Source organism: Manis pentadactyla, chromosome 7, assembly GCF_030020395.1.
Source record: "Manis pentadactyla isolate mManPen7 chromosome 7, mManPen7.hap1, whole genome shotgun sequence".
In the NCBI taxonomy this organism is placed as follows: domain Eukaryota; kingdom Metazoa; phylum Chordata; class Mammalia; order Pholidota; family Manidae; genus Manis; species Manis pentadactyla.
The window spans coordinates 21,023,165-21,095,253 of NC_080025.1; positions in this window are offsets into that span (position 1 = coordinate 21,023,165).

The following is a 72,089-nucleotide window of genomic DNA, read 5'->3' on the forward strand; positions in this document are numbered from 1 at the left end:
TTGTACTTAATAAATAAAGTTAAGTGATCCCTCTTTTAAAAATTCATTATTGTAAGCATAAACATTAGTGTTCTCTTGTGTTTCTGAATCTAGACCACAGGCATTCACAGTGCTGATATCTATAGTCCCTACCATACAGTAGATGTAATAAATACAGGTTCATTGAATGAATCCTATGATTGGAGGTAATTTTTACTTTCTTCTTTGTGCTTTTTAGCATTTCCAAATTTGTAAACTGATCATGTCTTGCTTTTAAAATAAAAAAAACAGCTGGTAAAATAAATTACAAGGAGTAAGCATCTAAATGGTTTATTAGCTGAAAAATAAAAAACATTTATACTGAGTTTGAAACCCTTGACATTAGGAACTTTGAGGCACCCAATCGAGATGCCAAGTGCCCATGTTTCTCTGTGAAAATCATGAGCAGTTAGGTGCCTAATTGGGGGACGTTGTAGGCAGGGGTGGTGGGGGTGCATGAGGCCTCATGGAGAGACCAGCTCCCTCCTACCAGGGCTTGAATGGTCTCTGTCCACCAGCATGGCCATTAGAAACAGTGAGAGAGCTCCGCCACGTCACTGAGAAGTCAGCCCAACCCACTTCCCACATCACTTTGAATTTGCCATACGGTCTGATGCTTGGTGGTGTTATTCTTGTCCTCTTCAATACTTATGAGCAAGAAAACACCCTCCCCCCAAAACACCTTCCTAAATAAGCAGCACAGAAGGCTAAGTTGCCAAGAGGACATGGATATGTATGTAATGCTTGAGGGGAGCCTGGGTAACCAGTAGACAATCTGTCCCTGAGCCCGCCTGCTTTAATGTAACTGGACCAAATGACAAGACACCTGGTTTTATGAATGAATGTCTTTCCAAACAATTTTACTTTAACTGAGCTTTGTTTATTAACTTACTTACGTTTCCATGGGGGAAAAAATAATCTCTACGTCTCTTTCTTCTCAGCCCACTTTCAGAACAGGTAAAACCATCCCTTTGTGTTTTGTGAATTACACTCCAACCCTCCAAAGCTGAGAAAATGAACCAGTGACTCACCCTCTGTGAGCTGAGGGTTTACCCCAGCTGGCGGGCGCTATCCTGTGCCTATGGATTTTGTCATCAGAGCTGAATAAAGGTATTAACTGGCAGCTCTTCATTACCTTCCACCAGGAACAATGACTTGACTATATGTCAACCATTCCTGAAACATTTCCACCAACATTTTTCTTACTGATTAGAACTGGATTTAAAAAACTGAGATAGGCACATGGGACGGAGCAAGAAGTACCAGGTATGCTGATTGGTGCTGTCCAGCTGGAACTAAATGAATGGATTTATCACAGACTACAGAACAGAATACACACAGCTGATGGTACTTTTTGTCTGCATTTCCCTTTTCAAGTTATCATATTTTTCCCTCATGGTATATGCAACCTATAAAACAGGTATTACACTTTCTTTAGAGAACCCAGTGAGTTAAACAATAATTAACTGAGCAAAAACTCTGTCCAGGTATGGCAAAATTTCACATAAATGATTTCATTTACTTTTCACAGCAACCCAGTGAAGTAAATAGTATCATCCCGATTTACAAATGTGGAAACTGAGAATTAATGACCTTGCTGAGAATCAGAGTGGCCGAGCCAAGGCAAGAATCCAAGTTTACCCTCCTCTCATTTAGCATGCTTTCCTAGACAAAAGGAGATGCCCTTACAAAAATAATGAATACATAGCGGCAGGATGCATATCTGTCAGGCTGAAGTTTCTGCCAGAATGCACTGCTTACCTGAAGTAAAGGATGCTCATAAACATAGCAGGGCATGCAGCTGGTGCTCCCGTCTGGGAGGATTAACTGGCATGGACAGTATTTTTTTCAGTTGCAAACTGAATTCAGAAAACTTCAGGGTAACGGATTTGTTCCCACATGGGACAAGGTCACCTGAATGGTAGAGCAGGGAAATGCTGCTTACGGGCATACTGTGTCAGGGATTCATTACGTATCTTTTGTACTTATTAAAATAATTTTCAATATCTATGCTTTTCAATATATGAGCTGTTATACGTGGCATGCACACAAACCTATATACAAATATGCACTTGGCTAAAAAAAAACCAGAATATTTACTTTTAATGAAATAAACAATATTATAAAATTATTTGTAGTAAACAGAGCAAGATGTGGGGCTGAGAGAAAAACGTAAGGGGGAAAAATCCAAATACTTAAATATCATACTTAATATGATACAGTATCTATAATAGCTCTTTTAAAGCTGCCAGAATGTAGCACATAGATTGAATTGTTTATCCTGTTTTTAAAGGAAAATTTTCTCTCCCCTTTTGTTTGATCTTAGTGGGACAATTCTCATTATGATCATTAGTTTTGCGTTCAGTTTTACAATTCTATCTGCCATCTGAGGATCTGCCAATGGACAATATATGCAGGGGTGTGCTCATTAATCCTGCACATCTAAGGAAAAAAGATGGAAAATGAGCATTCTTCACCCTCCTTTTAAGGAAATGCCAAAGTGACATATCAGGATGTGCCACAATCATGTCACTTGGTTTGTCTCTCAGCCTTTTCCAGAAGCGCATTTACTGCACCTAAGCTCAGATAGTATTAGTCAGGAGTGAAAAACCTTATAGGAATACTGATAGAAATAAAAACATGGTGCCTTGGGATAAGTTTATTTTGTAATTACATACATAAAAACTAAAAATAAAAGGCTCTTCCCTCTGACCCCCTGAAATTCCAACTTAACTGTGCTTAGAGTAGATATTTCAGAACTAGCTGCAGTTGGACAGTTTCCCACATGTTATTTTCAGACTCAGGAGGTAGGAACAGCAATGCCTGAAAGGGATGTTTAGGGGTCTTTTAGGGTTCTCCAGAGGAACAGAACCAACGGTGTGTGTGTGTGTGTGTGTGTGTGTGTGTGTTTTCATTTATTTTAAGGAATTGGCTCATATGATTATGGAAGCTGGCATGTCCAAATTCTGCAGGGTGGGTCAGCAGACTGTAGACCCAGGGTCAAGCCCATGCTTTGGTTCAAGTCCAAGAAACTTGAACTTGCTGGTGGAATTCCCTTTTGTTCAGAGGAGGTCAGTCTTCTGTTGAGGCCTTCAGCTGACTGAATGAGACCTACCTACATTATGCAGAACAGTCTGCTTTACTCAAAGTCTATCAACAGGAATGTAAATCTTATCTAAAACACCCTAAACACTCTCACAGAAACATCTAGAATAATGTTCAATCAAATATATAGGCACTGTAGCCCAGCCAACTTGACACCTAAACTGGGGATACTGTGGGTTCAGTTCCAGAACACTGCAATAAGGTAAACATTACAACAATATGGGTTATATTAATTTTTGACTCCCCAGTACATATAAAGTTATGTTTACAATATAGTCTATTAAGTGTGCAGTAGCATTGTCTCAAAAAACAACACACACCTTAATTAAAAAATGCACTTGTTGCTGATAGTTTATTGCTAAAAAATCCTACCCAGCATCTGAGTTTTCAGTGAGTCACAATTGCTGATCACAGATCACCATAACAAACATAACAATAATGGAAAAGCTTGAAATACTGTGAAAATTTCCAAAATATAACACAGAGACATGAAGTAAGCAAATGCTGTTGGAGAAATGGTACTGATAGCCTGGTCCATGCAAGGTTGCCACAGACCTTTGATTTATAAAAAACATAATATCTGCCAGGCATAACAAAGTGAAGCGCAATAAAGTGAGGTATGCCAGTACTTAATCTCCAAATACAGACACGTTCTAAGGACCTGGGTCTTCAGGCTTCAACCTGAATTTTGAAGAGGCATGATTCAGTCCCCATTGCATGGGGGTAGGCTGGGATTCTTTCTTTCCCATTCTTATTGCAAAGACAGATGGCGGTAGAGGGAAGTTCCCTTTCATTTATTTTACCATCCTCCACCTCTAGCCTGTAATGCTACCTGCCTTGAGAGCATAGGATGAGAGCGTACAAACCAAGAATTGAAGGGCAGGCTTGTTCTAAAATAGGGAAAGAGATCTGAAATACAGTTGTGAGGCCGTAAAGATAGTATTAGGAAAAGCAGACTCCACTGGTTCTCTTCCAAGAGAAGTATGCCTCTTGCGAAGGCTAAACTTATGGTCAGATCTGGCCAGGCCATTTCCCTTGGGTCCCAGAATCCAATAAGCAGGAAGAACTGGTTAAGTATTTACGTGCTTGCGAATGTGACACGCTTGCTCATAAAAGAATACGGGCTCATGATTGTGGATTAGGATCTTCTGCCCAGGAGGGTCTTTGATCTTAGTAGCATGCCATTTCTACCCGAGGCATGTATACACCATAAGGTCTGAAAGCTTCGGGCCAGTCCATTGCAATCAGAAGATGCTCTTTCTACTTAAACAAGCAAGGTATAGATTTGGCTCTGACTAAGGACCTGGTGTGGCTGGCAGAAGGAATCATTCTTAAAGAGAGACTATGGTTGACAGTGACTGATGCTCCTCAACTAATTAAAATTCTCATGAAGATTCCCAAATCCTGCTTAAGTTTGTCCTGCCCTGTAAAACAACAGGGAACTAAACCACCACTTTAGCGTATGGCTTTAGGACTTGAGGTTCTGGTAGGAGGACAGGAGGGTGGCAGAAATTGCATGCCCAGTATTCCTTTCCTGTTGTCAATTCTCTTTCAAGAACATTGCTGCTGCCTGGTCGCACACCCGTGCATTTTAATCCCTGCTTTTAGTATGTGCTTCAAGATCTGATTTAAGAAAAGACAGTATAAATAGAATAAAATAAGCTTGCTTCTCAAGAGATCAGTTTTCTCAAATCTCACAGTTCTATGTGTAATCACATCATATATTATAAAACACATGTTTAACTGAAATATGCAAATATATTTCAACTTTTTAAAACTCAAAATGCATGCTCATAGTCACTGTAAGTAAATATGTATGTCAGCATCACCCTACCCCTAAGTCCTCCTCTACTAAAAACTAAATAAAGGGCAATTGAATAAATAAATAAAATTGGTCAGGTGGCTGACCTTCCTGTCAACAAAGGTGACATGAATTACATGAATCTGTTTTCCAGCTGGAGACTTGGATACAGACAAGAGTAGGCCTACAGCATGTTGATTTGACCCAACGTCATAAAAAGCAACAGCTGTGTAAAAGCACCAAACTTGGTATTATGTGTATTTCTGAGGACTTTTAAAAACACATACTTAAAAACACATATATGGAAACAAAGCTGAATTAATGACACCAGATAATGGGTAAGAGATAGGAAGCAGAAAATTCCAGAAGCAGTGTTTTCCCCTTTTAATGAAATTCTGAAAATACTGTTTAACTGAAATGGAAAATCAAAACAAGGCTTCAAGCCCAGTATCTTGTGTTAGGTTTGCAACCCTACTTCTTTTACAAATTTAAGAGCCAATGAGTTGGAGGTTATGTGTGTGTGTGTGTGTGTGTGTGTGTGTGTGTGTGTGTGTGTACATTCACTCATCTTTCTGTCTTTAAGACAGCTGGATGCTGAGCCATCTGTGCACAGCTGGAAATAGATCAGGTTTGCTCCCCATTTTACATTAGATATGGGTCAGCTGCAAAATAAGGGTGAAGGCAATTTGAAAGCATTAAATTTTATTTCATGCCATGTAATATAGTATGTGTGTGTGTGTGTTTTAAAGAAAGCCATATATATTGCAGTTCAACCTTGATATCTAGATGTGACCCTTCTCATGGAGACTGCAATAATAATGGGATTTCCAGAAATCTTAGCCACTTGAGAAGGACATTTTCCCCAGAAGGGTGACCAACACCATTTTTCAAAGTGGCTCAGAGAAACTGAGGCATGAGATTGCCCTCAACAGTACTGTTGGAAGGAGACAAAATAATTACCTTTCCTTCATCCCTCCTCTGGAGTTTTCTCATTGCTCTTTAACACAGAGGTGTAGTACCAGGAAGAAACAGATATTCTAAATCAAGACCAGAGTGAAAAGTTATACTTATTCAGTATCATTATTCCCATTACTCTTATAGAAACTAAAAATAGAATGAGTGCTCAGGGTTTATACTGTGACTGCCTGTTACTTGCATGAGTTAACAATTTTTTAAACCCATCACCCTTATTAAAGACATTCATTATGAGTGATGGGGTATGCTGTCTCCCAGGATTCTCAGAGAGACTTCTCTGAGGTCTTGAAATGAGGTCTCAGAAACATGATTGGAACATAGTTCTTAAGTTTCCCAGCAAGTCCTTTTCTCTTCCAGGAAAATTTTGTAAATAAGGAAGCTGGTTGTTAGTGGTTTGCAGTAGTTGGGTTAGATTGTGGATTTTAATGTGTGAGTGACATCTTGTGCCAGCTCTATACAACGAGGATTATATGCATATCTTCCAATGGTTTTTTGAAAATAAGATTTTGCATTCAGATGTTGGTCTAGTTGAGTTTCCCCAAAAAAAGTCTTAAGAGATACCACTTACTACCTGAAGATGTTTTGCCTTGAAACTTTTGATAGGTAAGATCTACCAAAAGTCAAATTTGTGAAGTTTATTTGTGCCACTTGTAGAAATCCTTCAATTCTCCATAAATCCAAGTGAAAGAACGAGGTAAGCCAGAGGTTTTTTAATCCGCTTTTCAAAGGGCCAACTTGTAATACACTGGGTGTCTGGTGGGATGGTTATAGCACCCCTGTGATGAGAGATCAGAAGTGGGGGTCTAAGGAAACTTCTGAGCAAAAGTCAAGGTCAGGACAAAGTCAAAGTCAAGGACAGAAGGCACTGGTTACTCTTCCATAAAGAGTGCTGCTTCTCTCTTTGAAGGAGCACAGAATGCTATTGAAATAGTGAAAGAATTCATGGAGATGACTTAGTCCCAGGCTGGGTAATGACTAAGCACAGTTTACTATCCAGTGGTCTTTCATATGTAAACATGTAAACACAACAATTCTACACTGATGAATTTCAGTTTAACTATTTCTTAACTGAAATTGGTATCAGAATTCAAGGGAGATCCAATGCAGTAGGCAGGGATTAGGTGTCCGGAACAGAGGGCTGATGGCAGCCGCTGGGGATCTGGGGATCTGAAGCGTATTGCACCACAGTCACACAATGGACATACCAGGAGTGACAGGTGATGGAGCTGTGCTCTGCCTCTGAGCTAGTTTTTACACCGTTTTGTATACCATGTTCCTCAGTAGAAAGGAGGAGCTCCAATCAGTGATAAACACAGTTGAGGATAGGAATTCTCTCCAGTTCTCATATGACACCAAAAGATTTAATGGCATTTCTGAGAGTCACACCTGATGAGTGGAGCAGAAAGGATGCTCACGATAGCATTCTCTTCATTCAGGGATATTGGAATTCTCTTAGAATCGGGCATTTCATTAAGGAATACTGTGGTTTCGCAACTGAGAGGATCGTGACCTGGTATACCTGTGATGTTTTAGAGTGGACATTTTAAAAAGGTAAAGAAAGACAAAGGATTTTCTTAACTCACCTAAAGAATATACACATATTTTTGGCCCCGCATCCCTCAAATAAGTCAGACCACTTCTCCAAAAGGAACAAAGCAAAGTTTTCTCGGAGTGACCCTGCATTTAGATAGACTTTCTAGTTCTATACTGAGAAATGTTGCATTAGGATTTCTTTTAATTTGGTGAAAAATATGTAGCAAGTGGATTCAGCTCTGTGAATGTGCATATCAAGTATGAATCTTGGCCATCTTATATGTGTGTAACACAGTTGCTGGGGGACCAGCATGAACTCATGGGAGTAGATCTGTATATTTTAATGACTGATGTTAACTTTCCTCAGTATTTTCCGATTTATTTCCTTGAGTCCATATTTTAGGAACATCAAAATTCCTGCCTCTTAAGCAAAGATAGGTTGAAGAAAGCATAATTTGGAAAGTGATTAGAGATAGGCAAAGGAGAGGAGTTGATTGGTCATTTTTTAAAATGTTATTGAAGAATAATTAACAAATATAATTGTATATATTTAAAGTGTGGTATCGACGGTTTTAAAAGTCTTACCTAGTCAGATTAGCAAGATCGAATCAAGACAGCCTGATGAGCAATACTAAAGTTTATGTGTTGCAGTAAGACATTTAACAGGAGAACTAACAACCTTTTAAACAAAATTTGGAGTATACAGTATGTAGTACTGTTAACTACAGGCACAGTGTCATACGGGAGATCTCTAGAACTTATCTTGTTGCATAGCAAATCCCCATTTTCCCTCTCTCAGCCTCTGGCAACCACCATTCCTCTCCATTTCTATGAGTTTGGCTATTTTAGCTACCTCTTGTAAGTGGGATCATACAGTATCTGTCCTGTGACTGGCTTCTTTCAGTTAGCATAATGTCCTCCAGGTTTAGCATGTTATGGCATGTTAGTAACATGTTAGAACTGTTTGGTGACCACAACATAGCCACAGTTTTGGTTCTTGCCTAATAGCTTGTTACCTCCCTAACTTGAATGCAGCAATTCCCTTTTCCCACCCTGCCCAGTGAGGCCCTGTCCTAATGATCCATCAAGGCCCTGCTCGCATGCCAGTTCCACTAGGAAGTTTCATTTCCAGGCACAGTTCAGTCTTACCTCATCTGAAAACCAATGGCGCTCTGTGGTGCCCCTTGACGGCCCTTTGCAGTACCATCCCTATGACTGTAACTATGTGCCTCTAGCTTATCTCTGCAGTGAAAGTTCCTGACAGCCGGAACAAGGTTTCCCTCATTTTGTTGTCTATCGCTGAGGCTTGCATTTAGTGGGTTCGTGAACATGCAGTAAATATCTACTGATGGAGAAATTATCAGGGCAAATAAGTTCTGTACCAGGTCTGGAAAAGTGTATTACAAGTGTAAACATTGCGGCAGTAAACTTTTCAAACCATCACAACTGGTGGAAAGCAGTCTGAATAGAGTGAATGGACTGCCTGAGCCTAGATACCTTCTGCTCATTCTTTTCTTGAATTCAGAGAACCTCAGATCTGGAAGGAAATTGAGAAATCATCCCATTGGAATTCCTAGTCCTCTCAGTTAGAAAACATTGATCCAAACAATGAAATGACTAACAATGCCCAACAGACAGCAGCAGCAGGAGGGCTAGAACCCAGGTTTCTTTCAGCCGACTACAGATTTCTTTTCACGAAGCTGCACTGCCTCCCACATGCTGCCTATTTTGGGTCTCCAAATTGTTGTGAAAACAGATGCTGGGTCCTATCAAAATGTTTGTATGTGTCTGGGTGGGAAAAGGTACATGTGTGTGTGTGTGTGTGTGTGAATGTCAGAGCATGTGCACAGGCTTATCTGTTGGAGGGGAAAGAAGGGCACTTTGTAGCGATGGGGCTCTTCACGTTGCGTCCAGTGAGCCACATCTGTGTTTGCTCACACTCCCCAGCAATAGTGTGATGGCTGGAGAGTGACGAGGATGCATTTTGCATCAGGCTCTCGGCAGTGGCAAGATTATATCTTTGTAAAGAATGCCCTCCTGACCCTTCAGTGTTATCCACACTCAACAGACAGAAACAGTGTGTTTAAAAGAAGTGTTTCTGCTGAGCCCTTGAACACGCACCTTCTGCATATTAAACATGAATACTTCACTCCCTTCTGAGGAATATCAATAATAATACGACTGCTAATGATGCTGGTAACATGGCTGCGTATACTGTAGCTACTCTCAACCACAGGAGGGTTAGCAGCAGAATGGCAGAGAAACCTAGTCACTAAACACTGAAAATTAGACCTCAGTGATTACAGCCAGCATACATCTAGAAATGGGGGTCTCCCACTACCTTGGTGAGGTCACATGCCGGAGAGAGAGAGAGCAGGTGCATGACGACGGGGAGTTGCAGGGACTGGACTCCAGTGAAGCTTTTGGGGAATAAAGGAGATGGTGCATTTTCTGTCAAATGTATTCCAAGTAATCTGAATCTGGTTCTCATTTACCTTCTGACCTGGCTTTGTAATGTATGTTGTGAAGCAGAACTCCTTTATTTTTAATGGTTCCATTTGTCAGAGTCTTTATGACAAAAAGGAGGAAGCTCTGACTTATTGGCAAGAGCATAAATGTATCAACAGCAGGTTCATGTTCAGAGTCTACCCCTAGAGGCCGTGAGGCACTGGGCACATCGAGTCACACCTTTGGGACCTGTTCCCTCATCTGTAGGATCGTGATACAATCATACCTTACGTAGGTAAGAAGTAAATCAGAAAAGCTGTATGGAAGGGCTCAGGAAATAACTATGCAAATATTTGCAAATGCTGGCTGCTGTGAACTTTGATGTTTGCTTCAGGTATTGGTAAGTTACATATGGCTGAAAATACACTGAATTCTAGTCATAGACTAAACCTTAAGAAGTCTTAATACAAGAGTAGTTTTGAGACCATGAACTTTCCACCAGCAGAACTTTAGAAGGAAAGGGACCTTAAATTTCCCGCGAGCCAACTCCTTCATTTTACCCCCACCGGCCACCTGAAGTTGGAGGGAAATGACCAACATGCAAGAGCACGAAGTGGGAGAAGTAGAAGCAGAATCAGGACTCAGATCTTCTTAGCGTCCAGGGATCTTGCCATTTATTCCACTAAACTGTTGATTTGTCGCCACCACCACCACCGTGATTGTTGTAAGTTCGACTGAAGTTAAATTTAAGCATCTTTTTTTGTCAAGTAGTTAAGTCGTGTGATCTAGGTAAAGCAGCTCACATCAATTTCCTCTTTTGCCAAATGGAAGAACTGGATAGATGATTTAAGTGGTTCCTACCATCTTTAACTGCTAGTAAAACAGTATTTGCCATGACCAACAGAGTGGTCATAGGTGTTGCGGTAGGAGGAGGAGAGAGGATGTTTCTGGAATAATATAAAGGGAGTAAAACAAGGTGGTGGAGGTGCACATTGACATGGTGAACTCTGTGTGTTTTTACCTTCATTGGAATCATGGTAAAGAAGCTGAATAAGGGTTTAGTTAATAGGTGGCCACATGTACCCTCCCTGCTGTTATGCCTGGCTTGGGTAGACGCAGCCTGCTCTGCCGTGTTCAAGGTCAGACTAAGCTGTCAGTCCAGTGTGGGACCAACCAAGGCGAGGGGGAAGCAGGGGCCAAAGCCAGGTTCTCTGGGCTGGAGGTGACGTACCACAGCTAAGGAATAATGGAAAAGAAGAGCTGAAAGGGGAGGGAGGGAACGCTTGCTGAGATCCGAAACATAGTTGCCAAACAGCCAAACACTCAGAGGTGATCGTGTGAAAAAGGAGCAATCTGAGATGTGGAGCGGCCGAGGCTGGGTGGGAAGCCTGAACAAGGGACGCTTGCAGGCGCAGGTGGGACGCTGGACAAGACCGCAGTGACAGCTGGGGGCACGAGAGCCTCTTGAGGGCCACAGCCCTCGCTCTGATAGCTTTCTTGGTCCTAAATGTTCCTACAACCACGTTGCTTAAAGGTTGCGTCTAAATTAGACCACCAGAAATTGAAAATGAACAGGTATTTGAGGAAAAAATGTTAAAATATTTCTTAAAAAAAAAAAGTAAGATTTATAGGTCCCATTTCACAAATAATATAAAGCCCTAAAAATACCCTGAGATCCCAAAGCATGTCAAAAGAGGAATAGTGTCCACTGAAAGGAAGCTTAGGAAAGAACATTCAAAAGATGAGCTTGTTTCCCAATGTGGAATAACTTTGCCGAGAGAGATACTGCTAATTCTATCATGAAGGAATTATGTATTTTACCCTAATTTTGGAAGCTGTTACCTGAGAAGGCCAACCATTGTCTCCCACCTTATCATTTAGTTCTGTTACCTCAGAAATAACACCTTCAAGAGGTGTTTATCTTTCTCTCCTTCCCCTAAAAGTTAATTTTTTCATAGAACAACTTCTCTGAATGGCTTCTAACATCCACCACAACTATTTAAAAAAAAGAAAGTCTAGTATTCCTTCCCCTTGTAAATTTGCTTTCTGATATCTGTTTTTCATCTCAACTTCTTTAACATGGCCATTGATTCATCATTTTCCAAGAAGCTAATGTGGGCCGAGGGATTGTAGACAGGAATGTGAGTCAAGACTGGCTTCATGGATGATGTCTTATCCCATAGGACATTGGTATGTCATCAGACATCCTCTGGAACTATGCCTGTGTAACTCCAGATACTGCCATAAACAAACAAAAAAAACTCACTCATTGGGATATTTTGTGTACACAAAACTTATTATTGAAATGCTTCTAAATCCTTCCTTTTCTACCATGTTTTAGGCAAGGAGCATTGACTTGGAGTAACATCAGAAATCATGTAGCAGAGTGTACCTTTATAGCATATCTTTTTTAGTTGTCTGGACAGGAAGAATAATATCTAGTTGATTAGATGTGTTTTAGAATTTTGGAAAGAATCAATTATCCTGTGCCTTATGACTGTCCTGAAACCTGCTATTTATAGCTTTGTTCTGGGCAAAGAACATCAAAACAGAATGAATTAATTGTTCTCCATGCCATTATGCCTTGGACATAGTCATATCAACATTTATAAAAATATCAAATCAGTATTGATAAAAAATAGAAAGTAATTTCCCTCTTTTGTCTTTGAAGGAGGAACATTGTTATTATAGACCTTGAACGTTCCACTTCCACAGACTGAGAAAAAAGCCTCTATTAGTCGAATGCAGTGAACTTTGTGTGGGAAATTTGGTCAAAAGTATTTCCCAGTATCACGTTTCCTTTCTGACTCCCATCCCATCCCATTTTGCCCTTTGTTTTTAACTCTGATTTTTGCACTGTGGTAAAATATGCATAACCTAAAATGTATCATTTGAACCGTTTTTAAGTGTTCAGTTTAGCAGCATTAACTACATTCCCACTGTTGAGCAGCCATCACCGCCCTCCATCTCCAGAACGTTTTCCTCTACACAGCTGAAACTTTGTCCCCATTAAACAATGACCCCCCATTCTTGCTCTCCCTTGGTGCCTGGTCATCACTGTTCTTCTTGTTGTCTTCATGGATGTGCCATTCTAGGTCCCTTCTATCATTGGAATCACACCATTTCTGTCTTTTCGTTTCTGGCTTACTTCGCTTAGCTCTAATGTCTTCACAGTTCATCCATATCATAGGACTTGTCAGAAGTTTATTCCTTTTTGAGACCGAATAATATCCCATTCTATGTTTATACTACATTCTGTTTATTCGTGTGTTAAAAGACATGTGGGTGGTTTTCCACCTTTTGGCTATTGTAAATAATGCTGCCGTGAACATCAGTGTACAGGTAACTGTGTTAAGTCCCCATTTCATTCTTTTGGGTATAAACCCAGAACGGCTGAATTAAGGTAATTCTATGTTATAATTCCCTCTTACTGCTTCAATTATTTTGTTTGGGAGTCTACACTGGCCAGCTTCTCCACAGGACTGCTTTCTCCTTAACCTTGTTAAAACTCTTTATGGAATATTTTAAGCCATAAAATTTGAAGGCATGCTAGCAGTTATGATTTTCTTCATTCAGCAAATACAAAGTGAACATATGGTAAGCATGTGGAATAGCCAGGTACTTTTCTAGGTCTTGGATTCAGGTAAGAAGGTGTAAATAAACAAGGAGACAACATAATTGCAGATATAAGAAAATCGTCAGGTAATGTGGTGGCAAGTGTTTTGGTTTAAGTAGTTTGGCCTTCCATGGAAGGCATCCCTGAGGAGGAAACCTTTGAGCTTGGAGACCTGAGTGGGCAGGAGCCGAGATGTTGGGAGGAGAATTGTAGGTGAGGTGGGGGGAGAGCAGGGCGAGTGCAGAGGCTCTGAGGTGAGGACATCTCAGGCCAGTGTAGCCAGAGTCCATTGTGTGAGGACAGACTGGCAGATAGTGTAAATGGAGTCTGCATTTTATCGGAAGTTCCACTGGAGACAGCATTTCAGGCAAGGAGTGGCAGGATCTGATATACAGCTTTAAAAGATCACTCTCATTATTCTACATGAAGATGAGAGAAGAGAAGCAAGGAAACTGGAGAGGGGAGGTTTGAGTGGACCAGGAAAGAGGTATCAGGTCAGATTAGGATGGAACTAGTAGTTAGGTGCAGAAGAGAAATTGAAATCTATTTTTTTTTTTTTACCTAAATGAGACAGTTTGTTCCCCTCTCTGAAATCTGTGCAGAGCTGTTGTGGTGCTCTGTGGTATAAGGACACAAGATCTTTTTATCTTGTTGCTTTACCATGGGTAACTTCCATTCCTAAAGTCATCTCATGGTTCAAAATGGCTGCAGTGAATCCAGCCATTACATCGCATGGAATATATTTTAAAGAGAGTCTACAGAACTCACCAAATAATTAGACGTAGTTAAGAAGTAAAAAACTTAAAAGGGAAGTTAAGAAGGAAGGAAAGCAACTAAGGTGAACACCTGTTTGTGGCTTAAGATGCATGGTGATAGCACAGAAATAGAGCGGGAATATTTAGTGGTGGTTTTCTTGGAGGGATGAAAAAGCTATTAAATTGAAGTATCTATTATTCCCACAAGTGAACATGTAACCAATTCTCTAGCGAAGTCTTGGAACTCCATAAAGAAGCCAGGTTAGAGATATAAATTTGGAAATAATTGAAATGCAGATTTGTTTAAAGCCAATTAATTGGTTGAATGAGATTGCCTGGGTAGAGAAAGTAGATAGAGAAGATGAGAGAGTCCAGAAGCAAGCCCCGGGAACTCCAAGAATAAAAGTTGATGGAGGAGGAGAAACAGCAAGGAGGAGAAGAAACAGTCAGTCAGATGGGGGAAAACGAGGAAGGCGGTACTGTGAAAGCATCTCAGGATGCAAGGAGTGTATATTGAAGAGCAGACAGAAAGGTTTCTATTGGGTTTGGCAATATGAACTTTCCATTGTGGTCTTGGTACAGTTTTAGAGAGTAATGCACTTAAATTGTACATCAAAGTAAAAGACATCCAATTCATGCACTCCAACTGATGGGATAGCCACAGAAGGTTGGCACATGACATACTCAGCATATGTGCTTTGGTTCTGTCCTCTGGCTTCTTTTAGGTATACATTGCTCTTAGACATGCTCAGAAATAATGTCTTGGTGGTGAATGATTCTGGCAGGACCCAAGAAATCCTAGCATGTTAACCATATCAGGTTTATTGTTAGTTGTTTCCTGAAAGCATTTGAAACCTTGACTCTAGTAGGTGAAATATAACTCCATTAAATTGTCTGGCTTTTTAATGCTTTAATTTAGTACATTGGACCACTTTTAGTGGAAAGTGTTTTGGAAGAGGGTTTCCACTTAAACTGCTTGGCTTTTATAAGTCTTTATTTTACCTTCCAAGCCTTTTCACCAGAGTAACCATCCCAAATTTGCATCTTGCTCAATGATAATTGAGGAGGATGGGCACATGGGTTTTGAACTAACAGGAATGAAACAAGTTAAAATGATTCTAGAAGTTGATGAGGTGAAAACACACTGGACTGGGTGCACCCATGAGCCCTGACTCACGTCCCAGGTGTCCATCACTGACCCTACGCACCGCCATGGTAGCTGTTGAACATTTTGAGCCCCCAGTTTTCATGTTTGTAATCTCCCTAAATATGGAATAAGAATGACATCTCTAAGTATAATTGTAGGATCGCATGGATTCTAAAGCATGTAGTGATGATCCACAGAAGTTTGCTTGGATGAGCAGATACAGCCTTCCTAGCAAATAAAGTGCCCTGGATGTGGGCATTGGGACACACCCTCGAGTCTAAGGCTGCAATGAATGACCTCACCCTAGGACAAGATGGACTTAGAGCTGTAAGGACGTCGTGGGGGTGGGACAGGAATGGGAGAGGACATGGTAGAAGGGAGAGGCATACAGAGAAGCAATCTGGAGACTGAAATATGGGAACCTGAAGTCCAAGACTTTACACTAGCGGTTGGATTTCCATCACAGGTCGGACAGGATCTCACAGGCTAATGGGAAATGAAGACAGGGTTTGTTTGGCTTGGGTAGAGCTGGGCCACAGAGCGGGAAGATTGTGGTTCCACCTCAGCTGAACTGATATAAAACATGGAGCTGATCTGAGAGATTTCTTAATTGTGTGTAGTTATATAAAGTGACGGGCTCCTTCTGTGGTAAATGTTTGTGTCAGGACACAGTGGATGAGGTAGGATATGGAGCGTTGGACTGGAGAAGTCGACAGAGTGTGTGGGGTGCTGGGCAAGGACTGGAGCTTGGGGCGGGAAGGCCGAATCCAACTGCAGGATGCTGGTTCCCATTCTCTCTTCCCTCCTCCCCCCCCCTGTGCCTCCTTGGCATCTTGGTGAGTCTCTCTTAAAAAAACCAAACAAAACAAAACCACCACCACCCCTACAAGGAATGGTGGGCAAGCCTTTTAGGCGGTGGTAAACTCAAAAACATTGATAGTGCACCTTGCAATGCATAAAGCCCCTTAATATAAGGAACTCCTTTAACTTGATCATCACAATAATGCCCTGGGCTGCCAGTTATAAATGTCCTTACTGACAAAGAAGCTGAAATTTGAATCAGTTATATTTGTGGCCTGAGGCTTAGTAATTGGTAAAGTAAGCTAAAAGCCTGTCCCCAGACCCCCTGGTCCTCAGGTTCTAAATGTCATGTTCTTTTCATTGTATAGTGCAACCTTATAAATAAATGGAAAAAGTCTTTTTTCTTTAGACACACAAAACCAATTATTTATTAGGCATGATAAAATGGGGAAAATTTGGGTCCATCTCCTGTACTCTAATGAAGAGTCTAAGGGCCAAGAGGCAGATGCCAGTGGTAGAAGGGGAACCAAACAGCCTGAATAACTGATAAAGTGTATACTAAACTGAAAACTGTCATGTCTCTGTCATGTTAGAGACCTGGGAGTTGCCTGTTTTTTTCATGACACATGGTGACACTGGGTTTCGGTAATAAAAACTTGAGGGACTCTGAGAGAAATAATAATTCACTGTGTTATTTGGGGTTTCCCACCTCAAGGGGTAGTCTGTAATTTGATCAAATGATTATAAATGACATATTTTTAGGGGCACAAGAAGCAATGCAAAGGACGGGTTTGGTTATTAATGCCAAAATATGTATTGATTCCACATATTGCTTTTTTCAGACACTTTCCGGCATCTCATTTCTGACTATTAAATTATATCCAAATAGAATATGCAGCTGCATGTAGCCAACCTATTCTGGTGGATATTAGGTACAGCATAAATAGAAACTGAAAATAAACATTTAGAGTTCCATTCTTATTCATCTAACTTGCTTGTCCTTATTCTGGAATGCAGTCCCCACACTACATCTCCTCCAGGCCCGAGTTCCTAGGGTTCACTTTCTCCATAGACAGAATTCTAAGGGAAAACTCCCACCTGTGAGTGTTTACACATTGTCCACACATATGTCAGGATTGCTCAAAATGTAGGAAACATTGATTGGGGATAAAAAGAGAAAGCCTAGTCCTTGGAGAGCAGGAAGGAAGCCAGCAATCTTTTTCATACTTTCTTGTTGGTGGGAAGAAGATTTTTTTCTTTCTTTCTTTCTTTTTTTTTTTTTTTAGTGAAAGCAATTTGGAACATGGGGAAAAAAATGACCCAGACTGTGTTTTCTTTTATCGTATCTACAAATGGATTAGCCCAAGTGAGCTTTTCAGCTATTGATTCTAAATGACAAATTTGATCAGTCATACAGGAAGCAGTAAATGCAAACCTTGGGGCAGAGACAAGGTTAAGGGTATGTTCAAAAAAATAACATGCTGGTTGTATTAATGTGGAGGACATATTAAAAACAAACCAACTGAAAATCCACATACAACAAACTTTTCCCCCTATTAACTGTAGGAAGCAGGAACTTTTCTGGGTGCGTCTTTCCTTCCATGCTGTCTGTCCTGAGATTTTTAAATTGTGCAATTTATACCTGTGTGTCACTCTACCAGATGTGGTCTTTTGAGGCTTTCTGGTTATGGAAAGCAGATGAAATGAATTTTCAGTTAAAATGTGCCTTTCTTTTTTCTTTTTTTAATGTATTTGTAGGTTTTTCTAAGAGAAGGGCTTTGCATGCAGACTTGAGCAGTTAAGTAGACCTCACTGGATGGTGAATCTGGGTGTTGGAGGGACTTGGAGTATTTTTTTTTTTCAAAAGTAGACTTTGAAATCACTTTGGAGAAAAGTGATTCTTGCTTTCCAATGATCTTTTAACAGTGTTTAGACAGTAGACATTGAAGACTTTCATATCCTCAGTGCTGGGGAAGATAGAAGTCAAAATGATACTGTTCTTGCCCTTCAGGAATTTACAGTCTAGAAGGAAGATAAAATATAAACAAACTGTTAAGTAAAAAATTACGCTTGGTGCTAAGTGCCATGACAGAGAATGGCTACACGTTATCTCCATGCGGAAGGCCCATCAAGTGCGTTCACCCAACAGGCTTAGCAAGTGTCTTGGTGCCTCTCTAGAACTGCATTTGGAGAGAACCACATGGAAATTTTGATTTTTCCAGCTGCTTGTTTTGGGGAGACTTGAGATCCTAAGGAGACGGCTGTGTGTCTGCTGTAGGGCTGTGGAGAAGGAAATCGGAGAGCAGAGAGTTGCCTCTCACCCCAGCTTCTCTCAGGCCTGCCCTGCCTTTATCTGTTGAAGAATTTTCTTGCTAAAGGAAGAAAAACATTATACATTCACTGTTGTAATCCAAATCGATCTGTCTTTGGAACTGGACAATTCTGGATTCCAAACAGTACCATAGCACTAGTTCGTTTTAAATCTCTTGAGTCTTCACCTCATTATCTATAAAATGGCCCTCAAACTTATTCTGTCAGGCCTTTCAAGGCTTCTAAATATTGCCTGGGAGCATGGAAGTGACTAAGAAGTGCAACTCTTAACGTCCTTATAACAACATCAGTGTTCTTATTATGTTACATATATTAATGTACTTATAAGAATGCAAATATCCCTTATATTTATAATTAGTGTGCACAAATTGTAGCTATTATGAATTTGTTTCAAAATCATTATGATGACATAATAAAAACAAGTGAAATCCAACAGGGCCACTTTGCATAACAAAGGACATGCGTCTGTTTCTGTTCCACTCAAGATTTTTTCTGAAGAGTGAAAATTCTTCTGGAAAGTTAATCTCATCTCCCTAGGAGAGCAGTTTTTCATGTGCTACTAATTCTGCCCAGTGGACTTCCCAGACAACTCTCTTAGGATCCAGAATCATAGCAAGATACAACAGAGAAGGAAAAGGCACAGAAGTTGTGGGGCCACACAGCCACGGGGTGCGTGCCGTAGACATGCTTGGTCACTAAACACAGGTGGAAACTTGCATATATCTCTTTCATTTTTCCAGATTTTGCTCCAGGGGAGGGACACTTAATTTGTTCTTTCAATTCAACCATTATATTTTAACATACATGCTGATTTAATCATACTGGTCAAATTTTTCTTTTTATAGCATCCATACAGCTTGTGCATATAACCACATGGAGTTTTATTTTGTCACCAACTGGTCACCATATGGAAGCCAGTGGAAATGTATTTTGATTATATAATGCTCCGCACATCAGTACTTCATCTCGGGTAGCATATTGGTGAGGGGATTCATCTGGAGACTAGAGATGTGGATAGGTGGCATTTATGGACCCACAGTGACTCCTCTAAGAAAGGCCCATAAAGCAGCAATTGGTGCTTTAGATTCTCTTTTTGTATGATGAGCCTATAAAAATACATGCTATCCAGCCTTCTTCAGATATGAGGGCTGATATTATAGATATTGCTTTAGGAATTTGACTACTTCAGCAGTGCATTTACAGTTTAAAAATACAGAAAACAGGAGCAGAAGGATGACTAGAATTAGTGGCTAGAGTTGTTGAAATGCTTATGTAATTGACTCCCTTTTTAAAAAATAAATGAAATTGGGCTATTCTCTTGTACAGGGACTTCTGTCATGAAAAGGAAATTGAATGAAGAATAAGAACACAAATTAAGTGTCCTCTTTGTTTTTCATCTCTGTAACTATTGAAGGCCACTTAACATAATTGCTAAAATTTAATTACATGGTATATTGAAAAATGTTATAATGTATAGTAGAAATAAATCAGGATTTAATTTCTGTCTCAAATTTAGGGATTTAGGAAAGTAATATACAGTCACTTTCTAGATGCTGTTAGATATTTGTTTCCCATTGTAGTGTTTCCTTTTAGTTGACCTGATAGGAAGATAAAAGTGACAGCTATCTCTCAGTTGGCATCTAAAAGACAAGAGCAGTAGAAAACCCAGCAGAACTCCTGGAAAATTTTTATAGGGAAAGTAAGCACATTGACATTCTTTGACTTTTGTATATTGATTTTTGGCGCCCGCTGCTCCAAAGCCATTAAGAGTTAGAGTTAATCATTCTTGATTTTTTTATTGTTAGTCAGTTCCCTTATTCATAATGCTGAATAATAGCAATACTGTTTAGTTTTATTTATGTGCACACTCAGTGCTATGGTAAAAAATTCATAAGGTAGCCTACTGAAATTCTCGCAGGTAAATGATAAAATATGTGGTCTTTAGTAGGCTGTGGATTGATGTTCTAGTAAAGGGGTAAATTTTGTGAATTTCAGAGGTGGTCCCAGACTGGTTGTAAACAAACCGACTGTGCTAAAAATATCATTATCTCTTTCCTATTAAGATAACCTGAAGGCTCTTTTGAAATATGTACACGTCCTTAATTTTTACAAATTTATTGAAGAAGTCAACTTAATTAGCTATGAAAGAAATGACTCTTTATCCCTATGTTAATGTCTGCTTTCACCAGGAGGTTATAAAAGCTTCTTGATAGAGATTGATGCCATATTTAATAAGCTTTCCCAATATACATTCACAAACTGTCTCTGTTCATATCAACATTTTAAACCCAGAGAAGACATAGCGTGATAAGCAGAACAATGACCTTCTAATGCCGATGCCCTAATCCTTGAAACCTGACAATATGTTATGTTACATGGCAAAGGGGAATTAGGTGGCAGATGGAATTAAGGTTATTAATCAGTTGGCCTTAGAATGGAGACATGATCCTGAATTTTCCTAGTAGTCAAAGAATCACAAGTCTCCATGAGAGTGGGAGGGGAAGGCAGAAAAGGAGACAGAAGTGGTAAAATGGGAGAAGGATTAATCCACCATTACTGATGCTGAAGATGGAGGAAGGAATTCCACTAGCCAAAAAACTTACACAGCCTCTAGAAGCTGGAACAGGTGAGTAATCGCTTATTTCCCTACAGATTCCAGAGAGGAATGCAGCCCTGACCACATCCTGATTTTAGTCCTCAGAGACCTGTTCCAGAATACTAACGGACAGAACCATACGATAATAAGTTTATGTTGTTTTAAGGCACTAAGTTTGTGATAATTACTCACAGCAGCAATAAAAAAACTAATACAGATGGCAGAAGACAATAATGCCTATTAAATCATGCAGTCGTTGAACATCTATTAAATGCCTGTTTATTAAATATGGCTTAATTCCTTCTGTAACATCTTTGGTGCAATTGAAACATCCTCTGTGGATCATACTTAAGTGCCTGTCAATTGCCTTATAACAGCAAGCTGTATCATTCCGCTATGAATTGCACTAGGAAGACTGGGGCCTAATGGAGTGAGCATTTTGGTGGAACCCCAATCATCTTTCTACCACCACACACATCCATTCATTCGCCCCCTTGTTCCTAAGGTTTCCCATTAGTATAGAGGAATGCTGGGTCATGACCAGCTCTGGGCACATGCAGAGTTCAGCTGCCTGAACAGGTTGATCTGGGGACCCAGAATAATTTCTTAAAACAAAGGCTATGAGACCTAGAAGGGGCTTTTGAGACCATCTTGTCCAAAATTTTGGTTTTGCCAATCCACAAATGCAGGGCTAGGCTCACTCAGCTGGTGAATGGTAAACCTAGGATGAGAATCCAGCCGGTCTGTTTTTTCCTAGTCCTGTTGCGTCCCCTGAAGAATGAGTCCCAGCCAGACCTACACATTCAGTTTGCCAGCTGGCCCACAGACTCCCCACCAAGGCAAACACAGGCAAGGTGTTATATCCAGGAGGCCATGGCTAGCATCTGGGTATGTTCCCTAACAGGTCCTCTAAAGCTTTCCTATTAACACCAAGAAGCTCAAGGGTAAAATGAAAGTCCACATTCAGGAACACTTGAGACCAACATCATTCATGGATATAAATAATAATGGCCTTTTTACGGTAAGAGTCACCGAATCATTAGTCACAAAGAAAAACAATGAGTTTATATTTTAGTCTGTTGGTTAGCCACAATCTCAACTTCTGAATTGATAAAAAGCTTTGGGCTGTTTCTGGTATTAGCACAGCCAAATCTCTTTTTTTACTTTCTAGTTATGAGGCTTTAGGTAAACCATTCAGCTTCTCTGAGCCTAGGCTTCCTCCTCTGTATAATGGAACTCAGTAGTCCATACCAAAAGAGTCTAATTTTTGCAGACTTTGTACCATTACTTGGAGCATAACAAATGGATGCTGAGTGAATGCTGGCTATTTTATCGTTATTTTTTTCCTAAAACTTGCTGGAAATCTTGAAGAGCACAGTGATCTCAGTGGGAAAGCAAACAAGAAAAACCTAAGCAAGATCCTAGGATCTGGAAAGCAAGAGGAAAGAGAAAGGGAAGGGAGGTGTGTGTGAGAAAAAGAGAGAGAAATGAATGTCATTATATAAAGAAGGAAAGGCTTGAGAAACGTCAGGGGTCCAAGAGTCAAAGGAGAGGCTAGGAAAATGTGTTCGAGACAAAAGGGCAGGGACAAGGTCAAAGACAAGGAGAGGAGGGTAACAGTGGAAGGGAGCAGACAATCTAGCTGTGTTTTGTAAAGGTGATCACTGAGGCAGACGTGAAAGGAGAAGAAAAAGAACACAGCAGCTAGTGTTTGAAACCACCAGTTATTTTCCTCTGATTCATCTGTTAAATGAAATGCTAAGAGAGAACTTTGCTCTTTTGTGTGCGAGCACATATGAGGTGAGAATCCCTCCTTCCTTTTTCTAATGACGACCCTGAGCAAGGGCAGGCTCTCCTTTTAAAATCCCCTCTGTCTGAGGCTATGTGGCAATGTGATCAAATAGGGTCTCCTCGCTTTATGCAGCTGATACAAAGCTGAGCGACTTGCTTGCCAGACTCTTTGGAGCTGTCCCACCTGTGACCTGAACCAAAGATTCTGTGACCCCCAGATCACTGTGCCTGCAGATGGCTTTTCCCTTTCTCCACAGTCTGGATACTGTCTTCAGAAATCCTCCTCTGAAGACAGGTGAAACAGAATATAAGGCAATTTTTCCCAAAGTTGCCTGATTGTACAAATACCCAGAGGCATGCCTGTCTGGGGAGTCTGATTTTTATCTCAAGGTGATTTTTGTAACTACAAACTGAACCATGTACAAGGGAAGACACTTCAGAGTGAAGCAAGTTATCCTAGTGACTAGGCAGTTCTGAATCTGATGCCATCATTCCCCCAAGGAAAGCAGTTAACAATTTGACAAATAGGCTTAGGTTCCATTTTCTTATACTAGTTATCTTGGTTTTAACTCAGCTACCTTATTGCTACTAGGGAAGATAATTTTACGGGTGACTTTCTGGTCCATATTATCAAAACTCAAGAGACATATCCTCTGTAAAGTCTTCACTATGCTCTTTGCCAGGCTCGCTGGTCCTTCCCTGCTTCATGTCATGCCTGCTGCAAACATGAATTGCAGTCACACCATGTGACCATTAATTGTATGCTACCATCTAATAGTTCTCAAGACTCCAGGTCTGGTTAGAGGTCATGTCTTCCGCGTCTTGAGTCCTGTGTTCTGCCAGCATGGCACATAGTAATCACTCAGTAAATGTTTATTAAGTGACTGTCCAATGGAGACTCTCCCAAAGATGTACCTGGGGAATAGGGAAACGATGTGAAAAGAACATGAAACATAAGGGATTTTCCCATGAGCATCTCTACATCCTAACTAGCCAGCAGCCCCAGGGGCTGCCTTGGCATCTGTGATGATACCGGTTTCCTTATCTGTCCAGAATTGTTGTCGAATTGATCTCAGAAATTGGTTTGCGCTTTACCCTGCTGCATATGAGCCTCTTGTGATTAAGATTTTCTTTTGTACTTTGATTATAAGGAATGAATACCAAAGAAATACTGATGACTAGTAAGATTTTGTGACATGAAGCTGAACCGTAATATTATAATGTCTCCAATACTGTAGCATTAAAGTGCTGCATCAGGTGTTAGAAGGAATACAAAAGGCAGGAATGAGATGAGGTACTCTAAGTCACAGCAAATCACTGAAATATTAAGGTTGAGAATGTACAGTAATTGCATTAAGGATTCTTGAATTAATGAATATTCTGTATTGATTCCTGCCAAATTTGTTTGGCTTTATTCCCAATTTAACTGTTAGTGAAACCAGACTTCTTCCAGAAAGGCCAGTAAGATTTTATTGCATGGAACCCTCATGTCTGAACTGTGATAGTGGACCAGGGGAGGAGGGGAGACACTCTGCTGCTCGTCTGGAAGAGTCAGCACCCACCACATCAGTGCATTGCTGGGGAAGGGAGGTGAGGGAACTGACCGTTGGACTCAAATTGGTGCATATTTCCTTATTTCCTCCTTTACACCCATGTGGCAACGTAAATTTTGAAGAAAAGAAATGGGTGTTGGCATTTCTCGACAGTGGTGTTCCTGCTCCTTCAGCAGGAGCAGGAGAAATCTATCTGCAACTTTTCAGCTGCCCTTCACAAGCTCCCAGAGGCTGAGTAAATGTTAGTTTGTGGCCTGGAGTGGCCAAAGTAATAGCAGAAATTGTCCTCTGCGAGCTGTGGCTGAGAATGTCAGCCCCTTCCTGGGAAAACTGGAAGAAATTTACCTGTGCAATTCTCCCCACCGCTTTTTAGTACTGTTTGGGGGGGATGGAATTTACTTACTGGGAAGACTCTAGTCTCAGATATACTGAGCTTGTTTCAAATTTCACTTTATTCACTTTTGTGAAACCTGCAGTAAGCTACTTAAACTGCCTGGGCCTCAGTGTTCCCATCTGTACAGTTGGAGTAACTATGCTCCACCCTGGGACACCTACACAGTTTGCAGGCACAGCCCAAAATGAAACGGCAAGATAGAAAATGAAACTTAATAGGATACACACCCATGAAGCTGGCAGATATCTCTCCCTGTCTGTAACCCTGAAAGCTGATCCCCAAAACTACATTTCCACTGGCTGCCAGTTAGACTGACCAATGGGAGGACAGGTAGGAGATTGGACAGTAGGAGAAACCAAGTTATTTTTCTCTTTCATTTTCCCCCTCTAATTTCCCTTTGAGAGATATTTCCACTAGTGACTGCTTCTCCTCCCCAGGTTCCAGCTTGTCTAGACAGCCCACCTTCTGGGGCCCCACCTTCCCCCCTATACTGTTCCGGGTGGCCTGGCGTCTCTGTTCTGACACCGCCACCTTTGCCCCTGATTTCTCCTCCTTGCTGAATGAATGTGGCTGTCCCCTGCTGTTGCTAAAATCTGGACTGCCTCCCTGCTCCCTATTTGCAATTTCAGCTCTTTCTAGCCCTTTTAACTGGTTCCCTTTGTTAAATATTATTGAACTATTCTGCATGGAATCTGATACAGATATCTGCCTTGCAAACTTATTGCAAGGAATACATTTATCGAAGGCAGTGTTTTTCAACTGTAGGTTGCAATCCATTTGTGAGTCATGAAATCAATTTAATGGGTCAAACCCAGCATTTTAGAACACAGAATAACACCAAGTAGAATAGAAAATATTGCAATGCATTATGTGTTTAGGGTAAGTGTGGTTTCATAAAACGTTCAGCTGTTTGTATATGTATGTTTAGCGCTCACCAGTTCATAATGTAAAAATGTACTACTTTCCAGCAGCTGGAATTAAAAGAAAAGAAAAAGCCTGTGGTCTAAGGTTTCTGGCATGTAATAAGTGCTTAACAAATCGTAGCAACTATTGTTGCCATCCAGAACCATGTCTTATAAACACAATCCAGTGAGACAGGACACAGAGGGTTTACAGTTCCAATTTACTTGAGCTCATTAGGACAGTTGCACAGAATTGCGCCAGGATGTACTGAAATGGCCAAAGCGTTTACTTCTATTTGTTTGATTGCAGTACCTAGACAGGCTGAGCCTGAGTCAGCAACCTTGGCTGAAAGAGAAGCCAGCCCAGTTCAAAGATCAGAAACAGTTTTAAGATAACATTTCATTTTACTATGATTCATTGTAAATCTGTCCCTGCAACAGCTTTCTTCTAACAGCTGAATGCTTTCAGATGAACAGGTCTCACCTAGAAAAGTGAGAGCAGAAGGAAGTGATGAGATAAAGCAGCTTTCTAAGCAATGTATTAGTAGGAGTACAACTTGGGTCTTCTGAGATTCCTCTTCTTCGAAGATATCAAAGGGCTCTACAAAGGTAACTGTGCTCCCAGACAGCCACGAGGTTGGTAAAGAACACATAATTTCAATCTTCCAGTGCTGGATGATGGAAGATCTAAAAATAGCAGGTTACTTTATCTGTCCATAGCCACCCCTGCTGATGGCTCTTGTTAGCTACACATTCATAACATGATAGAAAAATGACTAGCAAAAGAATTTTTTTAACCCCTTGTCTAGTTCTTGTCTATTTCATCAGGCAAAGAAACTCAGGTTCCCAGCCATCCTTGAATCCATCTGAAGAACAAGGGATCTGAGGAGCAGCAAATAAGTTTCTGTGCTTGGGGGCTGCCTCTGAGACCTCACTAGAGCTCTGTCTGGGGTTGAAGGCAGCCTTCCTAGGCTCTTGCGCAGGGACTCAAGTAGGTGCTGACTTGTTTAGTAGGTCAAACCCAGCATTTTAGAACACAGAATAACACAAAGTAGAATAGAAAATATTGCAATGCAATGTATATGTACAAACAGCTCTAGTAACGAGACATGCCTCTTTCTACCACTGCATTAGGATAGTGTTTGCCAGGCCAGTGATAAAAGAGCAGAAATTGCCAAAACTTAACATGCCAGAAGCTGAAACTGAGCACTTGACACATAGAAGCTTATTTAATCCTCACAACAACCCTGTGGGGTAGGTACTGTTATTCTCATTTTCTGGCTGGGGAAATGGATAGGGAAGGCAAATAACTTGTCCAAATTCGTACAGCCTAATAGTAGCAGAGCCAACATACAAACAAGACAGTCTGGATGCCGTGTCCATACTGCTAACCTCTGCCTGGACTGGGAGCTGAAGGACTGCATTCTTTTTTTACCGTTAGTTAACCGATTAATGTGAATGTTTGGGTAAATCATCCCCTCTGCAATGTCCTCTCCTCATCTGTAGAATAAAGAAATTTCTCTGGATGCTTTAAAGCCCTTTCTAATGCCACCTTCCATGTTTCTTTGAGTTTTAGTTTTCAGAGGGATTATATGAATTCATCTAATTTATTCTGTTGCCCTAAAATAGTTCAAACACACCAGTTACTACTTTTCCAAATTGTCCAAGTAGGAATATTTTTACATGCATCCCCTCCCTAATTCATGGGTTGCTGCCGAGCCTCTGTCTCCTACCTGATGTTCCTGTTATCCACCTAAAACTGCCTTTTGTCATTCAGCACCTGGTGGGGGACCCCAGGAAACTTTCTAAGTCCCTGAGTTTGTCAGACCCACCCTTAAGAGCACTGAGCTAGAGGGTGTGACTGGTCTAATGGGAGGCTTGTATGACACTCATACACTGGGAGATACTTGGGGAAGAGGGACGGGGGGTGGGGCGGACACAGGACACTACGCAGTGTTTCCAATTAGGGGAGAGTAAGGTCAGAGAGAACCACCCTTTGGATGGAGCTCTCCACCACCTGACACGCTGATTAAATATCATGCTGCAAAAAGTAAATGTTTACCCCAAGCCAGGTGCTTGGACTCCACAGAACTGTCTTAGGCATGAGCAAGTGGTTTAATTGGCTCACCTTTATTCAGCTGTTAGTATTTTCCTCTTAAGTGCCTGTCAGAGACAATCTTTTTCTAACAGCTGGCTCACAAAAACATAAACTCATCTTAAAATGTTGAACAGGGATCCTATTTTAGAGTTCTACTCTCTTTCCTCCAATTTGTATTAAAATGGTAAGAGAGAAAGAGAGGTAAAGTGTACTTATTCTACTAGGTTATTTTTATCAAAATTCATGGAACCATATTTTATAATTTGTTCTATATTATAAGTATTGTTTATTTTATCTCTTGAAGATGGAACCATAGCTAAACACTCTAGACTTAATAGAACTTGTGAAATCACCCATCTGCAGTATTTATATATCAGACTGCCTCTAAGGGAGATCCATAGTGATATGCATAGAACATCCTTATTAATATAGGAATTTGTGGTCAGCTGGACATGTTAGCCATAAATGAGTCCATACTCCTTTCCCAATTGTGGTTTTGTTGTTTGATTTACTTTCCAGGCTTTTTTTTCCCTTTCTAACATGTACTTATTAATTCATCTGCTTTGAATGGTTTAGATAGAAAAATACGTCAAGGTACTAGAAATGGTTTCCATTAAAATCATGCCTTTGTACCCACCCTGCCCTTTCCCTTTTCTTTCTCCATTTCTAACTGTCTACCTCTGTGGTTACTCAGGAAGTACTAGCTACTTGATTTTGAAATTCATGTTTAATTCAGAAGTTACTATGTTTAGTTTTGAAACAAACTGTATTTGTTTTCAAGACAGTGGGAGGAAACTAGAAGCATCATTTTTAATTTTAATGTGTACTCCCTTTCCTGAGGAGTACGCATTAACATTAGCAGGTTTAAGTCCAAGGAATTGTTCAGTAGAGCAACTTAGTAGGGCAACTCATTTACTTTCAAATGAGTATTTCTCAAAACTACCTAATTCTATCCAATAGAATTCTAAACTGTGCAGTGATTTAGAATTACTCATAGTTATCCATATAAGTTAGCATTCCTCAGAATATACTTGGGAAGGGGACTCTAGCGATATGATCATTAAGAAATATTGATGGAAGTCGTCGTGGGTTGAATTTTTTTTCTGTGGCGAGCACTGTTTTAAGTACTCCAGATGTTGTAAAAAATAGAAATATATTTATTGGAGTGCTTTAACAGAGACTGATTGCTTAAAATGAGACAGAGTATTCTCCTTCTCTTAAAAGTTCGGGATGGCAAGTAGTGCATAGAGTTAGGGCCACCCAGGAGCTCAGGTACCTTTGATGGGGGCACGTCACCAGCCTTCAAGGTGTTCCCTCCTCTGTAGGGTTGAAACTGGCTCATGACATTCACCCATGTTGCACCCTTCAGAACGAAGACAAAAGGGACCCTAACGAAAGAGGAAATGGAGGGGGAACAGCTTCTTGCTATGGTTTGTATTCTGCTCATATCTCAATACTTAGAATTTGTTGTCATACCCACACCAGTTTACAGGGGAGTCTGGGAAATGTAGTTTCTGCCCAGGAAACATATCCACCTCAAACTTAAGAGATTCTATTATTAAAAAGGAAGAAGGAAAGGAGGAATATTATTGGCAGTTAGCCTTCTCTGCTGGGTTTGTTCCTCATGAAATATTACACTCAACTCCGTGAAACAGATACTTCAGTCCCCACTTTAATAATGAGAAAATGAAGATTCGAGAAGGTAAATGTAAAATCATATGATGATCAATGGCTTTAGGTTTTGATAGCAGACAACCTAATTTCAGAGGCTGGCTTCTTAACTAACATACACACTTGGAATACTTCTTCCAAAAATTTCTGGTAGTTTCCACCATTCTTGGGCCTATTCTTTGCTAATTTTAAGGAAGTTCCTCTTCTAGTCAGCAGGATAGAGACTGTGTCTTCATCCAATTCATGTTCTCCTTTCTTTGTGGACATGTATCTAAATGGTGTTTCTCAGCTTCCTTGAGGTGTGACCATATGAATGAGTCCTAGTCAGTGGAATATGCAAAGGTCTGATGTATATCACCTCCAGGTTTTACTTGTAAAAATGCCTCACACATTCCTCCATGCCATTTCTGCTCCAGCTAGCTGAGATGGAAATGACACCCATGACAACTGGAAGCCGTATATCAAGGATAGCAGAGCCTTGCTCAGCCTGAGTCCCTGGATGACTCTGTGGAGGAATGCTACCACAAAACTTATTTTCCCACCTAGTGGTGAGAAAGCAAAAAATAAACTTCCAGTGTGTTTGATTCATTTTAAAGTTTTTGATCTCTTTGTTCTAGCAGTAACCCTACTCTAAATAATACAATATATTATTAGCATGATGTCATGACTGACAAATTGACAACCTGGGTTAAAATCCTAAATTTGCCATATACTGTTGATGTGACCTCTCTGAGCCTGTTTTCCCAGCTTTAAATTAATATTCAAACACAAAGTTGTTGTAAGAAATAAATTGCTATGAAAACTTTACTTTCTCCATTCCAGTAATCAATTTGTACTTATTCTGGTTGCCCCACTGTTTAAAATATACATGCGTTGGTGTTATGAAAACATTTTTAAAGAAATGCATTTTAGGTATCTTTGGGTTTCCACATTTAGTGAACTTTCAACATTTCATGCCTTTAAGAAAATCATATATCAGCAAAATGAAGGAATATAAGTTTGGGAGTCATTTGATGAACCTGGATAAAAACATCTGCCTGACAACTTACTAGTTACGTCACTTCTCTGAGGCTTAGATTCACAGTAATTTTGAAATAATGATAGTCAACAGGTGAGGATGGTGAGGATTAAATATAATTCTAAAAGTCTGTGAAACCTTCGTGTACACTGGTTATTTTTCTTCTCTCCCCAAATAGATTTTCATATGGATACTTTTACTCACTTTTACTGGACTACAATAACCTTTCTTTTTCTACTGGTTAGAACTGAACAGTAGTAACCAGCACTTTGGAATCTTCAGAAAACAAATCTCAGGTTTGTTTTCCTGATTGCAACATTAAATGCTGCTCATACTCCCAACAGGCCTGTGGATTTGGGATGGTTTTTGAAAGAAAAAGGTGTCCCATTGCTGTATTACCATGAGACAGGACAAATGTTGGTTGCACTGCCTATCCAAGAAGGTGATGGTCACTGACGGGACAAAACAATACTAGTTTTGTGGAGGGACAGAAATGTTGTAGGTTACCTAATTGTCTAACAAAGTAGCCTTTGAATGGTTTCTCTAGGTAGGGCCCAGTATGAACTCCTCAAGGGGGGATTTCCACTTGGAGGGCACATGGGTAAACACCATTCAGACTTCACCCCAATTTTACCTGCTGGGATTTCTATTACTATGGAACTGAAGGTTCTGGCCCATTATCTTCTGTACCCATTTATATTATAAAAGGTATGCCATAGTTATAAATTACACTAATTATGTAAATTGTTATATGTATGCATATAAATAGTAATTATGAATGGCTTAAGATGTAATTGCATAAAAACGTGCAAGGCATTGGTCATTTCACTGGGAAATTTTGGTGTTTGTTTTTTACCTTACCTTTGGAAGGTAAATCACAAAACCTCAATTTACTGGAAGGTTCCAGCTAATCTCCTGCTTTATTGAGTGTCACTTTGAATTCCCTATTTCTTTTAACCTTTGTATTGAAAAATCGTTCTAGGCATCGCTGAGCCACTTTTCTGCTTTATTAGAAAAAATGAGTTAAATTCTTTCTTAATGGCTGAGAAAAAGGTGTATTGTTGTTTGGTTTGTTTACATTTTTGGAACACAAAGTATTTTGAGAATATAGTAAGAGCTATAGTTAATATCAGAAGTTGTCAAGAAAGAAACGCACACAATTTTGCATGTAGTGTATAGACCCCTGCATCTCACCTTTGAGTCCTTGGCAACTGACCCCAGGTTAAGAATCTCTGGCATAATGTGTTTTGACACTATCACTCTAAACATTTATTTTTGTTGTAATAAAATTATAGATAGAGAAAAGGGGATTTTGCAAAAATGCCCATCCACTCAAAAAATCAGAGGTCATTGAAGTCATGAAAAAGAATTTCATGTTTATGACAGGGAAGTTCCTTGTTCAATATTTCCTTTATTACAAGCTATTTTATTGATTTGCTTTTTCTTTTAAAAACAGAACAGCAGAAGAGTAAGTCTGATTAATGAAAGATTTTTGTGGAGTTGGTTCTAAATAGGTGAGCTATATTGTAAAAGCTCTGCTGAGTATCCCTTGAACTTAGCACATGGAAATAAATTTCATTTTTGTTGTCCTTAATTTCCCAAAAGCAAATATAAATACTTAGCAAAACAGAACAAAATGAAAAAAAGAAAGCCCCCCCAACACCAAATACCCAGAAAGACCTTTATTTTTAGCACATTCTCTGCTCTCTTTTCTACACTACTGGCTATCGATGGGGTGTGGCGGGGTGGTTCTGCTCCCTAAAGGGGGGCTTTGGAAATTTGTGGGGACAGTTTTGGTTGTCACAGTGTCAGGAGGGGCTGTAGCAGCTATTTTGATAGCTGTGGATTGGGTTGCCAAGAAGGCCTTTTCTCTGTCTTTTTTCCATCTGCCATGACTTTGTGATCCACCCCCTGGCGGGACCTTCATATAGATGAACATCCTATTCATAATGATTGAGCAAGATTATGACCCTATTTTACAAACAATGTTTATGTGGTCATAATGCACTCTGTATTTTTAAAGAGTGCATGAAATTGCCATATATATTGGGAAAAGATTGTCTTTTGACTTGGTTAAGAGTTGTATTTCCATTCCATTTCATTTCAAAAAATCCTGCCAGGGACAATGATGCTGTTAATGATATTCAAGTCACCAAGAGAACACGTCTGTATCAGAGTACACTTGTGATTATCAGATTCACAGTCATTCTTATACACATGTGAGCTTTTCACTACTATGCTGTATCTTCTAGTATTAGTTATCCCAAATACTTATATGTCGAGATATTATTTATTATACCTTTAGTCTGTAATTTATTCAGTAGATTGCAATTTATCAAATAAGTCAAAATTTCTTGAGAACAATGCTCTTAGGCAAACTTTTGTTTCAGTCTTTTCACTACTCGCTAAAAGAAAATTCACTGACACTAATTCTGGATTTTTATAGTTATTCAGAGCTTTGTTGTTAAAGAGACAAGTGAATTACTACCTTCTCAGAGCAGAACTCAAGGGGAAAGTTTGACTACTGACTGACAAAATAAAACAGTGGAAATTTACCTCTTTTGTTCTCAATACAATCACCTATGAAACATCCTTAAACTAAAGAAATGAAATTATTTATGAACAGAGGTTGGGACACCTAAATTCACTTTTCTCTCTTTTCACTCCCCAAATCCTCCATAATGCAACCTGGAATATAATGAAATTTTGCATAAATGACATGTGGCAACCTAATCTAGTATAAGCTAGGGAACCTGGTAATACTTTCACTTCAAAGCTCTTGCATTTCATTCCTTCATTATTTCTCCTCCTTTCAAAGCGCTCTTTAGCCAGGCACCAAGTTTGAATAATGACAAATCATATCTGCAGAGCCAAAAATAGTGTTTCAATATTTCCACGAATTAATTGGTGCTTCCGGATGAGTACCCAGGGTACAGTGCTATCTCAGAGAAGATTCTTAAAACCTGACAGACACTCGGTTGAGGTCTGAATTTGTCAGGGCCTCTGTTGAAATCCCCTTGTGCTCTCAACTACATTCTGCTATCCTGGGTCATTCACTGCAGCTATAAAGTGACTTTGTCCTCTTCTTTTCAATCAGTCACTCAGCCCTATTTATTCCTACATATGAGTAAACCCTGCTAAGCCCTTCAGTAATAATTATCACCCAACAATAATGATCAACATGACAGAAGTAGTTAATATTTCTTACATGTTCACAGTGTGCCAGAATGAGCAAAGTGCTTTTACCTGCATTGCCCCATTTAATTCTCTTAACCTACGTGATAAGCTCTCTTATTATCCTCATTGTCCCTACAGTCTCCTTCACTCGTCAAAGGTCACACAACAGGTCTTCTTGGTTCCCAAGCCCTTGTCTCCATTCTACTTTCCTGGCTTTTGTGTTTACTTACTTGTACTGCTGAGTCATCTTTCCATGAGAGATTGCTGCCTCAAATCTCAATCTTGAGGAGTCACTTCTGCATCCTGTTGACAGATTATAGAGAGATCACAAAAATTATCCAATCCAAGCTCCATTCAGAGTAGACATCACTCCCCTGTTCACAAATCTATAAAAAATCTACTGTGACAAAGCAAGTCCGATCTCCTTAATCTGGCATTCAACAACCATCTGATGTGACCCAGTCTGTCTTCTTAATTTTAACCCTACTGATTTTTTTAACCTCTTTGTAGATTCTCATTTAGTTGTTTCCTTGATAAAATGTTCTTCCTTTCCACCCTGTCCCCGCCCCTTCTTTCTGTCTGTGCTCACGTTACTATTTCCCTTGCATCCTTCAATGAGAAGGAACTTACTTTTCCTACCATTGATTTCTCTCTCTCATCCTCATCAGCCAAGTCAGCCCCCCCACCCTCGACCCTCGGCATATGATTGCATTATGCTTAGTATCTAGGTTTTCTTGGAAAAGCCCATAAATATTTTGTGATTTGTTGATGAAGGGGTTCTGTTCATTGGGCACGCTGAGACTTCCGTTTTGTTGGAAGGCTCAATCCCAGTCCCTCTCTCTACCATGCTCTGTTGTGCCCTGCAGACACCTCTGTGACAGCCCTTCATTCTTCACGTGCCTTTCTCTCCTGGATGGGGCCATGCCTTTTTCATGTCAGTATCGTCCCAAAACTAGAATTAGCAGGTACTCTCTTGAATGAATGAAGAAAAGGCTGGGAAGCAAACTCCAGGGATTTTGTGAGTTCACTATATTTCTTTGGATCCTGGAAAAGGTAAAGGCTATTAATGAATTAGTAACCCTTCCCCCACCCCATTGAGATGATGTACTAGAGTATGTAACCACTTAATTCACCTTAGAATGCTATCAGCCAACAACGATACTTTGACTTTAGGGGCTGGAAAACAAACCACGTATGATGTCCAATTGCTCTTGCTGGGGGCAAAGAGGGCAGAGTTAAGGAAGAAGAATATATTAAGATGAAATTTGGCCAAGACACCAAGCTAATGTCTCTCACCTCCCGACGAGTATGGAAGAGATCATTCATCATCACAGCTGTTGGGGTTTAGTGCACACTTCTCATTCAGATGACAGTACCTTCCAGAGAAGGCTTTTCCCCAGGGCTGCCCTACCCAGCCAGCCAGTCCAGGAGAGGAGAGATCTTCTCTGGCTGTTTCTATCCAAGTGGTGACTTAAGCCCATCTAACATCCTTCATTAATGTGCACAAGAACCTGGCGCTGGTGGCACTAGTCCCTAAAGCTAAAGCTTTGGAGTAGGGGCCTGATTTTCCATCATGCTGATTGTTACTTTTCGCAAGAGGTTTGCCTCTTCGCTTTTCTCTCTGCCAAGTACAAATCAGTGTATTTCCAACTTCCCAGCGTCTTAACTATGCATTGCTGGCTTCCACTGCTTCTCTCCAATTAACAAGCAGCTGCAAAAGAGCTCTTCAACGGACATGGGGAGAAAAATCTCTGAGGAGGGGATGGACCGCATCCCACATCTCTAAATCCTCACCAGACATCTCCTGTTAGGACACCAGGGAGACACGTGCAGAAGGGAAACTTCCCATAAATGAGTGCTCCGTGGTTAACTGAGTTTGGTTCCAACATGTATGTGATTTCCTATCCCAGGGAGCAGGGCAGAACTTACAGGTTCAATTTAGGATTCTCTTGCTTCCTTTGGTGAAAGCCTAGAATGTAGGACAACGGAGTAGCTTGCTTCTTTGGAGTCTTCGTCCTAGGTCAACACAGTGAACTTGGTCTTTTGAGTTTTACCTCTTCAACTGCAATGAGAAGCACATAAACAAAAAATTTAGGGCAGTTTTAGCCTAATCTGAGCCCTCTATATCTTCCTTTAATATGGCCTCAGCCTGGGAGCAACTGTACCTTCCAAGCGACCTTCCAAAAGAAGGATGACTTGAGACCTTTGTCACCACACCAAAGGCCTAGGAGAAAAGGAAATACCCACAGCCAATTTACCAAAAGCAAGAGAAGAGACAGCTTCCCTTCTTTCCTTCCATTTATTTGCTCCCCCACCCCATAGATTGTGTGCCCCTAATCTCTTCCGAGCTGCCCTCTTGTGGGTGGAGCATGTGTGTATGTGCATGCATGTGTGGGTGTGTGCATGTGTGCATTTACAGGTTCACAATCATGAGAACTTGGGCATTCCTGGAGGTCAGAGTGTACCTTCAGCTGAGTCTTTGCAGGGAAAGAAAGCATCTATAGTTCCAAATCTTTCCTTGAGCACACAAATACATGAACATAAAAAAAGAATCTCTGGTTAGCATCAAAGGGAGGGCACACAATGTCTCTTTTTCTGTGTACTGGCTGCACCTCAAGCTAAAGACACTGTCAGTGGCAAGGCATGGCTTAAGAAAACCCCCTCTCCCTTTCCCTTCCTCTCCCCCGACAATGTTTGATGACTCATCTAACAAAGCAGATATATTTTACAGTAATATAGTCAGAGGTAATGACATGATAAGATGATTCTTTTCTCCCAATCCCTGCCCTGTAACATTTAGGTGTCCTCCTCCCTCAGCCCAGGAGCGGGGATGTGTTTTCCTCCACTCGGTGGAGCTGTGCACATATGTGCTTGAGGGACGAGGGAAGAGTCTGGCCAGGCGTTCTCTTCCAGCTGTTCGTGATTGAGTGGCGTTTCCAGGGCGGTACTCCTGCCGTCACTGATGACGCAGCGCTGTCCCTGCGATAGCAGTAGAATTTTAATCACTGGGCATTGTGCATCCCCCACACACTTGTGGTTGTAGTTTCATCGTCAACCAGCTGTGTGATTCTGGACAAACTGCTGTATTTTGCTGAGCCAAGTCCTTCTCTAGGTAGTGTTATCTTCTACTTATCTCTGGAGTTTGGTGGTAACCTAACATAAAATTACATGTGAAAGTGTTTTGGAAATTGAAAAAATGGGTAAATGCAAATCAGAGTGCTTCTTGAATTCCTTCTTTGAGTTTTCCCAACATTCAGGCTGTCTGTGTCCAGTCTTTCCCCCTTTCCAATCCATTTTCCACCCCACAACCAGAATGGTCTTTCTCAATGTATATGTGATCATGCAGTCTTCTGATTAAAATCCTCAGTAACTTTTCCCTCCTGTAGAACAGAAGTCACAACTCCTTAAGTGGCTTACAGAGCCCCTCACGAGGCACTCTTCATCTCTGGCCGTCCTTCTCCACTCTCTCCTGATACACTAACCTGCACCAAATGCTGAGGTCTTCTCTGTGACTCTTCACATCTTGGCCATATGGTTCCCTGGCTTTCGAACCAACTACCCCCGTTCCTCTCCAGGCTGACTCCCACTGGCCATTCCAGATTCCAGCTGAGGGTCACTCTCAGTGGGAAGGCTTCCATGGTCCTTTATTAGGATCCTCTGATTTGTGCTCCCACAACACTCTGGACTGGCCCTGGATGCTTTATCTGATTGTATTTCCTCCGCGAGGGCATCGTGTGTGTAACTCAGTATTATAAAGCTCTGGCAGCTAGCACAATCTTCAACTCACAAAAAATACTTATTTGTGGAATGACCAACTGAATGGTGTATTCATTTCCTAGGGCTTTCATAGCCAAGTGCCACAGACTGGGTGCCTTAAAACAGAAATTTATTTTCTCATAGTTCCGGAGGCTAGAAGTCTGAAATCAAGATGTAGGCAGGGCCCTGCTCCCTCTGAGGCTCTGGATAGAGACCCCCCTGCCTTTCCTTGCTTCTGGTGGGGCCACTGTTCCTTGGCATGCCTTGGGTTGTTGCTATTTCACTGCAGTCTCTACCTCTGTCATCAAAGGGCATTTTCTCAGTGTGTGTCTATTTTCACAAGACATTTTCCTCTTACCAGGGAAACACCAGTCATACTGAATTTGGGCCCACCCTAATAGCCTCATCTAAACTTGATTGTATTTCCACAGGTCTTATTTACAAATAAGGTCACACCTACAGGTATTAGAGGTTAGACCTCAAAATATCTTGGGGAGACACAATTCAACCATAACCGTAAACTAATTCACATGCATTATGGACTGAAAGGCTTTCTCTGATTATGATAAAAACATGTATAGGTCTAATCAATGTGCATATTTAAATAATGTATGTGTAAAATATTTATATGTGTGATTTTCTGTATATGTACACACATATGCATTAATTATTTTATACTGTGAAAAAAAACCTGAAGGCTAGTTATTGCAAATAAGAAATATTGTCTGAATAGTCTAAAGCCCTTTAAAACATCTGCCTTTTCCAGATGTAAGTTTTTTGGATGACGAGAAATGATTTCTTTGCCAACTTTCAGAATACTAAATTATGACATTCTATCACCAACTAAATTCTGTGTTTCTGTCATTTAAATTTTTAAGAATTCTGAGGTTAGTAGCAGTTTTAGTTATAGGTAAAAGAGAGCAGTTGAATGTCATTTGTCCAAATGTCCAAACTCAGGGGATTTCTGTGGTTAGAAGTTCCGATCATTGTCACTTCCCTGCTCTTCAATCTTGTAATCTGTCTTTTACTCTTTCCCTTTAGATGATTAATGTATGCAGTAGATGTTGTCCTTAAGCCTCAAAGTATAAAAAGAAGTTTGATTTTAAAAAAAGAAATGATCTGCTAAATTATACCCTAATTTATAGCATTCATCAGCATAAAAATCAGGAAGAAAATTGTCAAAAATCTCAGGTAAAGTACATTTTTCCAGATTACCATTGGGTAAAAGTGCGATTGAGATTTCTTTTTGTTTTCATTAGAAACCATGAAAGCTGTGCATTTGGGGAACTGGTAATGTCTCCTGTAATGTTCCCTTGAATGAGTGATGATACTGGGTCAGCGTTAGGTTCCAGATTCCACCCAAGGAGTTCACATTTGCTTTGTTTCATGTTTAGAGCTGCTAAAGCCATCCTCCCAAGAAGCTAAGAGTGAATAACTCTCAGGTTGACATGAGTAGGACTCTAGACTGTAGCCTGACTTTGCGGACATAGATGTTTTAGAGAATGCACGTGCCCATTGCAGGCAAGGAGGATCATAGGTGAGTGACTGACGAAGGAGCTTTTTCAAATCCTGTCCCTTTGGGTTCTTTGACTTGGAGTTTCAGATTAATTGAGCCAAATGCCAGCTTCATCCCTTTCCAAGTTGCCCTAAATATTTGTGACTGAGTATTCTTTCATTTGTAGTAATGGAAAACACAGTGGGAGAAGGAAGGGCGGGTTGAAGAAGATGGGGTTCAGGTCACTGCATTGCTTCCAGACAGCCTGCAGATGACATTCCTAGGTTAAGCATCTCAGGTGGAGCCCTCTAATATGGACTCTCCTGGGTGTGCATGTGTGTGTAAGCACACCACCATATGGCAGAAGGCAGAGTTGCTAAAACCGAATCTAACAAAAGGCAAGATCAATCAGCAAATCAATGAACTGAATCCTCTACAAAGTACTAACCATAGGTTTAATTTCCAGAAACAGTTGTTAACCAAATTTTCCATCTTGATAAAAGCTTTTGGGACCCCGTTATGACACATCAATATCTTGAAAAATCAAACATGCTTATTAAAATGCATTTTCAAAAGAGTGAGAAATAAATATAAAAATCCTTAAATGATTGGAATGTGGGGCCACACAGAAGCAGACTGTGTTACCGTCTGTGCATGTACTGTTCATGTAAAAGCACCAGTTCTTTCACTTTCCCTTCTATAAACTGTAAGGCGCTGCAGGCAGCAAGTTGCATTTTTATCTCCATGTCCAGTCAAGGACCATAAACTCCAATGCCCAGTGACCGCTCAATGGCGATGAAAAGAGCTTCAGAAAAGAATCTCCTGTTTTGCTGAACCTCTCTCTCTAATAGTATCAGTTTCCACGTTGATGTCTGTACAGACCTGGTGGCTAGTTGTATTTTCACGTCTTCCCAGGCTGGATACACTAATACGTGGAAAGCATTTAAACTTTCCCAGAGAAAGGCATGAAAGTAAATAAAGGTTGGGTGCCACTTATATTAATGCCTTTGTTATTATTACTATTGTTATCTTAGTTCCACCGCTCCTGGAGGATTGAATTTAAATGCTGATAAGTTTAATAAGCACCGTCTGTCATAGGAATACTTGTACAGTGGTAATTATTTCCTCCTGGTGCACTAACGCTGACGTTGCTACTGAAGAACTGTGAACCCTCTAAACTTTTTTCTGCAGCCGCCTTATTATGAGCTTTGGTGTTTTTTTTCCCCAGGCTGGAAACAAATAAACTCAAACAATACTAAAGGCCCCTGAGAGGGAAATGAAAAAGGCACAGCTTTTTTTTTTTTAATAATGAATTTCCCATTGAATAATAAATGAATAATAAATAAGATTCAAGTTAAAATCCCCTTTTGGGCTAATTATCTGGATGCTTTTGCTAACTGAGCTGCAGACATTATTTTCTTATCCTAGCAAGTCAAGGATTGTGCCTTCATTTTTGGGAAGAAATAAAACTAAGGAAGGAGAAGAGCAAATGACGATTATGGTGGATTTCCATATTGCATACCACGCCACGCCTCTTCCGTGTATGTTGTTCCCAGGTAACCTTGTGAGGTAGATCAGGGTTCCCAACTGCAGGGTAAGAAAACGTTTCCGATTAAGTGCCTGACTTCCCAATGTCGTACAACTATTGAAATAGGCAGGATTTTAACACAAACTGCGTGGTTCTTAAGGCTAAGTACTTTCCCATGTACTATGCTACTTACTCAAAAGGTATGAGATTGACATGTGTTAGTGCTACATTTATGTAAATGCAAATGAAACAAGGCAGAGACTAGAATGTTCTCTGGCCCTGGCAAGATACAGGATACTGAGTGACAGATCTATTCTGGCCCTGTAATTTTAAAATAAACATTTAGATTTGCTTTTTGTTGCCTGTTCACTAAGTCCCCTCCTGGCTCTCTGGTTAAGGGGTGTGCTGAAGTGGCTCTTTGTGATAAATTATCCTGTTTGCATGTGAATGGATAGAAGGACACATCTGAGATAATGTAGTGTTTACTGCTCTGCTATTACCACAATGGACTGTCTTTATGGAGTGTAATATTCAAAGCTATGCACCAGTGCTCTTTCAAATAGGGCAATCACTTCCTATTTTCACTTAACACTGTTTTATTTTAATTAACAGGAATGCAGTTTAGTCATCCATCTTTATAGCTAAGGGAGTTTCACAGGCTTATAATACTGTCAAATTCTAGGGTATATAAGTGAGAAATAGACAATTTTAGGGAAGAAATGGATCTTTCCCCCTTTCTCCCTCCCTCCCTCTGTTCTTAAAGAAACTGTTCTACAAACTAGGAGGCTCCACTGACGGTGTCTAATTTCATGAGTTAGATTCCAACTCAGAGCATCTGTCAGATTCGGACCGGTCTGAATTCCAGTCTTACCCAAGGGTTCCCAGGGATGTGTGCACATGATTTTATATTGGTAGAAGAAAGGATTTATACAAGCATCTGTGGATTAGAAGCAGTGGTGTGTAGTTTAACAATCAGCTCTTCAGTGGGTGGTAGGGGGACAGAAAGAGTGGGTAGTGGGGGTGTATGTATTCCCATCATGGCAAACTTATAGGTTACTTTTCCCCATGACATTTCATCAGGGCCATGTAAGATGTTACAAGGAAGATAGCAGCGATGGGGACCCATGTGGTTTGACTGAGGCTCACTTATGACTTGAGACTCTATATAATTGAAATAACTATTGACTAGAAAGAAACCCTAGTGTTGTTTCTTCTTAAAGAAGTACTTTTCCTTCTTTCCTAAAGAGAGAAAATCAGCACTCATGACATAATTTAGGGGATATCAGTTTTTTTTGAGAGGGCATCTCTCATATTAATTGATCAAATGGTTGTTAACAACAATAAAATTCTGTATAGGGGACTCAATGCACGATCATTAATCAACCCCAAGCCTAATTCTCAACAGTCTCCAATCTTCTGAAGCATAATGAACAAGTTCCTACATGGTGAACAAGTTCTTACATAGTGAATAAGTTCTTACACGGTGAACAGTACAAGGGCAGTCATATCACAGAAACTTTCGGTTTTGATCACGCATCATGAACTATAAACAATCAAGTCAGATATGATTATTCGTTTGATTTTTATACTTGATTTATATGTGAATCCCACATTTCTCCCTTATTATTATTATCATTATTTTTTTAATAAAATGCTGAAGTGGTAGGTAGATGCAAGATAAAGGTAGAAAAAATAATTTAGTGCTGTAAGAGGGCAAATGTAGATGATCAGGTGTGTGCCTAGACTAAATATTAATCCAAGCTAGACAGGGGCAACAAAACATCCACGGATGCAGAAGATTTCTCTCAGAACAGGGGGGTGAGGTTCTAAGCCTCACCTCTGTTGATCCCCAATTTCTCACCTGATGGCCCCCCTGCAACTGTGCCTGTCTTAGGTTGTTCCTCCCTTGAGAAATCTTATAGGGGATATCATTTTTTGTTCTATCACTTACCTCATCATTAATGTTTTATATAAAGCTAGGTTTTTGAAAGGACCCAGGGATTTTATATTTATTATATTATCTCCTGTTGGTTTGAAAATGAGATGTTTATTTTGCTAATATGTTTTCCTGATTAAGAAATTGAGACAGCAGGCTATTAAAAAGTTTTTCTCAAGGCAATACAATGGTAGACTAGAAATTTTCAAATTAAACAGTGATAATTTCTTTAGATCTGTTCATAGACAATTCAAAAATGGTTATAACACAGGTTTTCAATTTTTTATGTGTCCAAAACACAATTACTCAAGGGATTATTTTACAGATATATATATATAAGAAAAACATGTATTAGCTAATGAATGTAGCTTTCCCAATTTAAAAATTAGAAAACAAAAGAATCTCATACTCTGCCAGGGAACTGTAACCAGCTATAGGTGATTGGTTCATTATCTTCCATCTTGCTACTTATAAGTTCTAAGAGCAGAGGAATCTCTTTTCTATCCTACTTACTGTCAAAATCTCCATCTCTACATGGTGACTACACAGAAAAGATATTCAAAATTAATTAACTAATTAAAGATAGGAGAGCAAAGTCAAGACTATGCATTTTCTATAACATTGTTAACTTTCAAGTATAATCACTTATTAATAAGGGGCTTAGAAACTATGATTATATGGAAATGGATCTACCCTCATATAGATCATGCAGATCAAGAGAGCCTCATGATCAAAGAGCTTACATTCATGAGAGATTAAATTCATACATTAAAAAAAGTCAGGATAGCCCCAGAAGTCAGGTAAGGGAAAGAAAGAAAAGGCATCCAAATTGGAAAGGCAAAAGTTGAATGGTCACTGTTTATGGTACTATATATAGAAAACCCTAAAGATTCCACTAAAAACTACAGAACTAAAAAAAATGAATTCAGAGAAGTCACAGGATGCAAAATTAACATACAGAAATCAGTTGTGTTTCAATAAACTAATAACAAGCTATCAGAAACAGACATTAAGAAAGCAGTTGCATTTAAAATTACATCAAAAAGCATAAAATACCTAGGAAATAAATTTAACCAGAGGTTACACCACTGTTAGATATTGATGAAAGAAACTGAACATGACACAAATAATTGGAAAGATACTGCTTGTTCATGGATTCTAAGAATTAATAATGTTGAACTGTCCATACAACCCAAAGCAATCCAAGATCCAATGCAATTCCCATCAAAATGCCAATGGAATTTTTCACAGAACTAGAAAAAAGAATCCTGAAACTCATGTGGAACCACAAAAGACCCCAAACAGCCAAAGCAATCTTGAGAAAGAACAATATTAAGCTAGAGGTACCACGCTCCCTGGTTTTGAACTATATTACAAAATGATAGTAATAAAAACAGTATGGCACTGGTACAGAAACAGACAAATAGATTAATGGAACAGAATAGAGAACCCATAAATGAACCCCCACTTACGCAGTCAGTTAATCCATAACAAAGGAAGCAAGAATATACAATGGCGAAGAGACAGTCTCGTCAATAAATGGTATTGGGAAAATTGGATGGCTACGTGCAAAAAAATGAAACTGGACCACTATCTTATACCATATACAAAAGTAAATTTGAGGTGGATTAAAGACTTGACTATAAGACCTGAAACCATAAGACTCCTAGAAAAAACACAGGCAGTAAGTTCTTTGACCTCAGTCTTAGCAGTATCTTTTTGGATCAGTCTCCTCAAGCAAGGACAACAAAAGCTAAAATAAACAGGACTATATCAGACTGTAAAAGCATTGCAGTGAAGGAATCCATCAGCAAAATAAAAGGCAACCTACTGAATGGGAGATATTTGCAAACGATACAAGTACTAAGGCACTAAAAATATATAAAGAACTTACAAATTTCATATAAAAAATCAAGCAACCCAATTTTTAAAAGGGCAGAGGTCTTAATAGACATTTTATGAAGGACACATACACATGGCCAACAGGCACATGAAACAGTGTTCAACATCACTAATGATCAGGGAAATGCAAATTAAATCTACAATTCACAATTCTCAGGTCGGTTGTTACCAAAAAGACAAAAACTAACAAGTGTTGGTGAGGATGTGAAGAAAATGAAACCTCTGTACACTGTTGGTGGAGATGTAAATAGATGCAGCCACTGTAGAGAATAGCATAAGTAGTATGGAAGTTCCTCCAAAAAATTGAAAGTAGAACTGCCATATGACCCAGCATTTCCACTTTTGAGTATTTATGCAAAGCAAATGAAAACATCAATTTGAAGATCTATTTATATACCTTACATTCACTGTAGCAGCATAATTTACATTAGTCAAGATATGGAAGCAATCCATTGATAGTTGAATGGATAATAAAGATGTGATGTGTATGTATGCAAGTGTACACCTGTGCACACATGCACACTACAATATTCAGCTATAAAGAATAAAATATTGCGATTTCTGGCAACTGGGATGAAGCTAAAGAGTATTGTTCTCAGTGAAATAAGTCAGGCAGAGGACAAATAATGTATGACCTCACATGTGGATCTAAAAAGCAAAACAAATGAACAAGAAAACAAAACAGAAACAGACTCTTAGATACAGGAAACAAAGTGTCGGTTACACAAGGGGAAAGGATTGGGGGGCAGCTAGATGAAGGGTACAAACTTCCAGTTATAAAATAAACAAGTCATGGGGATGTAGTGTGCAGCATAGGGAATACAGTCAATTATATCGTAAGAATTTTGTATGGTGACAGATGGTAACTACACTTATTATGATGACTATTTCACAATGTATAAAAATATCAAATCACTACAGTGTACACCTGAAGCTAATAAGATATTGCATACCAATTATATGTCAATTAAGGAAAAGAAATATCAGTATTAATAAGTATCATGCAGACAGTTAAAATAGGATGCTGTGAACTGAGAATAAGTAGATGACAATTTTAGATAGGAAATTTGAGAATGAAATGAATTTAACGTGAGATCTCTATAACAGGAGAGAATACCCATGCAAAAATCCACAGGGGAGGCAGAATTTCAAGATGGCAAACATCTAACATGATGGCCCTAAGGCTGGCATGACTTTTTGTTTCTTGAATAGACCACAGGTTGGAGGATAAAGGGTGAGGAGAAAGCTGGTTTAAGAAAAGATTGGAGAGGGAGCCAGGCCAGGTAGTGGGGCTTTCTAACAAAACTAAAGAGTTTGCATTTAATTCTAAATGCAAGACAGTACACTGGAGAGGACTATCTTGTAGAGTAAAGTGATCTGATTTAGATTTTTAAAATATCATCTAACTGCTATGTAGAAAATGAAGTACATGTGACAAGGTCAGAAACCATGTAGGAGACTAGTTGTAAGACCAATACAGTAGTTCTAGCAGAAGGTGATGGTGGCTTGTGTAGGGTAGTGGAGGTGCAAAGAAGATTCTGACATGTTTTGAAAGCAGAAGAAGCAGGGTTTGGTATTACAGCTTATGGTATTAGAGCAAAGGAAATACAGAATTAAAGGGTAACTCCAAAATTTTCAGCCTGAGCAACTGAGAAGATGGTGTTGGCATTCACTAAGATGGGCAAAGTTGAGAGAAGAATTGGAAGGCAAAATTATTCTGTTTTGATAATGTGCACATTTTTAGATGTCTGTTAAGTATCTATTCAGAAATGTCAAATGGGCAGTTTGTTATCCACGTCTTTAGTTCATGGGAGGAAGTGGGAATGGGGATGAAGTTTTGTGTCCCTATAACATACAGCTAGTATTTAAAGCTAAGGATCTGTGTGTACACCTCGAGAGTATTTATAGTGTCTTAGCTCAGGTTTACATAACAAAATACCATAGACTGAATGGTTTAAACCACAAGAAGTTATTTCTCACAGTTTTGGATCCTGGAAGTCAAAGAGCAGGATGCCAGCTGTGTCCGTGTCTATTGAGAGCTCTCTGCTTAGGCTCAGACAGTTGCTTTCTTGCTGTGTCCTCATATGGTCTTTCCCTGATGCATGCAGGTGGAGAGAGAAAAGGGAAGCAGGCTTTCTGGTGTCTTTCCTTGTAAAGGCACAGATCCCATCACAAGGGCCTTCATGACCTCATCTAAATTTAATTACTACCCAATGGCCCCATTTCCAAACAGCATCACATGGCGTTAGGGCTTCAACATACAAATTTGAGGGGAAACAATTCAGTTCATAGCAGATAGGAAAGAGAAGATAGCCCAGGAGCACCTTAACAGTATAGATGAGCAGAGAAAGAGAAGCCAGCAAAAGACACTGAAAAGGAGCAAAAGTGGAGTAGAAGAAAACCAAGGAGCATAGGGTATATACCATGTGCAGGGTGGTAGGATATTTGAAGAGTAAGAAGGTTAAAATAGTCATTAAAGAAAGAGAAGTCAAACACAACAGAGAAAGGTAGTGGAAGAGACACCTCTCCATGGGTCTTTTGCATTTTTGTTCACCTTACATTGACTCCCTTGTTTCATGACATTTTTTGTCAGGGTTGGACAGTGAACATTCCTGGGAGATAGAGGTCCTATCTCTCTCTAGAACAAAGAGCAGGTCTGTTTGCTATTCAGTATAATAAAGAGAATGCTGCCCTCTCATCCAAAGCTTACTGCCTATTATAAAATACTCAGGTTCCCTAAGCACATGGTTCCTTTCCTGTCATGCAAACTATTTGCAAGTGCAGCTGTCATCTGACCCTTTTCATGTTGCCCTGTGTGAACTGGAACTTGGAATCAGCACAAGCACTGACACTCTGATTGCTGCTGTTGTCAGACTATAGAGTCGTTGGTTTCTGATCCTCAGGTCTCATGTCTCCTGCCTGCATCCATGAAACAGTGATAAATTAACCCTAACCAAGGAGGGGAGGGTAATGTCTCAGGTCCTTTACAATTCTTCACAGGTGGCAGACAGTTTTGATTGTCCAGTGGAGATCTGTGGGGATGGTGGTAGATTTTTCTCCAGCAATATTCAGTGGCTCCTGGGCAGGTGCAGGTGCACTGCATGGATGGTTTATAGCTTAGGGATTGGATATGAGTGGCTTACTGCATGATCACTTAGCTCCTGTTGGATACTGAGAGTGCCACCCCACTGGAGTGTGCAAACCCAGGAAAACCAGTGTTTGAACTCTGCCGGGTAAAGTGCTAGTAAGTATGCCAGCATATTTAGATATTTCAAAGAGCACTAAGATGGTAAATACTTTACTCAATCATTTGTCATCATATTTTACATTCTTATGTATGGATGATATAATTCAGATTACAGAATTGGGACTTATGTCATACCCTAGTATTAATAGTAAAACCACAGACCATGAACTACATTTAATTAATAATCATAATTAATCAGGCATCATACATTTTCAGGGCATATAAGGAGGTAATTACATATTTTAGAGACATGTAGTCTATCTCTGGTTTATTAGGTTCAGAATCAATAAACATTTTTTTTACGTGTTTTCTATCATGAATTTTTAATTGAATTGAGGGAAGTTCCTTTATTACTTGGTTGCCAGTTCCTCTCTTTATATAAGGAGATCATCCCTATAGAGCAGTTAGGAAGATACTTGTCTGTGAAGCAATTTAGTGGAAATGATATTGTCTCTGTAGAGGTGCACTTGTATGCATGTATAATGTGCTGAGGGATTCCAAGGACTTGACAGTCTGTTTCATCTACAGACAGTTGTGCAAAGGGAGAGCCATGTGCAAATCTTCCTTTCCCATACCTCGTCTTTCCATGATAGCCCCTGATGTACACAGGTATCCTCATCTTTCAAGTTCCAGTTGACTATCTTCATGTAGGTACCAGAAAAATTGCTTTCCCTGCCTTCTGAGACTGTTTGCTGCTGCAGGCCAGGAAAAGTTTTTTCAGTTTTAGTCTGAATCCTCTCACTCATTCCTAAGTGTGTGTTTTGTGTGTATTCTCTTGCCAGAAGCCATTTTCTATTAAGACAGAAATTTTCTTAGGTTTGCTGGACACCTAAAATGTATTCTGTGTTTTCTGGGATTCTTTGGATATTGAAGGATTTAGAAGTAAACAGGAGAGGCTTGTAATATTGTGGAAGAATGTCCAGCAGTCCTTGTTGAATAGAAACGAGGGGGCAGAAGCCCTCTTTAAGCCCTCTTTTCCCCCAGCCCTTGCTTCTCTCCACTTCTACAAATTCAGCAACTACGCCCGACTTGGCAGAGCCTGACAGCAGCCCCAGAGCCTCACTTATGACAACAGTGAGTGGATTTAAACTTCTGGGGGCACTGTACCAGTGGAATAAATAGAATACGTCATTGTTGCACTGAGGACACAATGTGTCTGCCCTCTACGGGGGCCCTCATTCAGGCACACCGCCCAAAAAAGACAAACAGCTAGAGCTTGGCATGGGGTCCTGAAGGCCAGGCAATACAAGCCAAGTGTTTTTGTCATAAAACACAAGTTTTAGGATTTCATGTCCACAACGTGGTGCCAGTCAGAACACAGCTTTCTCCCTTTTCTGGACCTGCAAAGGTAACCAGGGCCCATTGGCATGAACAATTCTGCTGGTGCCGAGCACCGGCAAGTTCCGAGGCCATCCTGGCAAGAGGCTCACAACAGTTTTTAATGCAAGGTGGTTGAACACAGTTTTGTTTTTCTTATTTCCTCCCTTCAACCTTGGCCGGGTACTTTTTTAAAACAGGGGTGGGAGGAAACTAGTATTTTGCCTTTAATATGGCATTAAAGAGTCCTTAGTGTTTTGATGTCAGACAACTATCCTGACCATGTCTTCCCGCGTTCCCCACTCACTCAGCCTCAGGCACACCAAGAGTTGATTTCTCTCTGGAACATAGCCCTCTCTTAGCATTCTGTGTCTTGGTATAAAATGTTCCCTCTGCTGTGCCCCTTTCCATCTGATGAAATCATATTCCTCATTCACGGTCAAGTGCAAATGCTTCTGAGGGACGTCCTGTTGACCCCCAACCTTCCCCCTCCCATTCCCAGTGTTTTAACTGTCAGAGTAAAAGCCTGGGAGAGAAATGGGCTAATGACCTAGTAGGTGACAGAACAGAATGAGAGAGAGAAACCCCTTGCTCTTCTCCTTGTGTAGTCGTGAAACAAATATGAAAAGGAACCCATTTTTGCTTGACAAATCATAAATTATCATGAAACAAAATAAGATATGAATCTTTGGCCTCTGCAAGGTAATCGATGTTGAAAAGAAAAGTCATTTACATATATAGAGACTATAGAAATATATGAGGTGTGCTTTTTATGAAATGTAGAGGCCTGTTATTGTAGGCCTATTAATATGCATATCAGGTTTTTTTGGAAGTATAGAGATGTGTACCGTTAGCTTTATAAGATAAGATTTGCACATGGCAAGATGGGAATGCCTGTTCATGCCATGTGAATAATGCCTGAAAAGTTTTTGTGATGAGAATCATGTAGCTTACTTCAGGGGCACTAAGTGTCTTCTAAGAGAGGTTCCTAATTCGCCGTGAATACAGTAGGATGGCATGTTTCTTTCCCTGCATGGCACGTTGACTCAGCTGGTAAGTGACTTCGGGACCCAGGCCTATAGCTATTCCTGCCTGGAAATATTCCCTTGTTCTAGAAAGGAATTACTTGGATGCTACAATTCTGGGATTTGTATCAACAACGCTGAAGGCCAGGGCAATCCCTCATGCTGATGGATTTCTGTCATCCTTACCGAGACATCTATGTAACGTCTGATATTGTCAGCCAGTGGTGTCGCATTTCTGTTCCTTCATCCAGAGACACAACTGGTCCTAAAGACCTGTGATAGGCTCTTTCCTCTGTGTGCAACTTGATCTTGCCTGCCCTGTAGTATAAGTCCTCTCTCTCTGGCAAGCAGACATCTTCCCTGCCACTCCCAGCGTCTCTCGATGCCCATGTTGTTCTCACCTCCCAAAATGCTCCCTCTTCCTTTATAGTGAATCAAGTATTCAAGGAGGCCCTGTCTGCACCTCCATTGGCCTCCCTGACATTTCAGCCCCACTGAACCTGTCTTGAACTAGGTTAGGACTTAGATTCTTATTCACACCTGTGAGCCCTTGAGTTCGTGCATCTTCCCTATTATTTTATTCTGATAATTAGTACTTAGGAGCACATCTTTTTCATATCCTAAACCAGTGTCTTGCTTCTCATGTGATCCTTAAGGAACTTCCCACAGGGATCAAAAATACGTAGGGGTGGACTGATTGGTAAATAAGTAAAGCAGAGATGCAGGAAGGTCAGTGGGACATTCTTAGACGTGGCCAAGGAGGGTGGTACTTGGGGCCAAGGGGAGATAAATTAGTCCCTGTGTAGCACAGAGAAATTCAGACTCAGTGCAGATTTTCCTCTAACTCTGGCACTGTTAGCGTCAACGTTAGAAATATTAATGATAAATTAGTTAGTATTTGTCATTAAGAACTGCTAGTACCTTCAAGAGACATAAGCCATGTTCCTCTTCTGTCATTTCTGAAGTGAAATTTTGGCCAAGGGAACCTTTTGAAATGGCCCCTTTTGTAACTGGCCCAGTAAGATGTAATATTTGTCAGATACTAGATAGTTGCCTTAATTTAGCATAAATATATATGTTTGCTTATATAAATAAGTATCCATGTATTCAAATCATTCATGACTTTTCTGCTGATCACTGAATAAGAGTTGAAAAACTGACAACTGTCTCTTCTGGCTAAAGGTCAGTCTAAACATTTCATTTTCCAGTGGAGACTTGGGCCAAAATTTTGCCCAGCTCAAGGTGGGCTGCCCAACAAATGAGAAGAAATTTTTAGAACTCCAACTAATACAACTCATCACTTTTCCAGTTTGAAAATAAAGGATGGCTGCTTGGTTTCCCAGCCTAATTTTTCCAATGCTGGGAAAAAAAAAAAAATCTGTTCAGGGAAGTTCCCACTGTGGGAGTTTTGCTAGTAATCTTCAGCTCTGTGTGACATCTTCGGACTCTGCTGCCATCCCTGAAAGTGGCTGTCCTCTGCCATCAGTTCCCTGGGCAGGGGATCAAACCAGCTATTAGGTGTCTGTTTGCACTGCATGAAAACAAAATTTAATGTAAAAAGACTTAGAGCTTCCCTGCATCCAAAGCCCCAAGGAGCCTCACATTGCACGACCTCGGGCATTCTTTGAACTGATAGAGGGATGGATATCCAGTGGGTCTGTTTAACCAGATCATCTTAGCATGTCGAAATTCATAGTGATCATTGCCTAAGGATGATGCAGGTGACTTGGATGGGTATGTGTTATCCTGCTTCATTATTATTTCCAATCATGGGATATAGGGCAAGTGGACTACCCTTGTGCTGTGTTGATTCTTAGACTTCCTAGGCTGTGTCATCTCCCTAAGGAGCTCACCAGAGAGCTTAATTTGCAAATCAGTGTTAGGCACAATCTCTCCTCTCTTACGTGTCACTGATCTCCAGAGGCCACAAATAGGCTAAATCTACAAGCATCATATTTCTAAACACATATTTAGTAAGGGGAATTTATCTTTCCCAGCTGAGGAATGCCAGCTACTGGTCTGGAGAAAATCTGCCTAGCAAATTAGAAGAGGCCAGAGGATTAAAAGCTACTAAGAACCACTTAGTATTTTTACCCCTGCACATAGTATTGTTGCACAGAGCAAAAGAAAACCCTGTGTTTTTTGTTTTGTTTCTGACATTTATTTTTTTGCTTGCACTTATAAATTATTCATTAAACCAATGAGATAATATGAGAATTTTGCCTCTGAGAAAGAAAGAAATGTTTTTCTAATCGTGCTAGCACATACAAATTATATCAGGCATGTGTTACAATGTAGATCAGGTTTCTAAATGTATATTTACATCTGCCTTAGGCTTAAAACAAAGTTGTATATGTATCTTAAGAAGAACCTTAGTTTGGCAAACATAAAGCAAAACAAAACCACGTTGCTTCCTTTGTTGTATCATTAAGGCTCCGGACAGGAGACCTTTCCATCCCGCATGATGTGCAGACTCTCAGGTGCGGCTCAGTAGCCGGAGCCAGCTGGTCCAGCAGCCAATCAGTACGTTGCAGCCTCTGCCAGCTTTGGGAGAGTGGAAGCCACGTGATTTGCCTCCTACTGCCTCTGATTGGGCAGTTCACAGAGCAGATGGTCCAAGTCTAGGGTCCAAGCTGCTATGGTTTTTTATAGGAGGAAATATTTATTTGCTTGCAGAAGGAGTTGCCTCTGTGCTAATGTTCCTGGATTTTTTTTTAATGGGTAAACATACTGTATATGAATAAATCAAAGTCAAATAGGACTAAAGCTTTTGCTATTGGATTATTGTACTTAAATAAAAGCTCACAGAAACGGCTCAAGTAATGAAGTATACAAGGGATGCCTGCTCAGCCCTAGATTATAAACTCCACGGAGGCCTTGACCATATTTGCCTGGTTTACACCAGTGTTCCCAGTCCGCCTGACACACAGGGGGCTCTCAGCATGCCACTGAGGAGAAATGAATTCCAGTGGGGGGAGCGGGGTTCTTCTACATCCGATAATGGACAAGCATGTTTCTCAGGAGACTTCTCTGGGTCAACAGGAGCAAGGGGATGAAATGTGAGTAGCAGTCAGGATGGTTACTTGACCCTGGTCACTGCCTAAAGCTTCTACTCCACAACAGTCCAGACAGTTGGCTTGTCTTTTCCAAAATCAGCAGGTCAGAGTCGTTGAAAACACACAACACATGCACACACTCAGGCATATGTCACATTATTGTTCCAGGAGCATCTGTGTTTGCTTATATTTGTGTGTCTTGAATAGTGTCTTCTAAATACACAACGAGTATTTACTGAATTGAATTAGTAAGGGCATAGAAGATAGTAGACTTTCAGCTAGGCTGACATTGCTTAGTTTTGTACTGTATTTTGGTATGAGACTTCATCAGATCTTTGAAAACAGAAAGTCAGGTCGCTTTACTATTGGTCTCTTTTCTCCCACCTTTTCATTTTCTCTAATGAAAGAGTAGTAATTACATCTCTAGTAGAATGTTTTTTAAAATACCTGAGTTCTCAAGCACCCCTAGTCCTGGAACCTGGGCCATTCTTCTTGTGGGCTCACATGCTTGGGGGTCAGGACTGTCTAGAATTTTCTGTACCACATCTGATACAACAGGGGTTAGTTAAAAATGCCAGGCTGGGATTGATCCCTCAAGACACCTGTCAAAATAAGTGCCTTGTACTTCAAAGTGTTTCATGATCCCAAGTGAAAATAACTTAATAATTACAGCAGATTCTCCCCATCACCCCCACTGTATCCCCTGTTGCTTATTTCCTTTCCTTGGGTCTAGTGTCTAGTTTTATTGCTAGGTTGTAGTCCCTGTGTTTTTATGTGTGGGTTTTTTGGAGCAGAATTTCAAGTTTGGGTGAGAAGTACTGCCCATGTTAGTGCTGATTTCCATTATTCCATCTTCCACTTCCCTCCTCTGTTGGTGTGTGAGTGACAGCAGAGTGGGGCTGCCCGTTGAATGCCTGACTGGGCTCTCATAGCTTCATCTTCACAGAGTCTTGGCTTAGCTAGCTGTGTGGAAAAATCCAAGGGGTTAGACACACCTCAATTCAATGAGAGCTTCAGTCTTTCCTTCTCTCCTGCTTTTTGGGTACATGTAATGACTGGCCCAGAAAGGTCCAAGGAAAGACTTTCCAGAAGTGCAAAAGAATCACAAGAGAGCACAGATTGCTTGCTTATCTTCGGGGCTACTTGAGCCAGAACCTACTGAATATTGACTTCTAATTTTCTGGGCCCTAAAAGAGCAAACACCATTCTTAGGTGCTTAAATTTTTTTTTTCTTTATATCCAAAATAAAGCAGGGCTGCCATAAGTGATCATGTTGTATGTGCTCAAAGCAAATACCAGCCAGGGGCTGAAGTCAGCGAGTGTTCCATCTGAGAATTAGCTACACATACAGAACTGTGCCCACCCTGGATGATGTGCCTTTTCTAATTTTCATAATGAAAAGGCATACAAACAACAGCGTCATCTGATCTTAGAACAGGCTGGACATTAAACATCATGCATGTTGGTCTCTCATGCACGGTGTCAGGGTGTTTCTCATAAACAACTTTGGGAATACAGGCAATGAATTGCTGTGTTCTACTGATGCCCTATCTCCCCTTAAATTCAACGAATTCCCTGCAGCCTTTGGTAAGCTGGAGCATAACCTCTGGTCTTTTGGGTTCTTTGAGAAGGTGTGCAAATCATGAGGCACCAAACACTGTCTCTGAAGACTGTAGTTTTTATGGGGATCAGTACATAGCAGCCAAGGTCTAACGTAAATCTCACGTTGGGTAGGTCAGAGTACAAGTAGCTAGACTCTAATCATTTCATGGGCAGACTCTAACTATCTGGAAATTTTAGGTGCATATCCAAGGTATGTGAGAAGCAAGAAATATTTCCTCAGTGTCTCTAGAACAAAGAGCAAAGTCAAAACCTGAACTTTGTTCACCAGGACATTTGTTTGTTCAATTAGGAGAGGAAAACCATATGGGAACTTCCTCTAACTGGTTTCTTTGAGGTGTATATCATAATGGACATTGTGAAAGTGCTAAAATGTTTATTAATTGAAACCAAAGCATAACTTCCTCCTGACTAGCTTTGATGGCTTCACTTCCCTTAGGGAAAACGATAGGTTTTGACAAAACTAATGTAGATTAATCATAATCATAGGTTTCACAGTATATCAGGGAATTAGGTTTGGTCTTATGGATCCTCCTTATCTGTATAAAATTAAAGTTCAGAATGGTTTATTAAGGTTTATTAAGGATACCTAGTCAATTTAAAATTTTTCACTTCTCTTCTATATGCTTTATTTACCATCAGTAGTACAGACCTATATATGTTGGCAATATTTTCCCTGAAGAAGATTGCCAAAAAAGATTTGAAACCCTCAAGCAGTCAGGAAGGCAACCATTCCTTGAAACCTCGCTTGTTTGGCCTCACCAGCAAAGGACTGGTGAGAGCATGTTTAAGCTTCACGATCTGGGGGCAACAATCTTTTTTCTGTTTTTTAAAGGAAGGTTCATTGTTGTTATCTTACCATCCATCTGTTGTCTGAAAATGGTGTCACGTGATGCTTCTTCCACCGATTAGTTGGAGTAAACTTTCAGGTTGCGTAGAATAACTTTTAATTTATCCAAAAAGCTGACTGAGAAAGACGAGCATCATAAAAATATATGGCAAAGAAAGGGGAGGGAATAGGAGATTGAGAGATTATCATGAGAATTTAGAGAGATAATTACATGCCTAGCAAGATGTGTGGCATCTGTGAAAAAGTAAACACTAATTTGTTTCTCTCCCTCTGTACTTTACCTCTGGATCCCCCCTTCCTTTCCCTGGCAAACGTTTTGACAGGAGCATAGTGGGTGGGCCAGACAGATTGGTTGGTCCCCAAAGAAAGGAAACCTGTGGTCTCATGAGAGTCCAGCCAGCTCCAGCCACTGCCTTAGAACATGCCTGCCACTGGGGAAGGGGTGTCAGGGAAGGAAGAGAATTGGGGTATTGCTGGTGTACATTTATTCCATATCTTCTGTGCAGAATTTGACTCTCATCTAAGGAGGTGACTAAATTGTGCTGAACATTCTAGAGTGCTTGGTAGGCTATATGCTCTATTGTGAGATAAGTGGTATTTTTCTTAGATGAATTTCTGGGGCTGACTCTGCTCACATCAAAACCGACTTGGACTGTCAGCTTCATTTCTTGGGGGCTCTGAAGGTGATCCATTTGTTAAATCACTCCACACTGCCAGTGTTTTTAAGGTGCTTGTTATCATAACAAAGAGTGTTTTGTATTTTAAAAAGTGAAGCTTAAATGTATAATGTCTTAGCCCCAACATACACATTTCTTGAAAGAGTTTTCACTGAAAAGACCCAGATGAAGAGAAATACTTGGTTGAGAAGCCTTTCAGAGTTACCCTTTAAATGTTATTCCTTTTGACCCTTTGTTAAAGGAGTCTCAGGCCACTATTTCATCTCAACTTTGGGGAGTAGGGCTAGGACCTAAGGCAGGCTGTCTGTGAAAAGTTTGGACGTTTGTCCTTGTTTTACCTTTGGCATTTTTGACAGATAATGCTCAAAAACTATACATTCATCAAAGCAAGCGTGATGCCAGTGGGAAAACTGAATTTTCTCTTCAGCTTCACTACCCTAGCTGTGTGATATTATGTAAGTTATTTAACCTCTCTGAATCTTTGTTACCTATTCTATTTTTAAAGGGGCATGTTAAAAGAAATATCTTTAAAAACTACTGGTACTTTGGTACCCAAGAGTAGATTAGTAGATAGGTGTCCTGCTCTTCTGGTGATGTGAGCTCCCATTGGTACAGCTTTGATGGAGGACAGCTTGGCAGTAATACCAAAATATGTGTTGTGATACCCTTTGGCCATGCAATTTCCCCTTCCTAGAATTTGTCCTAAGAAGCTAACTGACTCATTGTAAAACCAAATGTCTTTAAAAAGATATGCACTGTAGCCTTATTGAAAATTATGAAAAAATTGGAAACAACCTAAATATTTATCAAAACAGAAAAAGTTAACTAAAGTACATATAAAAACTATACCTACAATGAAATACTCTGCAGTCATTAAAAATGATAATGCACAGGTATGTCCATTGACATGGACAGTTAACATAGCATCTTCGTAAGTAAAATATATCACTTGTAGAATGGGCATGCTGCCTCCTAAATAAATGCCCACAAGCCAATCCTAATGTATAATGCAAAACTCCAAATTATCTCAGTCCTTAATCTCTCTCATCTTTCAAATCTAATCCACCATGAAGCACCTTAATTTCAGATGTCTCTCAAATTAGCCACTTCCCTCCAACAACACCAGATCCAGGCTTGGCATGCAATGAACACTTGTTAAATGAACAGTGAGGGTGATCATAACAGAGTCTGTCTGTCTGTCTGTATATAAGTGTGAAGAAACACACCTGTTTTCTTGGTGTGAGGGCTGTTCACCAAACTGTGGTTTACTGTTAGGTGGTAGATTCAGCATCATTTTTATGTTTTTAATTTGAATTTCTCTGTATTACTTGACAGTTTTAAAAGTAATAATATATTATTTATTCCCTGCCAAAAAAAAAAAAAAAACCTTTTCTGAAATAGGAGTAACAACCATTACTCTACCATCCTCTCATGGATAAACATAAGGTTCAAATAAACCAGGGCATGTGAAAGTCTTTTGTAATAAGGAAAACAGAGTTCTTATTTTGGTTATTGTGAGCCAAAATAGGAATAAGAATAACATAATAACCATAGCTGCTAAAATGTCTTGAATACATGTGTCTGGTGTTTTGGGTACATGAACTCATTTAAACCTCCCAACAAGCCGATAATGCTATTACCATTCCCATTTCAGAGATGAGGAAATTGAGGCAGCACCAGAGTAAGTAATTTACCCTGGTGATACCAGCAGGGGAGCAGAGCCAGGACTGAAAAGCCAAGCCCAAGGGTCTGAACACTAACCACTAATTACAATACATTGAGGAGGTAGCAAAGGTAGAATTCAGTTCCCCACGTCAGACCCTCCCCCCTGTGAAGCTCCTAAAGGGAATTCCGTACAGATCGCCACCTTTGCTGAGTTACAAGGATTTTCAGGCACCGCTGAATGATTGCGGGAGTGAGGCCAAGCCACGTGACCGCTGTCGGCAGCCGCACGGCAGGTTCTGCGTGGAGATGTCAGAGGCCGATGGCATGGGGTAGGAAGTACTAACACTTGGGGAACATTTATCTTCTAGGCACTATGTAGATATCATTTCACTGAATCCTCACAACACGCCAGGATGTGTTACTATTTTCAGTTGTTTTCCACTTAGAGTCACAGATAAGGAAAGTCAAATGTGGATTTATTAAGTAATTTGCCCAGGTCTTTACAGCTGTGAAGTTGTTGAGTTGGAAACCCATTCAGACCCTCCCTCGTCCCAAGTTCACGGTCTGGGCCACCTCTGTTATTCTGCCACAGGGCAGCTATTGCCCAGCATCCACATGTGTTGTCGCAAAGTAATTAAGAAAGGCTTTGAGAAGATAAATATTTTGGGGCTTGAAACTTGAATCCAGAGTTTAGCTAGTTGTGTGGACTTGGAAAGAAAGGCTAGCAACACAAGCCTCAGTTTTCTCATCCTCAAAGAGGGAACAATAAAAACTTCCCTGCTTTGGAGAAGAACATGATAAGTTCCTCTGGCTTTTCAGCGACTCTCACAAAAGCGCTGCGTAAATCCACGCGGTGGATTGCGAAGACGAAGATTAAACTTCGCCTTTAAGAAGCCTGGACTGTACTTTTCTCCAAATTCTGCCACCTATGTTATGTTTCATTTCCAAAGTTATAATACGGAGTTTCCTCTACTTGAAATTTCTTCTGCATCTTCGTTGCCCTCTTCCCTGTCTTCTCCATAAAGCATGCTCACTGTGGCGTCTCGCCTTTTGCCCCCGGGGCGGCTCCTGGTCTGGAATGACTTCTCTTCCTCTCAGATCTTAATCAGCTTCAATGTGCAGCCCCCCTGGTCACTGGGACCTGAAGTGGCGCCCTTGTGTTATCAATGTCCATAATGCTGGACGGGTCATTTACTATGAATTCCCTCGGAGGTTATATATTTTATTAGGGATTTATGTGTTTTCTTTAAAAATAGGTTATAAATTCCTCAAGACAAGAGCTTTCTTAGCCCCATAGAGGACAGCACAGAAGACACTTTGTACATAGTTATGATTGTGTTGATTGTAGAGAAAAAGGAAAAAGAATAAAATTAAGTGACCCGTGTGTGGCAGGGACTTTGTATAATGATCTCAAGTCCAATAAAAAGTAAAATTTGTTTTGTTTTGTTTTGTTTTTTTAGTTGGTTATAATAGCTTTAGAGAAGAAACTTACCTTCCCTAATCTCCATGTCCCAATTTGGAAAATGGCGCTTGGCCATATATTTTGTCCACCAGGTTTGACATAAAAAACCTGATGAATGGTTGTAAGCTCTTTGGAAACATAAAATGCAAGGGGAATACTAATTAAAAGGACTATCAATACTGAGTTCAGCTTTAAAATTCTTTCATCTGCTAAAACTGTTTTTCTTGGCAGGACCCACAAGATTTGGAATTTTTAAAAAAATAGTTTTTCTATATGTATTGATTGAATTTATTAAGATGCTTTATTACCAGATCCATTGGCTTATGAGAAGGCATCAGATATGTCAAAAGTAAGTCTCAAAAGACAATTGGATAAATAAAAACAGTGCAGAGCAAAGATTGCACAGCATTTGCAGACTGCATTCTTACTTGTTATTATGCACAGAAAGGAAAAAGAACAAAGGGTTGAAAACCTTCCAGGGAAACAAATGCTGCAATTTAGTGGAGAAAACAGATTTTAATTTGAGAACTTGCTGCACTGAGAGTGACAGAAAAAAAACAACTTCGCCTGTCATCTTCTTTGAGGCTTTTAAGGGGACTAGACTGTCAGTTTCAGCCCATGGTCAAATGGAGGAGAAAAGTATGCAGATTGAAGTGTCCCATTCCCACACTGATTGGGAATTAGCCTCTCTTTTTTCTTCTAAAATATCCTATGGCCAATTAACCTGTCTCCTATTGGTCAGAATCCAGATGATAAATTTGCATATACAGAGAGGATGGGATTGTTGTGTTCTTTACAACTGTCAACTGGAATAGTGGCCAGAAAAAGAAAGGAAAAAGTAAATTGGAGGTTTCTTAGGGTGAGGTACAGTAGCTAAGGAGTATCTATAAGAAATGGGATATATGATACATTATAGACCATAGGCAAGACAGCTGGTAAGGAAAAAATTATACCTAGAGTAGCTGCACAGGATCCAGTTACCAAGGAATAAATGCCATCCTCATAGCCCAGGGAGATGTCTAGGAAGGAGAGGTAAGGGGATATTAGTTCTTGACATGCTTGGAGGTTACCTGGCTGGAACTCCCAGTAAATGACTGAGAGAATGGCCAAGATAAAGCAAAAAAGCCTGAACAGAGAAGCTAAGAATCAGGCTCTCATTTGGACAAAAACAAAACTCCTAGAAATAAATGAAAGAACATGAAATAAATTCCCCAGTAAAAGTTCTGCAAATAGAAAGAAGATCTGGATGAGGAGAGCAGGTGTGGAATTGAAGTAAGGTGGGGTGAGGTATGGGGTTTCAGAGCTCTATCGATGGCAGGCCAGGGGAAGACACCAGAATCCCCAGTAAGTTAGACCCTGGGAAGCCCGACTTGAAGGGAAAGCATGAGTGGTGGACAAGACAGCTCATGAAGATCAGAAACCTAAGGATGGGAAAGTGCTAGTGCAGCGGGCAAGAAGCGAAAGGGGCAGAGCCAGATGGAGCAGCTGGGATCAGGGATGTGGGCACAAGGACCTGGCAATGCCCATTGTGAGCTGGAAAAACAGGGGCAGATTTGGAGTCAAGCTATTTCTTTAGACCCCAACTTTAAAATTCCACCTGTGCGCCCAGTGCCTGTGGGTGATGTTCCTAAAATGTAAGCATCAGAAAGGATTTCTGAGATCATCAGTAAAGTCCTTCCAGATGCACCAAGCCCTCTGAGGTGTTTCCAGTAAGGAAAATGGGAACATTTAACAGAGCAGGGAAGAGGGGAGACTTCTGACCTAGTTTATAAATGCCTGACCAGTGAGGTAGGCTAAATATAGTGACATTACAAAATAAGACTCCAGGTATTTGTAATTTAGCTATTTATTTTGTATCCAGAGAACTCCACAGCTATATTCAATAACTTTTTGCCCTGTAACAATCTTAACTGTTCATGTAGTGTTCAGATATTCCATCTGGTGGGTGGGGAAGGGGGACGGGAATTGCTGTATAAGTAAAAAGGAAATGCTGCTTGCTCAAAGTCCTGGTCCTTATAGGGAGACGGCTCTTCCCTGTGGGTGCTGGTGATGGAGATTTACAAGCCCTCCCATCTGAAGAAGTCCCGGTGATTTGTCACACATTCCAAGTTTAACTTTTAATTAAAAAAATAAGTTAGTGGATGAAAGATAGATAATTGATTAAAAAAACTCAAAACCCTAGTTTTAAACGCATGCAAGTACTCTTTTAAGACCATCTAACTCATACTCATAACTCACATAATGTAGGGAATGATCAATGATTATGAGATAAATCCCCATAAGACTTCTTTAAAGAGTAAATTCCTTTGCTGCATGTGGTCCACACATTAACTTATACAGAACTATTTCCAGTAATATAGTCAATCTCCAGTTTATGAGAAGATACTATGTTTCACAAGTTGATTTTACGTGAATGGAATCCAAAAGCAAGAGCCCCAAAGAGTAAGCGCTGAATGGGTTAAATCCTCGGATCAGTGTCCAAAAAACTCACTGCAGTGATTAATCTATGAAGTAAGTTTTCTTCATCTGTTTTTTAGGTAAAAAGTTAGGTAAAAAGCTATGAACCTGCTGTCTAAGTAAATTCACTTGCTATGTTACCTATACACATGCACAAAAAACTCATCTCGCAGTTTGAGGGGGCATGGGAACCCAGTCGAACGTACCCTAACTGAAGAACCTGAAAGTAGAGAATAAAATGGTAACCGTATAAAACAAAGTTCTTTAGGAGAAGACATACTGTATTTTGGTTTCAGATGTTTAATAGGAGAGAGGATCCTCCATCCCTCATGTGGCTAAGAGTGAGCACCAGGGATCTCCTTTAATTCTAAAAGTTCAGTAGCCTCTAAGGTGTGGCAGAAGCCCCTTTTTTCCCCAAAAAATGTTCATTCCAAAAAGGTCCAGCCTGGTTTCTAACCAAATGCCTTGATTGATTGCTTTTAAATCAGAGTTGCCCTTCAGAGTCCCCTGGGGAAGAACTTTCTGCTTTTCAGAATACATCAATAAATCTGTCAGTGACACCGAGGAACCAGTGAGGTATGAAGAGTCAGACTCTCTCCTCTTAGGTTCTGTGAAAGGGAGGAAAGTGCAGAGAAAGGCTGACACTGCGTATGCAAAGGCTTGCAGTTAAGACCCAAATGAGGTGGGCATTTTGGAGATTTCTCCAAGTGGCTCAGAGGTATAGGCAGAAGCGATGTGCGACACCTAGAAGGAAGGGGACACGGGATGGGTGGGGGCAGGGGACAGTGTGGGGACATGCTCATAGCCAGCTCCAGAAGTGCAGGAGGAAGGAGGAACCTCAGGATGTACACATCCTGTATGTTTGACCTCTTCCTTCATTGTTGACCGGCTTCTCCTTCATGATCTGCCCTACAGTGACTCTTCTCTAAAGAGAAGGAAGGCTGAGTACAGAAAGGATGGAAAGAAAGCAAAAGAGGGAATACCAAGGTGTGCCACAAGGGGAGAATTTGAGGAAGGACTGAGCTGCTAACTCTGTGATCTGCCAGCTGACATTACCACTCATAATTTAAGGTAGGCAAAGAATGTATGGAAAATACGAGCTAGGGATAGGCCAACCAGGAGCCCCTGGAAATTCTCTCAGCAGTAGCAAACTATTGCCTACTGTTTTTTTCTAAGTCAAGAATTATGATGAAAAGCTATAAACTCATCTCACTTGAACCTGAATTTCCACGCAGCTCTGACATCACAGAGAGCCTGATGGTTGGAAAACTTTAGAATCTATGGATACACTAAGGAAGAAGGTGATAGGCGTATTTTGTGTTGGGTACCAGGAGAAATCTAAGTAAGCACCACGGCCCGTTTGTGGTCTGAAACGTCGGTTGGGAGGACTTAACAGTTTAGTTCTAGGGATCAAATAACCTTCTGGGCTACTGAGCTTCCTTCTAAAGCAACAGGGTAGGAAAAAACAAAACAAAACTATGTGTTTCAATCCAGGTGTTGGGACCAAGTCCTACTGAGCACATGCTTTTGGGCAAACAGCAAGCAAGTGAAGCTCTGTTTACATGAAAGTCCTCTCATTCGCTCTTGGCTGCTTCATCTTTCGGATGAGGAAGATGGAAGTTTGCATAATTTAGACAAGTCAGCAAACGGTGGAGGAATCATGACTTGGGGTCCATTAGCCAGCTCTGAACCCAGGGCCCTATCCCTAGACTGTGAGGAAAGCCAATGCAATTGTGCAATCTTTCTTTCTCTCTCCCTCCTTCCCTCTGTCCCTCCCTCCCTTCTTCCTTCCTTCTCCCCTCTGCAAGGTCTTCTTACCAGTTTCCATCCATTTTCTTATGTAAAGCACTTTTGAATTCTAGCCATCTGTTAATATAAGGCAGTGAAAAATGTTGAAGCCACATCAAATTCCACTTGTTCTGCCAGTTAAAAATACAGATGCTTCCTGTTTTATGCTTTCCTCTCACTTTCTCTGGAGTTTAAACACGAAAATATGTTCAATGATAAAAACCAGCACTTACTCCCTTTCATCAGGAAACACATTCCAAACAATGAAAGGTAGGGATACTTTCCCAAGTCCAGCCGGGATATGTAGATGTTGGGGGAATCGTATGTAGAACCATAATGTCATAGAACAAGAGCATAATTATTCACAACTATCACATTTTTATAGATGAAGAAATTGAGATCACAGGGAATTGTTTGTAATTGTTCTCATATGTGCTGTTCGTAGACTTGCCAAAGTTCTCATCAGCTTCCATTTTCACACAACAGAGTTGGGCCTCAATTCTTCCTCAATGCTTTTCGCTTTCAGAAAGGGTTCTGTTAGCTACTGGGAGAGGCCTAATCACTGAACGGTGAGGCATTAGCTTGAAACTCAGTGAATGTGCCCGAGGGAAAAAAAAACACTGTGCTAACAGTCAAGACACCTGGGTTCTAGTTACAACTCTGTTGCTAACTACCTGATAGACCTTGACAAAAATTTCTACTCCTGGTCCATGCAGGGACTAGGTCAAAGGATCTCTAAACTTCCTTCCAGCTCTTTGAATCTTGATTTTTTTTTTCCTTCTCTTTTCTGCTGACTCAGAGTATATAACCTTGGCCAAGTTATTAACTGCCATAAATCTCAATTTTTCCAAGTGCAAAGGGAGAAGAACACATTCCCCTATTTTCCTAGCAAATAAGTACCAAAAGATCTTGCATTAAGTGGATTATCTTTAGAAATCACATTAGGCCTTTTAAATCTGTAGACATTTAACTAGTCCTTAGAGCTAGAATAGGAACACGGTCATACCACTGGACAATGCCCTGGCTCTGGTTACATTATAAAACACTATAAAACATGATTGCTTCTCCTCTGTGCTTCCATCATATTATTTTTAGATAAGTTATTATAACCCTTAGATTACATTGTATGTCACGGTGTTCTGCCCATCCATGATGTCTGGTTCTATTCTTGTGTTTCTGATTGCAATGATGAGCTCCTCCCTCATTGTACTAATGCAAGATAGAAACTTTCTTCCTGTTTTTGTATTTCTTACTTCCACATCCAATGACTCACCAAGTTCTTAATGGATTTTATCTCCCCCATGTCATTCAAATTCATTCACTTCTCTTTCTCTTTCCCACTATGTCCTAGCCCAAACCACAAGGACCCCTCACCTGAACCACTCTATTCGACACAGAAGTCAAAAAGATTATTTCAAATTGAAAATCTGACCATGTCAGCCACACTGCTTAAACTCCCGATGGCTTTCCATTGCTCTTCATGTAAAGACCCAAAATCCTTGTCAAGATATGCCCAGCAGGTGGTTCCTGGCCTTTCCTCTGTCCCCAGGTTCCTTGTCTCCCCTAACCTGTTGCCTTCCTTAGCTCCTCCCTGTCAGCACCCTATCTTTGGAGACACAGGTTTTGCTGTTCCCTGTGGTTAGAATGCTCCAGCTAGCAGTCATATAATTAACTCTTACACTTTGGGGTTCTCATTAATGACCATGTGCTTAACGAAGCCTTCTCTGACCTCCTAAGTCAATTCTATTATTTGTCTTCATCATAGTACTTTTTATCCTTCTTTTTATTGGTTTATCATAGTTGTGATTTTATATACGCTTATTGTATTTGCTGAATTATTTTTGGATAGTTCTCCCCCATTAGATTGTACATTCTACGTAATACCATGTCTGGTTTTTTGTCCCTGTTGTAATTCCAGTGCCAAAATGGTATTTGACATATAGTGGGTACACACTAAAATGTTGAATAGATAAATTAATGAATGAAAACTAAGAATAGAAACTCCTGAGTTCAGAGGTTATATCCTCATTCCCTGACATATAGGTTTGGAACCATAGAACATAATTAATAAAATAGTGTCAGAATAAAGCTGAAAAGCAGTGAAGTGCCCACAGGGCTAGGAAGGTCAGAGAATTATTTTTTGAAGTACTGAGATATGGAATTAATGTTTTTAAAGATCAACACTATTAAATATGAAATAACTATTCATCAATATACCCTCCAACTAAATGCCAATGTACTTAAAAAGAAATATTCCAAATTATTTTCCAATATTATAGCTCCCTTTCTTTATATCTATAAAGAAAAATATCAAGACAAACTACAAGGACTAGAAAGTCAAATAAGAGAGAGATCAGTAAAAACTAGAGTCACCAGGAAACTCTCCCAAGAGGCTCCACTTGAACTGTGTTTTGAAAAGTAATTACAGTTTGAACAGGTGAGTGTGTGCGGCTTGTTTCTTAGAGATTTGTTTATGTGATGGTGATTCTCCATTTTCTCTTCCTCCTACATTCCCCACTGACTTGCTCAGGCTCTGTGGTCTGGGATGTTGGCATCTATGGGTGACATTAACAAGACTCCCTTGCCCTCTGTCTTCAGGTTGGGTTTGTCCAAAGAGAGGCACGGGCGAGAGTTTGTGGGATGGGGAGAGAGTCGTAGGCATTCATTCCCCGTGAGCCTTGTGCCTGACCACGGCTGGCGAGAGCTATTCCTCTTCTGGCGGCCACCCTCCAGCCAGATGCCTCATTCTTACAGCTACAGCTCACACTGGGGAACTTCAGACCGGGGCTGGTAATGGGTTTTTTATTCTCTGACCCCCAAAATACACTTCAACTCTCTTTATGTATCCATTATTGAGGTGTCATGTGTTTTCTGCCAAGAATGACAGAATGAGATATACAAAAAGATGAAGAACCTTCTCTGTCTTCAGAGAAAATAAGCCACTGAGTGATAAGCCCCCACCTCTGCTCCCCTTCCTAGGGACACACATACAAACATTCCATTTATTCCTGCCAAAACAGACTCAGGGGAAGGAGGAACCCAGAGGTGCTATCCTGGCTGGGAGGGTCGGGAGCTCAGTGTGGGGGTGGAGAGCACAGTCAGGGTGCTGGGTGGGATCCCAGATGAAAGCATCCTGATTGTCAAAGCCACCCGAGAGCTAGAGCGCTGGGCGCCTCCCCACTCCTTCCGCCTAGGAGCCTGCTGGGGGCCATTGCGACCTAGCCATGGTCCAGAGCGAGCCGCTGCTATTTCACCTGACGTTGGTTACACCTAGTGCGAGGAAAAGAATGAAATGCACCCAGAAACAAGCCTTCCTTTGGACGAACCATTCAGTTGACTAGGCAGTAAAAGCCCTAATGGGTCAGCCACTTAGCAGCATTGTCAGCAGCAGTAGCAAAACCAGTAGCTGAGTCAGAATTGTGTAGAGCTATAAACTCTTAACTTTTAAAGTACACTGAGTGGTTAAAAAAAAAAATCAAGGTGTTCTGTGCAATTGGAAATAGAACTATTTCCTGTAAAATTATTCCAGATACTTTTTAAAAATAGAGAAATGGTGGGAAAAAACAGAGAATATGTAAGATAATTAGAATAATTGAATACATTACATAATGCATTTTGCCAAAAAGGTTTTATTATTACAATGGTTAGGAAGTAAATGAATCTGAATAACTTATTATAATAGTCCTAAGTAATCGTAATGGAATGAATCACCCTATATTATAACTATAATTCAAATATATATATTTTGGAGGTCAACTCTTTCATGATATGTTGGAATGGAATGTGGCCGTGGAAGAGCCGAGATTTTGGCTAACGCATTAGGCATTCTGAGTCAAGCTAGCACAGTAGCAGAATTCATTTTTCCTACTGACTTATTAAAAGTCCAAAGAAGTATTGTGGGGCAGATAAAGTATATGAGCCTGGCCCAGGAAAAGAGCATGTTTCTTTTTCTGTGAGGCTTTTTGTGGGATCGAAGGTGGAAAAAGAGTAGGGTAATGAAGGGCGGTGTGGGAGCGTTCTGGAGGCAGAGCCTAGATCCCCACAGTAGCCGCTATGCAGGCCCCGCCCCCTCTGTGGGAGGGCTCAGCCCATTTAAAGGGAATGAAGTGGACCACTCCAGGATGCAGAGGAAGCATAATAAAAATAGCTCATATTCGGTGAGTACTTGCTCTGTGCCCACAGCTGTGCTGAGTGTGTCCCAGAGATAATTCACATTCCTCATAACCACTCATGAGACAAATCATTCTTCATTCTTCAGATGAGGATACTGAGGGCCGGTGGTGCTAAGAAATATACTCAAGGTCACCCCAGTAGTAATTGTGGGGCTGGGATTTGAACTCAGCCTGACTCCAGAGCCATGTCCTTGACCATGAAGTGAAATAAGGTATATCTTCACATTCAGGATATCTGTATATGTATATACACAGTCAAATATTTAGAGGCAATGGGGCCCTAAGTCTGGGGTGGTGCTAATGCCAAAGTACTTAGGGATGTGTCCTTTATGAGCAAGAGATTTTAATCTTGCCAGCTTGTGGTTGTGATTCAATTTCTTATGTACACATTATTAAAAATGTATTAAAACTAGATTAAGACATGTAAGCCATGTTATGGATTTTATAAGCCATCTCCATTTATGAACACTAGTACAGTTAGTTAGATGGATTCTTATCTTTCCTGTGAATGGTGATTCCTAAAGTCCTGTAGAAAAGCCTTTAAAAAAAACCCTCAGGCAGAGACAGACAAGTATCAAATGATTTCACTCATCTGTGGAGTATAAGAACAAAGAAAAAGCTGAAGGACCAAAACAGCAGCAGACTCACAGAACCCAAGAATGGACTAATAGTTACCAAAGGGAAAGGGACTGGGGAGGATGGGTGGGAAGGGAGGGATAAGGGGGAAAATGGGGCATTACAATTAGTACACATAATGTAGGGGGGTACACGGAAAGGCAGTATATACAGAGAAGACAAGTAATGATTCAATAGCATCTTAGTACGCTGATGGACAGTGACTGTAATGTGGTATGTGGGGGGGAATTGATAATAGGGGGAGTCTAATAACCATAATATTGTTCAAGTAATTGTATATTAATGATATAAAAAAACAAACCTCATTCTACTTATGGACTTGAAAGCCTGTATCTTAATATATTAAAATATATTAATGCCTTTTGTCTTAAGGACATTCACCTTGAAAATTGATATATTAGATAACTCCTACTTTGTAGATGGAGAAAGTGTGGCTGCAAGTGACAAAGCCTAAAATACAGCCTAAAATAATTAAGCCCACCCTTCGCTTCCCTTATCAAGATCACACTGATAATGTCTTTAAGGATCATCAGAAGGGAGATGTTAGCATTCCAGGTCTTCAATTTCTTGCCATTAGGTTGACTTAGGACAGTAAGTATAAATACTTTGCTTCATGAACCAGAATTTCTGGAGTTCTGAGTACTACTCTAGTTCCATTCCTCATCCCCTCATCAAACACTGCTTCCTTAGGAAGGGTTAAAATAATCACTACATTTTTAATCACGTAGTTGATACTGCCTTAAAAATGGTAAGTCATTAGATGAATTGTGATTACAAATTCTAAATGAGGAAACAATGAGAAATTGGAAAGTCTTTGACAGAGGTTCCTGGAATCAATTAATTAAGGATGGAGAAAGGCCTGTAGAACAAGCTGGCAATATTACTGAAATGGGCCAAGAGCCTGTCCTCATATATATGTAGTGAAAGAGCCACTCATAAACCTAAAGTTATAAAAGGAAGTATAGGAGATATGTAATGTTAGAGCATCCTCAAATGAAAAATAATCCTGTGTTTATATCAAAATAATGTACAACCTAACTCATTTTATCTATGCATAGGCATTTCATTGGTGTACTAGTACATACAAACTTGAGAAAAAGAATAGTTATTTTTATGATTTACTCAGGGCATGCTGTTGTAAAAATAATAATAATAATAATGCCCAAATCTTAGTGTTATAATATAATAAAAACTTGTATCTTGTTGGTTCAAGTTTTATTACAGTTTTTCTTGGTTGGGTTGCTCCTCCAAGAGGTGACTCAGGGATCTATTCTCCTCCCGTGCTGTAAAGGAATGGTGGCCCCATCTTCAGCACCCGGCTTCAAGGTCAGCCTGGCATTATAAAGCCAGCATACTGTAGGCAGAGTGAAAGTGTGAAAAAAGGCATATGTATGCATATATATTCCCCCCCCACATGCTCATTCTTAATGCTTTGGTTTGGAAGTGGTACAGACCTGCTCGCGTCCAATTGGTCAAAATCAGTCACTTGGACCCCCCAGCCAGGTCTAAGGAAGCTGGGAAATGTGGTTTGTTTTTTTTGCCCAGGAAGAGGAAACAAATTTGGTACTCATTTAGTCAGTATCTATGATAGGATTGGTTCAAAACTTGTACCAGTAAAGATAAAAATAATTCTATTTATTACATTCCACAAGATGAACTGATTGAAGTAAAATATATACAGATACACTTCTCCCTTTGTATAAAGAAGCAAAGCGAAAAACCATAATAAGCTAGTAATTTCAAAGCTTACCTGCATAAACTATATGCATAGGTCTGGAAGCTGATAGTAAAGAAATATTGGATTTCGAAAAATATTTTACCCATCATCATGGTATGTTGGCAACATAATCTATACCTGAAAATTGCCAAAATATCTGGACCAAAAGAGAACAGATCAGTCATCTTAGTTTTGTGAGAGTGTGTATGAATGTTTCACCTTGGATTCAGTTGTATTTCATAAGCATAGATATAAATTTAGCTAAAATACACAATGACAATACTGCAAAATTCATGGCAAAATCCTTGTTTTTCCAGACTAAATATAAAGTGTGAAAAAAATTTTTCTAAGAACATTATCCCAGGTAAATGAAAAAAAATTTTTTTCAATTAATACAAAAGAAAATGAGATGAACAGAGATCATAATGAATGGCCTCAGTTCCTTGGGAAATATCTTCCATCTTCAGCAAAACTTGAGTTATAATGTGAACTCAAAACTCTTGTGTTATGATTAACCCTATATGCTTTGTGAATTGGAGACTGGGTTAGCAAGTTCAGGGTACAAAAAAAAATTGTAGGATTTACTCCTAGCTGCTGCCTGGAAATATGAGCTGTGTGTAATGACTCCCACCTGCTGGGTAAAATCTTTATTACATGGATATTAAACCTCACTCCCACCATGGGGTGAGGAGAGATGCAATAGAACCCAGTCACATCCCAGAGCTTGTGAACATGATCTTTCCTTCAAAGTAGCTCTTGACCATCCCTCCCAACTTCCAAATGTGGCATAATTTAAGCTTGAATCTGTAAGGCAATGCTTATCCTATGAACAAAAGATTTATTTCTCCCCCAAAAGAAAAGCAAATGGAGAAAGACTTGGAGGGACAAATGGATCCACTGTATTTATCCAATGGGTGGTTGAACTCTAAGGAAAATGAGGCAGGAAAGGGACCCTTCCAGCAAGATGGCCCTCAGTCCTGGTTTTCCAGCCTGTGAACCCCAATGGCAGGGACTTGTCCGTGCTCATTGAGCACCCCGCATGTGCTCTTCCTCAGGCCTTCTTGATAGATGTGAGAACACTGCCTTCAGAAACGGCGAAGAGCTTCTAGCTCTCAAGAGCATTCTGTTCAGTAGAGGATAGCAGAAATCCACAAGAATACAATAAAGTCTTTGATGAGCTAAGCATCAGTACATGGGCAGACTTTTGTTTCTAAGTGGTAGGGATGTTTTCTGTGGACATACACCCGAAAAAAAACCACATATAAGTATCTATGCTATATATTAATAACTCCTTTCATCCTTGGCAAAAGGAAAAAGAAGTTGGGGGGAAAGGCTTAGAAGCAAACATGGTTTGGGGTTTGTTTTCCTTTACTTTGCTCACACCCGCTGCCCCAACCAGTAGTTTAGGAAGGAGAAGTCCAGAAATGTGATGTTGTTTTGTCCCTAAGAACAGGGTCCCAGTCCTTCATTAATATCTGAGGTGTGCATCTACTCCTTTTTAACTAATATTCTCAGGCCTGGAAGAAAGCAGACATTATGAGCAAAGGTAAAGAGGTGTGTCAGGAAAATAATTCATTTTAGGGTTCCTGGCCCATGAGTTTGGCTATTGACTGACTGACAAAGCTGAATTGCCTCCATTTATGGTAAGAAGGCCTTTGATTAAATGGCAGGTATGGTTTTCTATCCTTCAATGACTGAAGCAAAGAAAAATCAGGCAACATCGAGTTCCTGAGCTACTGGCTCCTGTTTTCTCAGTGGCAATTGTGGTCTTCACGTGTGTGCCCTCGCACCTATACACACACCCAATTCAATTTCTTATTTTTATTTTCTCCCTTTATCCACCACCCCGCCGCCACCACAAACTAAACCTTTTATTCATTCTTCATTCTGTACGTTCTGTTGCCTTCATGTCTTCCTTCTCTTGGTTCCCTATTCTATGCCCCTTTTTTTCTCTCCTCTCTTCATCTGACCTATAATCATGTCCTCAACTGTAAGCACCATGGAAAATGCTAATTTGATTTTCTCTATTTTAAAAAAATATCAACCAAGAGAG